This window comes from Lissotriton vulgaris, chromosome 8 (genome assembly GCF_964263255.1).
Source record: "Lissotriton vulgaris chromosome 8, aLisVul1.2, whole genome shotgun sequence".
Taxonomy (NCBI): Eukaryota; Metazoa; Chordata; class Amphibia; order Caudata; family Salamandridae; genus Lissotriton; species Lissotriton vulgaris.
The window spans coordinates 1,015,504,487-1,015,576,575 of NC_141696.1; positions in this window are offsets into that span (position 1 = coordinate 1,015,504,487).

A 72,089-nucleotide genomic window follows, 5' to 3' on the forward strand; every position below is an offset into this window, starting at 1 on the left:
CTCCAGAATACGCCACTGAACCACATCTCCTACTGGCTGAGTTCAGCTCACTTAGTACACTTACTCTTAAGTAGCACTCCAATTTGTCACAGCACATACATCTTTAGTGATGAAATGGTTAAGTTAAGGCCATTGAAGTCAATGCTAGTTTGGGCAGTGTGGTCCACCCCATGTTGAATATCATCAGTATACAGTGTCAGAGTGGGCAGTGACAAGCTGTAGTATGTCAGAAAGGACTTTACCAGAATATGCAGTATCAAGTTATGCTGTGCCTTGTGACAGTGCCAGTATGCAATGTCAGATGCCGCAGTGGCAGTCAGCATAATGATGCAGAGTGGTAGAACGTACAGTGGCAAGGTGGGCAAGGTCAGAGAGGGCTATGCCTTTGAGAACACTGAAAAGCCTGCAGGGTTGTTATTGTCAGTGTGAGAGGAAATGTTCAGTGTTAGTGTGCAGTGTCAGGCGTATGTTTACATTGTGGAAAGTGAAAGACGTAGGGTGCTTTAGCATAGTCTGCAGGGTCAGTGTGCAGTGTCATCATGGGAAGGTTAAGCCGGGTGGGCTTCGCCAAGGTCAGTGGTAAGCAAGCCTCAAGCTTAGCAAGGTAAGAGCTCTCATTCGATGATTGGATACAATCATATTGTAAATAGCAGGGCAGACGCTACATCAAGGCACCCTTCAACTTCATAATTATGCTCTCGCGTGTATGTAATGTTGGGCAACGCAGTTCACTACACCGCGGAAAAGGACTTACATCTAACCTCGATTTACTGCGATTATAGTGAAAGAAGCTTCTTTTAATTCATATCTCCTGCGAGAAAAGGAAGTCAGATTTTATAATGTCTGCTGGCTATTCTATTATTTTTTTAGGTCATCTTTGAAAGTCTGCTTTTCTTAAAGCCTTGGAGTTAAGATTTCCCAATGCAACTTGCTAATGCAAAATGCATTAGTGATAACAGCAGGGGATCTTGACCTGAAAGTACTAAAGGGATAATGGCTCTCTTGCTGCGCTATCACATTTATTCACAGTGTTGATTAGTGCCTTTCCTGTTCTGGCCTAGATGCTCTTAAATAATTGTATTTATTTGTGGTAGAAGTCTAGCCTTTTTCTACACGTTTTTTAAATTTAATTTTCTTTTAACAGTTAGTTTAGAGAAAGCAGGTGCTTACCGTGACCTACTGGTCTGCACTTGCAGATTGATGGTTACATGCTAGATTGATTTCAATCAGGCTTGTGAGGAGTCTCTCTCAGGAATCAGTACTTTGTTAATGGTCAGCAAGAGGGAGGCAGACAAAGGGCAACAGGGAGCTACACCGAGAGTGGCAGAGACACAGATGTCGAGAAAGACTGACATAACGAGCGAGCCGATAATAAAGAGGCACGTGGCAGGAATAGTCGAGAAGTTAACGGTCAATGGGAGTAAACTACAGAGAGCGAGCCTTAGAAGAGGGAGAGAAAAAATGAGCAGAGGGGGCGTGAGATTACATGAGAGACAAGGTGTTGCAGAGCAGAAAAGGGGAAATGAAAGCGAGAGAGACAGAAAGACCAGGGCAATGTAAGAGACGTGAAGCAGGAGAGGTAGAGTGCGAGAGCGAGAGGGAATGAGCTTTCGACAGGGCATTCATTTACCGCAAATTTCTCCGAATTAGTGCACTAATTTCAGACAGCCTAGGTCGTTACAAAAAAGTAAACACTGCTCACTGTTTCGAAGCTGTGCCTTCTGGAAATCATACTTTCTAACTCAGAGGATTGAATGAATGTATTTTTAGACAGTGCAAGCGCATAAAAACGTGATTGATGCGTTGAGCCAGCGCAGCTGGTCATGATAGGGCCCCACGTGCACTTAGATAGGTCCAATGGGACATGTACAGATGGAAAGCCAGGCCGATAGATAGAAGGCGTTCAGACAGAATAGTAGAAGGAAAAAATGGGATTCTATCCAGTGTTTAATTTGAGCCGGTGGTGGCCACTGGCACTCACTTTTGGGAAGCAGAATGCATTTTTCCGCCTCAGGCCTTTACTGAGAGCAAGAGAACGATAAAACAAACAAAATGTAAAGGAAGAGAAAATCAGAAAAAAAAACATCACAAAGGGAGCAAGCAGAAACCTGCAAGAGTGAGATAAAAAGGCAGGGAGTCAGCAGCAGTTTGCATGTGTCGGGGGTGGCGGGGGGAGTGGGACGAGGGGAAGAAAAATACCCTTAACTTTAAACCATGTCCCCTCTCCATCGTCTCTCCACTTCTTTTCTGGCCGGTATGGAAGCAGGAAGCACATAGGCTCCCCTAAGTCAATCACAACACTGCAATGCAGCATTGTGATGCGTTTGAGTGCCATGGGTTGGCACTCAAACAGGCAGTGGGAGCCTATGCATGTTCTCCACCCAGGCTGTGCATTACAGCTGGTGGAGAACATGCAAAGTGCGCATGACTGTTTGGCCTGCCCAAGACGTCCGGCCAAACTACCATGTGCACTGACAGAGTGCGCTCACCACTCCACCCCCTGCTCTGTGAACAGATCAACCCCACCCCACCCAACACCATATAACTGCTACAGCAGGGAAACATAACATGATAATAATATTGTGTTATCATTTTATTTTTCCTTTTTTATAACAGCTGAAAAGCAGTGGGGTGACGCTCCTGCATCTTAGCAGAGGAGCCGCCACAGCAGGGAGTGTCTGGTCATGGATTATAGAGGCATGAGATGGAATCAAGACTATGCAGCCTAGGTATTGTGCGCACCAACATATAGTCGTACCAGCCGCAGGCTTCTGAATAGAAGCATTCAATCTTTTAAAAACTAAGCACTGATTCTCTCATTCAGCATGATAGACAGTTGTAAGAGCATATTGATAGACCGGCTGGCGAATAATCAAGAAAACAGGCAGGCTATTTATAAAAATGAATATTAAATGCTGTGAAGTATGTGCACATATGCAGTCTTTTTGCCTACTATGTGAGTTTGGTGGTAAAGATGACAAATGCAGATAAATCAATAGAATTACCATTGAGGGAAGAATACTTGTATTAAGAGGTTCGCAAATTCGCTTACATTTGCATTGTGTAATAACACAAAAAAATTTGGCACAATATTTTAGCACAAAATGTATCCTAGCATCCATTTTGGACATGGGAACAGATTTTACACTTACAAAATAGTTCAAAAAACAAAAGTGACACAAACAGCACCTGATTCTGCTCCGCTACATTATTGCTCTGATAACACACAACATTTCTGCCACGAGCAGCAAATAATTGCCTGACACAGCAAATTTTATGTAACACATAATTCACGATATTATGTGAGCTTTTGCTGGTGTACTATATGTTTAACCTGGGTCTATATATGATGACAATATTCATAGAAAAACGTTAGTTCCTCTATTGGCCTAGAGCTGATTAGTTGAAAGATTGAACAGTTACACAGCATTGAAGGACTGGCAAAAGAGTATACAAACACAAGGTACAAATACAAAATATAAAAGACATTGATAATTTTAGAATTAATTCCTAAGCTTAAAAACAGACAAACAGGTTCAAATACTCCAAAAAATATTTGCATGAGTCATCACATTGTTTGCCAATCTGTGACCAAAAACTCACATTCATATTGTTTGGTTACAGCTCTGTAACACAAATCTTTGTTAGAGTTATGCTAGCGTAGTTTCATGCTGTTCATGATTAATAACTAGACAGAGGGGCATATTATCAAGCAGGGCGTTAAAATTATCGCCGTTTTAGTGGCAGAAAACTGGCGCTAAAGCGGCGATAATGGGCTTGATAATATGTCCTGAAGAATTCCAATAGAAGCCCATGTTCATAGCAGAACATGGGTTTCTATTGGAATTCACAAGGCCATCTTATCAAGCCCATTATTGCCGCTTTAGCGGCAGTTTGCTGCCGGCAAAACGCCTATAATTTTTAACGCCATGCTTGATAATATGCCCCAGAGTTTGCCGAGCTTCACATAGTGTCTCCTTTGAGTGGTATCTAATGTGTTGTAACTTGTGAACATTTTGCTTGTGAGTGAAATGTTTGCTGAAATTCTTTCCATTTGCACATCGTAAACCGTTAGTAGATTAGTCAAATTTAGGTCTTAAATCAGTCTCTCCAAACTTACAACTGGGATCCTCGAAATCCTGGATCGCTTTGCCGTCAGGTCAATAGACATTTGCCACTGTGTTGGAATGGAGCTAAAATTAAGGTACAAGTAATTTTTCATTGACTGGCAGGTACTTAATTATCATTCAATGATGAGAGGTTGAACAAGTTTCAAAAATCATTATTTCTCTTCAATAGATTTGTATTGTCTTTGCCGTAATAATTCAGATTATTCCAATTACAGAAATATAGAGAAACGGTTTGATTGGTGACAGCATAACTCAACAGAGTGTTCCATAAAGGAATCATTCCTATCTCTAGAGCATAACCTATCCTATAGAAACCCATGAAGAGTCTCTTCTGGAAAAGAACAAGATTGTCAGTGAGTAGACAAAGCCTCAAACTTCCCCTAAAGTGTCATTCTGGAAAACTCAGCAAAGTTCCCCACAGGTGCAGTAGCAACAGTTAAAATAAAGTCAGGAATAGAAGAATGATATCAGCAGTAACATTGATCAAATGCAAGAAGAAAGTCTCCCTACACTAAGTGTCAAGGAAAACTAGGGTAAAATCACTGTCAGCAGGAGCTTTCAGTGATAAGGACTGAACACCTTAGGTGTCAGGCATCGTGCAAGTTGAAGGGTCTTCTCTCCTCTCTAGCTTGGAACTCTCAATTATAATATGAAATACACAAATAATGTAACAGAACTTAGTAGGTGTAGGTCATATTCAACCAATGGATGCCACTTGTCCAATGGTGTAATTGCAATCTGTTCCTTCTCCTCCTGAGTCCTACAGTAAACATTAACGCTGGTTCATAGTTAAACTATTGTTGCAGTTTTAGCTACATGGGAGAAAGTTCTCTTGAGAAGCTGTGGGAGAGGATGTGGCCAAACAGCTAGAGCCGTGGACTGGGTTTGAGTCTCTGCAGGGACGTTCAACATCCTTTGATTCTGGGCAAATCACCTAATGTCCCCGTGCCTAAGAAAATTAATCTTACCCTCTGTAACTCAACTGGTTCTCATATAAAGTGCTCTAAAACGTTTGGGTCGAGTTTGCACTATATACAACTCCCTCCCCAAAAAAAAGTTCGTACCTAATCTGTTAGCTGCTTCCAATATCCCATTGTGGAGAAAAAGGGGTAGTCAAATGTAATTTGTTCATTATTCAAACATTCTATTCATTATAAAGCAACAGCAAATTCATTGTCAAAGCAGGGTGAGCTAATGTGCTGTGATGAAGCAAAAGAATACAATCTTACAGTCCTCAGCACAGTCGTCAGTAGAATGCATGGACAAAATATTTTAAAGAAACATCTATTTAGCTGTAAGAAAGAGTTGAGAGAAAATATAGGTTAGGCCTAGTTGCACAAGTACATTGAGAAAGATATCCTACTGTATTTTGCACTTCACGTTAATACTCTTACACATACTAAGCAAGCATATTTTCCCCACATGTGAGGTATATATGTGGTTTCTTTGCAGAGTTTCATATGTATTCTAAAGTGAAATTCTAATATGTTTAAGTAAATCTTATTTGATTAAAAATTCCTTTCTAACACAGACATGTCATTGTTTGCCAATCTGTGACCAAAAACAACATAGTTTGATTGCACTTCACACTCATGCCTTATGCCACATGTTGCAGATGTTGTTAGATTACATCTCTGTAACACAAGCCTCTGTTAGAGATATACTAGCATAGTTTCATGCTGTTCCTGACTAATAATCAGACAGAGGGCCTTATTGCAAGTTCGGCGATCCAACCGCTGAAGGAACGGGTTCACAACCACTTCAAGACTGGTGCACCTGTGCCCTTCTGATTGCTGTATTACGAGTTTCCTGAGGGGCCCTGCTGTACCTACAGATGACTTGAAGCAATGTATTCAATACTGAAAGTCCCAGGACCAGTTCAGTGTTCTTGGTCCCCAAACCTCACCCTCTGGGTTTAAAAAGAGAGATGAGGTTCTGTGTGGACAATATAGGGCTCAATAATGTCACCAAAACAGATGTTCACTCCATACCCAGGGCTGAAGAACTAATACATAAACTAGGGGCAACCAAATGTCTTAGCACCTTTGATATACCTGCAGAGAACTAGCGTACTGGCATGGATCTGGAGCCAAAGAAAAGACAGCATTCTCCACACCTGAAGGGCATTATCATTCTACTGTTATGTCATTTGGTTTAAAGAATGCCACTGCCACCTTCCAAAGTTTGGTGGATCAAGTCTTTGTTGGGTTGGAGACCTTCAGTGCAGTATGCCTTGATGATATTGCTGTCTTAAGCTCCTCCTGGCAGGATCACCTGGTCCAAATGGGGAAGGAATTACAGGCCCTCCAAACTGCAGGCATAACTATTGAGGCATCCAAGTGACAGAAAGAGCAGGTATATGTTGTTTGCCTAGGTCACCTTGCAGGTGGCGGCCAAATGCAACATTTACAGCCGTAGATACAGTCAATTCTGGACTGGGAGGCTCCAGCAGCCCAGACCCAAGACAGGGCATTCCCTTGCTTCACTGGGTATTACTGGAACCATTGTGACCCCCCTCACAGAACTTACCTCCAGGAAGATGCTGAAGAACGTGAACTGGAAAGTGAACTATCAAAAGGCTTTTGACACCCTAAAGGAGGCAATGTTTTCAGCACCTATTCTCAAGGCTCCAGACTACTCAAACCAGCTCATTTTGCAGACTGATACCTCTGACTTAGGGATAGGAGCAATCCTATCCCAGACCGAAGATGATTATTAGGACCAACCTGTTGCTCTTATAAGCAGAAGGCACAGCGTTGAAGTGCCATTGAGAGGGAGGCCTTTGCTGTTGTTTGGTTCCTGAAGAAGCTGAGACCCTACCTGTTTGGGACTCACTTCGTAATCCAAAAGGACCACATACCTTCCAGATGGGTAATACAAATGAAAAGTGAAAATCCCACACTGTTGAGGTGGTCAGTCCCCATACAGGGAATGGACATTACAGTGGAAGAAAGACCCATGCCTATGCAGATGGACTTTCCTGGTTCTTCCACTTAGATGATGAAGATTCTCTTGGGAAAGTTATTCTCATCCCCTTTCATTATGCTGTTTGTGTAGGAAAGTGCCTGTTAGAACTGGAGGTCTCTGGTTGGCACAGGTATGCACTTGTGACAAGCAAGGACCCTCAGCTCTACGTCAGGGCAAGAGAACTACTCCTTTGAATAACCCCTGCTCAACCTCTAGGTAGTGTGGCGCGAGCAGACAAGGATAATCCTCAGGGCGATAGTAAGTTAAGCATTCATGATAACACACAGTAAACCCACTGACCCACCACAAATGGACACCAGTCGTATGGTTGTATCAAAAATACGTATACTTTATATAAAAGATAGATTCAAGCAGGATTATCACAAGACCAGAATAACGTTTAGTACATTGGGGTCACCAGATTACAATAGGCGAACTTAGCCTTTCAATGTTCGTTGTTCAGCGAGGTACGATGACAGGGAAATAAGAGCGTTGCGGACCCTGGATCCGATATGAACTCGAGACGGAGTTCACGTGTACCTTGCGGGTGGAAGTCCGAGGCGTTTAAGGCACGGCTACTTGTGAGGTCGGACCCCGAACGAGGCCGATGGTTCTCCAGAGGATCTCTCCGGCTCAATCCCCCTCGAGGAGCGAGGTGAAGGAGCTAGACTGTGGAGGGTTGCGGCGATCCGTGATCGGTGCAGCTCACGTGGCGAGGCGCCGTTCAGGCCTGCGGGGTGTACTACTTCTCAGCACGCAGGGTCTGACTCGTGGATCTGTGAGGGGTGTCGAGTTCTCGGGCAGGCGGGTGCAGCACCAGGCTTCCGGTACCACTGTACGGGGAGGCCTTTCTTGAGGTGCGGCACGAGCCTTGGTATGCAGGAGCGCAAAGCGAGACAGTCGGGTACGTTACGACGTACGGACCGTCCGAGGCTATGAGATGCTCTCTGTGCAGATTCCGGCTGGAGAAGATGAGAGGTGCGAAGCTCGCTCCGTAAGCGGCGAGGTGACAGGAGAGCAGGCGGCCCGACACTGAAGCGGAGAGCGGCTCAGGGATGAGCGGGACTCCCTACGGCGGGGCAACCAAGCTCCGAGCTGTCACAGCCTGGGAGAGGGCGGAGGCACCCAAGTCACAACTCTGGCGAGGGAATAAGAACTGAGGCCCAACAGCAAACGGGCACAAGCAGATAGAACCCAATGGTCCTGGGGTTCCGTTCAGGGGGCAAGTTCTCGATCAAGCCCTTGGAGATCGTTTCAGGCACAAGTCTACAAAGTCCTCTCTGGTCCTTTCCTCTCCGTTCTCAGCAAGGCACCACTGCAGGCCAGTCTTACAGGATACAGACTGGTTTCCGTCCTTCAGCTTCTCTTGGTCCTTCTAGTCAGGCAGAGGTTCGTCGTGGTCAAAACTGGATCTGATTTGTAAGGAGCGAAGCTCCTATATTTATACTGTATTTCTTTTGTCTTTGCAGGCCAGGGGGCCTGAGCCTGGTTCAACCCGGTTCTGAAGTACTTTGTTGACAGGACGCTGCCGTCTTCTTTCAGGGTGCAGGGCAGAGACATCTTACGCTGCGCAGGAGGTGGAGCCAGCATTGTGGTGGGGGAGCACAACCCTATTCAGAGTCAAGGACTGCTCCGCCCACCCATCCTGGTGTAAGCATCTCATTCACCCTCCTGAGCACCCGACTATCCCCCGGGAATCTCCCAGCCCTGTCACTCACACAAACCCAGGCAGCAGATACACATCCTGGCAGAGGCGGGCTGAACAGTTAGGCGAGCAAAGGCTAACTTTCTAAAAGTAGCATTTGCAAACACAGGATATTAAAATAAACCTTACTAAAGGAAGTATTTTATTATTCATAGTTCAGGCATACTAAACTCGACCTGCTACCGTGTCCACTGAGCCTGCCGGGACTATAGCGTGTAATAGCTCTGACAGCTCATCTGGCCTAAGAGAACCGGTAGCCCTTCAATAGTGAAGAACGAGAAAGGGCGGTAATTCACTACTAGGACATGCCATACTCTGGGCCTGTCCTACCTTATGCTACAATGCACCCTGCCCGTAGGCCTACCAGAGGGGTGAATGATATGAAGGTGAGGGAAGGTTCCCGGGACTGGCAAGTGTGGGCACTTGCACAGTCAGCGTGACAGTGCGGGACTGTACGCGGGGTCAGCAATGGTGGACCCGAGACATATCTTACTAGGCCGCTTCTGTGGGTGGCGCAACCAGCGCTGCAGGCCCACTAGCGGTATTTGTATCTACAAGCCCCGGCACGCCTTGTGCACTTTACTGGGGACTGACAGTAAACCAAATAATCCAATCGTGGAAATCAATTGTACATACACTTTACATTGGGAGCACTTGCACTGCGGCACGGATTAGCCGTAGCGCAGTGCCCTGAGCATCGAACACCAGCAAAAACATCAGCAAAAAGTGGAAGGGAGACTCACGCCAAGGTGCCAGGTCTAACAGTGCCTTTTCTGCATGAATGCCCCTAATACTTTTGCCAGATACCTGATGCAAAGTGTGCCGTGGGTACCTGCCAATCATCTTCCCAGGGCCTGTGTTCTTTCCCTAAACCATAACCATTGTTTCCACAATGGGCACAGCTCTGGCCTACCCGTAAACCCCTTGCAAGCAGTATCTATGGAACCTAGGGCATGGTAGCCAGGGAAAGGCCTCTGAGGGCTGCAGCATTTGTTATGCAACCTAGAGAGACCTCTCAACACAAACATGCAGCACTGCTGCTTCAGACTGCTTGTTTTGGTGCAAAAGTCGACATGTGCCCAGCATTGCATGAGGACTAGGTAAGTCACCCTTAAGGTAGGGTGCACTAATTCTCATGTGAGGGCCTATCTGTATGAGCAAAAAGGCCCCTATATTATCTAAGGCCATTCTTAAATATTGAAAGTACTCAGTAAAGCCATCTTGATATATGGTGTGGAAACTGGTCATTACAAGTTTCTTAGCACCATAATGGCTTTACTGAATCATGTGTGGTTTGGTATCAAACATCTCAGAATAATAAACCTACACTGATCCTAGTGTCAGATGTATTATTCCTTGCACTTAGGGGTCTCCTCTAGAGAGGACCCCCTGCAACCAACCAATCCCTGGTGGGTTTCTGACTGGTGAACTCCAGCCATCCTACAGCTAGACAAGTTTCTGGACCCCTTGGGTGGGAGTCTTCTCTAGATGGGCCCAAAAACAAATCCCTTCCCAGGCGGATGTATTCACACCTCTCCCAGGTGAGGAAGAGCCATCTGTGGCAGGGGAGCTCCAAAGGCTTTGCTGCCTTTACTAAGTGATCCCCAGCCTCTCCTGCTATCAGGAGCAGGTCCCCTTTTTCAGCTAGTAGATAGGTGGGAAAAGTAGACCAGCCAGGAAGGTGTGCCCATCTCTGCCAACCCCAACCCTCATGAGGGGCAGGGGAGGTGAATTCCACTCTTTAGTGCCCACCATCTTGAAGATGGCCGGCACCCTACAATCAGGGATAGGGATGGTGCCCAATCTCCCACATGGGGTGAGCACACTAAGAGTATTGTCACCCTAAGGAAAGTAGTCCATTGGCTACTACCTCGAGAACCCTTACATGCCCCCTTAATGCAGTATTTAGGGGGCAGCCCTGAACCCAGAAGCTAGATTCAAATCAACAAGAAGACTGACTGAAGAGCCATGCTGCAGAAGAAGAAGACATTGACAAATGGTTTAACCCCAGCCCTACTGGCCTGTCTCCTGATTCGAAACCCCTGCAAGCTGAAACCAGCGTGTCCTGCAGCCACCAGCCTACAAGAGCCCTGGGGACTACCTGTTCTGTCCCAAAAGACTCTGATCTCCTGTGGATATCAGATTTGTCCAACACCAACCCAAGCGAGAACTCCAGAATCCAGCTGGAACCGCGAGGCCTCACCACTCTGCACCTGACACCCACGGCCCGAATTCCCCGAGGCAAGGTCCCACCTGGGGATCCTTATCTAGGATCATGCATTGGACTGCCTCCTCCGACCTTCTCCTCAATGCCTGTAGACTCATCCTGAAGGAACACCACAACTGCAACCGGAACCTGTGAGAAGAACCCTACATGAAAAGACACCCCTTCACCCCCAGACCCAGAGTTGTGAGGTGCCCGACTGACAGTTTCCTGGTGTACATCAACTCTTCCATTTCATCCTATAGTCATTAGTTCCCTTCTTCCAGTCATCTGGCTCTAGCCTACTGTCTATTTCCTTGACAGCAGCCTTCGTTCAAAAGCATAGGGCTCCTGCCACCTCCTAAGTACCCTGCACCCGGCTTCCCCTGTGCTACTGGTGGTGTAGACATAGTGCTGACCTGGGAACACCTTTGCCCTCACCCTAATCCCAGGAGCTTACCTCCCAAGACTGAGTGGCCTGCCCGTGAGCAGCCCCTGACCGTGGTGCCACCTAGTCTCATTGCTCACATTGGGACACTGCACTTTGCATCATGCCACCTTGGTACCGCTGCTGGTGCACCTTGAGGGCTAACCTGAACCTTAGCGAACCTTGGTTCTACTCCCCAAAACTCAGTTACCAAAACCGTTTACTTACCCATAAACCTAACAGTTTATTTTTCTCCTTAGGATTGTATTGTGGGTTTTTGTCTGAAAATGTTCTGTGTTGGACCTGTTTTGTACTGCAACAAAAGTAACTTAGTTTATTCAAAAGAGTTAGCCTATTTGCTAATGTAATACACTGCCTAAACTGTGTCATTAGTTTGTTTTGTGTAAAAATAGAAAAGTAACTGAAAAGTAACTAAGAGTAATCTGTAAGTAAATACCAGTATTCCAAAGAGCTTACAGCCCATTTTCATGACTGCAAAGAAATTTGCTTGCTCCTCTAAATCAGTACACACTGTATTTTGCAAAATATTATTGTAGTAAAAGTATTACTTACTTGCTACTAAGTAAATCTAGTTTCTAGAGATAAAAATAACAAAATAACTTTTCATACAAACAATTGAACTGTATTTAGTCTTTGAGTGTGTGACATGCTTTATTGCCTGAGTGTGTTCAGCAAATGCTTAACACTACCGTCTGATATGCCTGACATGTCACGGTTAACATTTTTATCCTGGAATGTCAATGGCCTGCGCACTAGGGGTAGAAGAGCAAAATGTTTCCAATACCTGAGAGATTCCCCAGCACAGGTCATTGTCATACAGGAGTCACACCTCCTCAAATCTGAAACAGTAGAGTTTCTAAAAAAAGAAAAATGGATAGACCTCTTTCCGGCTACAGATCAATCAGCAAATAGTTTTATTCATTTTTAAGAAGCAGGCCAAAGCACAGATTGTGGAATATAGGGAAGACAGGAGTGGGAGGTGGCTCCTGTTAAGGGCTGTATTGGATGGCCTTCCATATACCCTAGTTGGATATTATGGCCCTAATCAGGATGACCCCTCCTATATGTAATGTAATGTAATGGTGTATTTGTACCGCGCAACAGTCGCTCCAAGGAGCATCTAGGCGCCGCTACTGACCGTAAAGATATAAACACTTGTCATACTGCTTATGGTGGTTCATCCAGACTATCACACTAGTGCTCTGACACATGTATCTGGTAAGTTAAAAATCCACGTTTTCAGTGCCATTCGGAAAGCTACTTCCCGCTCCAGGGTCCGGAGATATGGGGAAGAGTATTCCAGGCTTTTGACCTTAGGACTGGTAGAGGTTTACCACCTCTCGTACTTAGTCTGAAAACAGGGACAGACAGAAGGTTAGCTTTTGAGGACCCCAAAGTACGTGTGGGATGATACACGGAAAACTACCCCCATAGATACTTTCGCCCTCGAGAGTGGAAGGCTCCAAAGGTAATAATCAGGATCTTAAAAAGGACCCTTTTGATTATTGGGAGCCAGTGCAGGGTGTTTAATCCTGCGGATGCTGAGGATTTCTTTGGCCATTTCAGCACCAGCCTGGCTGCTGCATGTTGCACCATCTGGAGTTTAAGTGTGACCACTTTATTAGTCCCTGCATACAGACTGTTACAATATTCTATTGTTGATGTCACGAGGGCGACTGTTACCATTTTCCTAGCCGCCGAAGGAAGCAGGTCAAAGAATTTCCTCAGTCCCTTGATGATATTGAAACAGGTCACGGCTACTGTCAGTGCCTGTTGTTTGAATGACAGAGCGGTGTCAAACTTTATACCCAAATTACGAGGCGTATTGGTGGTGTGGCGCGGTATCTCAGCATTCTCCGGCCACCATAGTTTAGGGACAAAGTCATTTTGTGGTCCCATTGGCATAATCTCCTTTTTGCCCATATTACATTTCAAATGGTTCTTCCCCATCCATTCAAATGTTGCCGTCAGGCAGCATTTAAGATTTTTTTCCCAGTCCTGAGTGTCTTTATCAAGGACTAGGATCAGTTGAGTATCCACAACCACATCGATGCCGAAAGACAATATCAACCTGAGGAGAGGGGTGGTGTACACATTGAAAAGTGTCGGGCTTAGACAAGACCCTTGCGGTACTCCAGTCGTAAGAGATTTTTCCTTCGAACAGAATTCACCCAAGGTGACCACTTGCCGCCTGCCATTCAAAAACTTCTTAATCCATTCTAGGACCCTTCCAGTTATGCCAGATGTTATTAGCCGGTCAATCAGGATGGTATGTGAGACCGTTTCAAAGGCTGTTGACAAATCTAATAAGATTAGGACAGCCTTCTTACCCTGGTCCAGGGCCATTCAGATGTTGTCGGTGGTAAACAGGAGAGCTGACTCGGTGGAATGTTGTGCTCTAAAACCTGATTGGTTTGGGTGCCATGCCTCTCTATCCTCAAGAAACTTAGTAATTTGTTTATTTACAAAAGACTATGTTATCTTACATAATGCAGGGAGCAATGAGATTGGTCGAAGGTTGGATAAAATGGTGGGGTCAGGCAGCTTTTTTTTCTGCAGTGGTTTGACCGCCGCCAGTTTCCATTCTGAGGGGATGTTAGCCGTGGCCAGCGATGCATTAGTAATAATATTAATTGCAGGATTTACAACATCGACGATCATATGTAGGACCCGGGGGGGGGGGGGCACGGATCAAACGATGATCCTGATTTGATCGCCAGTATTGTCCGATGAGTCTCCTCCAGACTAATCGGCCGAAAGAGCGCCAAATGGTCCACAGGACAATTCCCTATACTGCCACCTTCTCCTGACTCTATGATACGTACTGCAAAGTCTTTTGTAAGGCCCTGTACTTTTTCCTCAAAGAAGTCTGCAATTGTGTTACAGAGATACTCCGAGGGCGGAATTTCCTGCACTAGTATTTTAGGGTTGCTAAAGCCATTTACGATCTTAAAGATTGCTTTTTGTTTGTTATTTGCATTTTCTATTGCTGCAGTGTAGAATTTAATTTTTGCTTGTTTAATAAGTGCATGATATGTGCTCCTGGCTATTTTATAGTTACAGCGGTCCTCCTCGCAATATTCTTTCCGCCATCTACGTTCGGCTCTTCGTACCTCCCCTTGTTTTGCTTTCAATGTCTGGTTGAACCAGGGTGCAGATAATCTCTTATGGCATGGCCTGTTTCTGATTGTAACAGGTCCTGCTTTGAAATTAAGCTGAGACATCCACTCCCTGAAGGTGTTATTGTCCGATTCAGGATTTCCTATCATGAGGGGCCTACAATCACTGGCCATCGCGATCAATTCCGGGTGGCTCATGATTGCTTTCCATCCCTCATTTCTGGCCTGAGTGCTTTTACCAGACTGCTTGCCTTTCACACCCCCATCCAGTGAGAGGTTGAAAGGCACCAGTGCATGATCTGTCCATGTCTGGGTTCTGGGGAGATTGACCTTAAGTGTGGCAAGATTAGAGCAGATGCAGTCTAGAGTGTGGCCTGCACTATGAGTGGAGTAAATGGTGAGTATTGCTAGACCTAATACATCCATAGTGTTTTTAAATGCATTGGCTGTCGTGTCTATGGGGGAGTCCAAGTGTATGTTAATATCCCCAAGTACCGTGAAATTCTAGAATCGGAGTGCCAGAATGCTAAGTGCATCCTCAATGCTCCCCAGAAAGTTCCTATGTGGGCCCGGGGGGCGATAGATCAGAGCACCCGCAAACGTGAAGGTGTCATTGACCTTGATGTGAAAACTCATCCCTACCGCCCCTTTGAGATCATGCAATTGAGCTACAGCACAGTTGAGAGAGTCCTTATGAATAATTGCCACGCCTCCCTCCCGTTTTTCCCCTCTGTCAGCCCTTTGGATACGATAGCCTGGCGGCAGGGCATGCACTATGTCGGGGTTGCACCATGATTTGAGCTACGTTTCTGTGATAAAGAGACAATCTAGATCGTCTTCAGTTATCAAATCATGGATATGTAATGCATGTTTAGGCATAGATCTTGCATTGATTAGCCCCCCCTTCAGAATATTACTGCCAACTGTAAGTGCGGCAATATGTGAGAGAGCGAAAGTTTTCTTACATTCCCGACAGCTAACGGGGCCCTTCCAAAGAGATATGTCTAATCGATGCGGACAAGTTTAGGAGATGGTTTTTAGTGATAGGAGCTCCTCCCTACTAGTTTCCTGATGGTAGCTGGACACGCAGCGTTTCTGGCCTTCCAAGGAGACAGATCTGAACATTTTGGGTTAACCCTTTACCTCCTACATATGATGGGTGCCTGACGTCCCTTCATGAAGTTTCCAGGGTGGATTTGGCCAGGTCTTGCAGTAGGAAAAAGCTTGTCTTTTGGGAACTTTTGACACAGTGGATGTTGGTTCTCTGGGGGTTTTTTTTCCCCCGGGTCCTATGATTATGCCTTTTTGCTGCTCCATGGACTTAAAGCAAGGGCTCTCCGCAGCTATATTGATGTCCAACAGGTAGCAATATACCTTGATGGAGTTCTACAGGTCGCCATGTTTTGTGCAGGTCTACATCTTCCGCCAATAATCTTTTTGTGCATGAGTCAAAGCTCTAATGTCGATCCATGGGCTAGACTGATGGGCACACAGTGGTGGTTGGTGGTTTTTTGCACGGGGGTAATGACAAATGAGGACAAAAAGAAAAAAACAAAAGCCTGACTGCTCGAATGTACAATTACAAAAGAGAACAAGGTATTATCTACTTTAGTCTCTGCTACATCTCCGGTGATACACTGGACTCTGTGCACACTATACCTGGACTCTGTGCACACCTGAGAGACCTACACTGGCTACCCGTCAACAAGAGAATCACGTTCCTTCTCCTCACCCTCGCACACAAGGCCCTCCACGACCTAGGACCAAGTTACCTCAACACCTGCCTGACCTTTTACACCCCTACCCGTCAACTACGATCGTCCAACCAAGCCCTCGCCGCGTTTCCACGCATCCGGAGAGCCACCATGGGAGGAAGATTCTTCTCCTACTTAGCGGCCAAAACCTGGAACTCCCTCCCCACCCACCTCCGCCTTACACAGAACCACCTCTCCTTCAGAAAGCAACTCAAGACTTGGTTGTTTGATCAGTAATGAACCCCCCTCCCTCAAGCGCCTTGAGGCCTTCTGGGTGAGTAGTGTGCTATACAAATTTTTGACTTGACGTATATACAGCGCCACCTTCCTACAGTAAGTATATAGGTGAGGTATTGAGTGTGTCAGTGGCTGTACGGGTGACTGAGTGGCTGTGTGAGAATTAGTCCTGGGCAGTGAACTCTGCTCCGTTCACAGTGTTTTTGGAGTTTTCTGCACTCCGTGGAGTGCAGAAAACTCCGCTCTGTATAGTGCAGAAGCATTTTTTACCCACTTGTGCTCACCTATGGTAAATTGCCAAATGCGAGCTACAGATCTGTAGAAGTTCTACTCGAGTGGCAGGAAGATCAGCATGAATGGCAGTTTGCACTGCACTCCTCCACTTGCAGAACTCTGCAGAGTTTTTCTGTCACTTTGTGGATTTCCACATAGCAGAACTTTAGGAACTCTGCCCAGGCCTAGTGAGAACCTGTATGAGTGAGTGAGTGCTAGTGTGAGTGGCTATATGGTTTAGTAACTGCTAGTGTGAGTACCTGTGTAGGTGTGTGAGAAGGTATATGAGTAGATGTATGTGTGATAGAGTGCTAGTGTGAGTTGTTGCATGGATGAGTGAGCAGCCGGGGAGTAAGTAGGTTTATGGGTGAGTGAGTGAGTGTGTCAATGGTTGTATGGATGAGTGAGTGGCTGTGTGAATGGCTGTATGAGTGAATGACTGGGTGTCTAAGTGTCTGTATGGGTGAGCGAGTGGCTTATTACGTTGGTAGTGGGTAACTGAATTGGTGTTTGAGTGGCTGTATTGGACAGTGACTGTGTGAATGGCTGTATGGGTTTGTGTGTGGGTGTGTGAGTAGTTGTATGAATGTGTGAATGGGTATGTAAGTGATTGTGTAGGTGTGTGAGGGGTTATATGGGCTAGTTAGTAAGAGGTTGTGTGGGTGAGCGAGTGTATAGGTAAATTAGTGTTTGTAAGTAGATGTATTGGTGAGTGGGTGGCTGTATTGGTAAGTGACTGGTTGTATGAGTAGCTGTATGGGTGGGTGAGTGGTTGTGTGAGTGGCTGTGTGAGTGAATGACTGGGTATATGAGTAGCTGTCTGCCAAGATTAATTATAAATGTTAAACATATTTTCCTTTTTAAACTGTTTACTATAAATCTTAAAATTGTTGTTAGATTTCTGTATCATGTGTATTATGATAAATTTTGTATGAAATGTATTTTACTGTTCACCTCTTTGTATGGTTTTTAATAAGCCGAATAAAGATATTTTGACTGACTGACTGAGTAGCTGTATGGGTGAGTTAGTGGCTGTATAAGTGGCTGAATGGATATGTGAGTGGATATATGAGTGACTGAATTGGTCAGTTAGTGGCTGTGTGACTGGCTTCATTGATGAGTGACTGTGTGTCAGTGGGTGTATGGGTGTATGGGTGAGTCAGTGGGTGTGAAACTGCCTGTATATGTGAGTGAGTGGGTACATGAGGGGGTGTTTCAATGACTGAGATGGTGTGTGAATGGAGTATGGGTGAGTAAATGAGTATGTCATTGGCTGTTTGAGTGAATGAGTGGCAGTGGGATCTTCTCTATGAGTAAAATAATAGGTAAACAAGTGGCTATTTGGAGGATTGATTGCTTGTATGAGAGGTTATATAGTTAAGTGATTGGTTGTGTAAGTGCCTGCATGAATATATGCTTAAATGATTGAGTGAGTTTTTGTGTGACTGACTGTAAATCTGCTCTATTACACTGAACGTTTAAATTAAAAAATAGGAAAAGCAAACTAATAGAAGCTATGGCAAGAGCACTATTATGTTTAAACATACCCTCTAAGGCTATTTCTAACCAATATATATGTGGTAGAAAAAGTGGTTTGAGTCTTCTAACGATGTTCAACTGCAGCCACTATTGAAAAAGAACATAAAGATGTGTTAGTATTTGAGCAACAAAATTACAGAATCATACCACTACACATTACTTGTACGGTAACACAGTATTACGATGTAGTAGAAATAGAATTTTCCCTTTTTTACCTTTCTCAGCTTTCATACTTCTTCAACATAAGCAGTGGTCTGTATGACGCATACCCCCAAAGCTGCACAGTACATCATTATAATTAAGTGAAACTATGCATTCCACACACTAAAATTCATAATTTAATTGCCATTTCTGGACTCACTACAGTAATCTAAACATACGATAAGAATATTTCTAAAATTATTATATCTGGTACAATATTCCAAATAAATATAACGCACTCTTCAATTTTGGAGATACTTTGAAAACATCATCCCTGGTAGGCCAGATGACGTTTAAATACTGATGATCCATATAGACAACATCCCATAGTGTAGTTTCTTTTCCACAAATAGTGCATAGAAAATTGATTGATGATACAAAAGCGGTAATTTTTTAGTTACAAAGCACTTTTTGCTTTCAACTTAAAGCTGCTGTAATCGGAATTTGCCCATTCAGTTTCTGACTTTAATTACACAGTGTAGTATTTAGATGTGGTATTAGCTCCTTACTGGAAGATCAAAGGATTTTTGAATTTTGAAGAAGACTTTAAATACATTCCCCCCAATAGGCTGAATAATGTCTAAAAGATTGATGAACCAAATTGAAGAAACAACGTACACCACTTTAATATCCACAATTCCTCTTTCGAACTTTAGTTGAAGAAAGAAAATATAAGAGTTTGGTAATTTGAAGGAAGGTTTGGTTTGAATCTTAGGTTGATATCATTACATTCTGTCCATCCAGGTTTATTCTTTAACCCCTTGCATTCTCATGACGGCCCCCGCTAGCATGCGTAACGGTGGGCGTGTGCTGACGACGGCCGGCAGCTGTCCAACTCCCGCCCACTTTTAAAATCACCCACACAGCGCGAAAATTTATGGCGCATGCAAGGGGTTAAATTGACTTTGCAGTGTCCAGAAGTTGTATCAATTCCTTTGTGAAAGATGATAGCTGAAGTAATAAACACTCTTCCTGAGTACCAATATGGAAACCTCTGCTCTGTATCATTGTAGCATTACTATCAGGTATTTTCCAGTTCTTTGTCATATTTTGATTAGCATTCAACAATTTGTCAAAAGGCACACAGTTTTAGAATTTGGTAAGGATAAATAGAGAAAATGTTTAGAATCTATTTTAGTGGTGGGGTGTAGATGAATAATAACAATCATCACTATCATGGGCTAATGTGTAACTCACTCCGAATAAATCATCAATATTTACAGCTTCTTCTTCTAAAACTACTAACATAACCATAATAAATTCCTGTGCATTTTGTTGACTGTTAAGAGTAAACATTACTGATCCACTACGTATATCTAAAAGAAGTCAAATACCTGAAGCAGAATGTACCACAATTCTGTAAGTCAGTAAATGTTGCAGCGAGTGATACAGTGCAGAACACCATCTATTATCTGTTTGTTTTTTCAATTAGGTTGACTAGATGTGGTAAATGAAAATCTACATAGAGAACAACATTTGCATAGCAGTTATTGGTATTTTCTGTGAGAAAGACAATGGTGTGAGAGGGGAGTGGAGTGTAGGTGTTTTAAAAATACCTGACTAGTAGTTCACCATACTTTATTCCTGCCTCTAGTCGGTATGGTTAAAATCAGGGGAATAGTGTAGAAAAAAAGGTCTATTTTTTCAAGTCAACATGTTTCGAGCATTGTCCCTATTGACTTTTCGTCATGAAGATAGGAAATTAGGGGCATATTACCAACAAAGTGGCCAAGAGAGGTATTAGCCGCCTTGGCTTAACGCCTCTCTTCGCCACTTCACAAACGCTAGGCTGCACCATATCACCAAGGATATGGTGCAGCCTAGCGTTTCCCCCTGTGATTTCGATACATTTTACAACTTAACGCCAGCACAGGCACGGACGGTTTGTTTATGTACAGAAAGGTGTTCCTTCCTGCACATAAACAAAGCTTAAATGCCATTTTGTAACTTACATGTGTGCTGCTTCATGCAGCACACAAGTAAGTTACAAATTGGCATTTTTAAAAAGAGGTTTGTTTATGTACAGGAGGGGACACCTTCGTGTACATAAACAAACCTTGGCATTTTGCTTTTTCCATGTGTGATGCACAAGGCAGCACACATGAAAATAGCAAAAACAAGGAGAAATGAAGCATTTCTCCTTGTTTCGCCACCTTAAGAACAGGTCTATCCTGTTCTTAAATTCGGCGCTGCCACCTAATATCGCCTCTCTTGATAATAGGTGTCAGCGTCAAAGTGAATGGAACGCCCACCGCAACACCCACTGCACGCCCCCTTTCACGATGAGTTTATCGTGAAAGAGGCCCTATTACCAAGGCAGCGTTAAGTCAATTAATGTGGCTTTAAGCCACGTTAATTGACTTAACGCTTCCTTGATAATAGGGCGATGCAAATATCGCTGCGTTATCGGCAGACAAGTGCCGATGACGCTGCGATAAGGGGCTTGCTAATATGGCCCCTAGGGCCAGATGTAGGTTGGCAAATACCGGTCGGTAACGGCCGATTTCGGCCGTTACCAACCGGTATTTGAAAATGGAGATGTAGGGGCCTTCAAAAATACAGAATCTGTAAATTTACTGATTCGGTAAATTTACAGATTCTGTAAAATACTGAATCGTTAAATATACCGAATCGGTAAATACAGATGTAGGTGGCACTGAAAACAGTGCCACAGGCCATTACCGATTCATTATTTACCATGTAATTCTATTGCATGGTAAATAACAAATACCTGTGTACATGCACATCTAAGGGCATGTATGTGTGTCACATGGCACACAAGCCAAAATCAGGGGTGCAACAGGGTGTCAAAGTGACACCCTGTCACCCTTGCAAAATCTGTAATTTTGCCGAATCGGTATTTACCGATTCGGTAATTGACATTGATTCCTATGGGCCTGTAGGCCCATAGGAATCAATGTCAATTACCGAATCGGTAAATACTGATTCAGTAATTACAGAATCATACAGATTCGGTAAAAATTACCGAATTTTTAGCTACATCTGATTTACCGAATCTAGAATACCGAATCGGTAATATTCGGTATTCTAGAGTCGGTAAATCAGATTTACCTACATCTGGGCCCTAGTTCCTTTCGGTACCACTCCTTAATGTCCCAAATAGTAACTCATTTGTGAAAACAACCATTGTGCAGAGGTGCTTTAAAATTTTAAATCAAGTGGTTATACTTTGTGTAATTGCCACACCTTCTGCCAATTGTGTCATGAAGTGGCTGACAATCCCTCTGATTCGAGTGGTAATGGTACGCAATTATAAAACAAACACAAAAAATATAACATACACTAAAGATGCCGTGTTAGTGCGTCATGATTTCTCCGGGGAGGAGGAGGAGGGGTTCACACTAAAATGGAAAGGAAGAGTTGTGGCCACCATTGACAAACACTGTTAAAAGAAAAATAACACATTTTTTAAATGCAAGGCTTCACTGCAATTGCGCAATGTCTCGCTATTTGCTACGTGGTTGACTGGGTAGCGGCAAGTCTCGTTCTCAAATGGCCCAACCCGTCACTTACTTCATCAAGGCCGCCCTCGATCTCTGCACCTAATCAGCTCACCCAGAGACCGCATCTTGCCTGTGAGCATCCTGAACGGGTTACTTAAGCCGACACGTTGTGGACTGCTTCTGCGTATGTACTCTGAATATAAAAACTGGACTGCTTGGGGCCTCACAATATAACCGCCTTAGTGGCGCAGTTTGGGATCCATTTGGGATTTTTTTTTTTAACGGATCCAATCTCTCTAAGTACTTTTACAGTTTGGAAGTGATGAGTACAGGCCTCAGCAAGGCCTGCGAGTGCAAAGTGTTCGGCCTTCTGTGCACGGAGTCTTCAGACTGCACAAAGAATTTGGCATGGAAACTGAAAATACAAAGACATAGTTTAATAAACCTTTAAAGGTGGTACTACAGCCCACACAACACTCTACAGTATTGTACAAGGTAACACAAAGAACTCAAGCACACAGTCCCCTTTTATACACAAAGAAGGGACTCATAAGTAGGCGGATACAACTCAAGACATGATTTACAACCATATATGGACATTTCTTGAACATGATTAATACATGGGTGGGGTTAACGGTTCTTGAGAACTGCGGAAATGCACATTCCTATCTACGCTAATCAAAGACAGATGTAACTCCTACTGGGCATGCGCTAGAAGCACAAAGGACTATTTATAGCTTGTTGCTGAGCCAACTTCAGGGGTGATAAGTGGAGAGGTAGGACTCGCCACATGTCGGGCACATGGCAATATGTAACAGACAAGATGGAGGCCAGAAAACAAAATAGAGTCTGGCTGAATAAGGAATAGGAGCGGGGAAACAGACAATTAGATCACGATATCATGTCTTCAACTAATGCTTAACATTATCGCTGTTTTATTTACAACAGAAGAAAAGTCATGGGTAATATTTTTTTATTCAGAACAATACAAAACATTTTATGATGACTGTAATATAATCCATGGGCCCGATTCACAGAATGAACTTACTACTTTTGGCATTCACAGAATGCACTTACTACTTTTGGTATTCACAGAATGAACTTACTCATTTCGGTATTCACAGAAGTTAGGACTACTAACTTTAGGACTACTAAATGCCTTCTGTGAATACCGAAAGTCTTAAAATTAGGATTTTTCTCAATTTAGTAGTAGTAAAGTTAGGACTACTAACTTTAGGACGCCTAAAGGCCTTCTGTGAATACCGAAAGTCTTAAAATTAGGATTTTTCTCAATTTAGTAGTAGTAAAGTTAGGACTACTAACTTTAGGACGCCTAAATGCCTTCTGTGGATACCGAAAGTCTTAAAATTAGGATTTTTCTCAGTTTAGTAGTAGTAAAGTTAGGACATCCTAAAGTTAGTAGTCCTAACTTTACTACTACTAAATTGAGAAAAATCCTAATTTTAAGACTTTCGGTATTCACAGAAGGCATTTAGGCATCCTAAAGTTAGTAGTCCTAACTTTACTACTACTAAATTGAGAAAAATCCTAATTTTAAGACTTTCGGTATTCACAGAATGCATTTAGGCGTCCTAAAGTTAGTAGTCCTAACTTTACTACTACTAAATTGAGAAAAATCCTAATTTTAAGACTTTCGGTATTCACAGAAGGCATTTAGGAGTCCTAAAGTTAGTAGTCCTAACTTCTGCTAATACCGAAATGAGTAAGTTCATTCTGTGAATACCAAAAGTAGTAAGTGCATTCTGTGAATGCCAAAAGTAGTAAGTTCATTCTGTGAATCGGGCCCCATATTTTTATCCTTAAAAAAACACAGGCTTTATGGTTACAAACCTTCCTTGAGGTTCACAAAGGATACATTTCCATTTATTGCCTTTTCATTTCAAAAGGGGTATGCTTAACAAATGATTTAGAACTGCTGAATTAGCTAATGGAGAAACCTCAAAGTTACAAATGAAAAATATGGGACTGCACACAATATGGTACAGCCAGGCTTGATGGCTGTATATTACTTACTCAAGGGCTATTGTTCCCAAATATCTTGTGTTAGCAAAAATTGATGTTGGTGGAAGGCAAGGTGTAGTGTGTACAAGTCAGTAGGTAGGTAGTTATTTCAATTCATATGGAAATATTCCATCATCCCTGTTACCTTTTGTAAGTAAATTGAACACCATAAAAATAATTTTTAGAGAAACTGGCCCCATGGGATATTGTCATTTAGGTCCTGGGTGTGTGTCTTGAGTTTAAACACCCATCTCTGTTATTTTTCAAAAAGTCCCCTTTCTGAATTTTCTGTCTTCGTGATGTGTTCTAGGACTACCCACTTGAAGTCTCGGGGTGTGTGGTTGAGTTCAAGGTAGTGAGATGACATCCTAGGTGTTGTGCGTTGACATCAGACGGTACTGTAAGTGACCTGACAAATACCTTAGTCCCTCTTTTTGGAAATAGTAGGGCATGTAGATATGTCTGCATATGCCTTTCATACTCCTCCATAGATAAATAGATTCAGAGTATGTGAGTGAATGTATAAGTCCCACTGTCACACTCACTCTGTGACTGGGTGAGAGACAGATGCTCTGTGCTTTGGAAACGTATATGACAGTTGCATTATTGATGGTATCTTTTATGTAATACTTGGCATAGGGGTCTGTAAGTTTATGAATAAGTTCCTAAAACTTAAAAGGGCACTTCTCAATCTTTCAAGCACAAAGCAGCATGCTTTATAGTATATCTACATCATATCTCAGGGGAGAGTTAAGTCTTCTAAAACATGGATATAAGACTTGCCAAACAGCTTTTACATACTAAGGGAAGCTGGTTGTGAGAGTGCAGAGGCAGAAACTGCACTAGTAGGCCTGACCCATGTTTAAAGGACTATTTGTATTACTGGATGACTTGAGTGTGTTAGTACTTAGCTACTTCTCATAGTAACTTTAGAAGTCCACCTGTAGCAGTATGAAGGGAGTTGTTTAAGTAACTGTGCCAGTAAATGGCTTTTTTAGTACCTCAATGGCTCTCTAAATATGTATGTGAGTGGCCTTACAAATTCATCAGTGCACATTTTAGAGATTAGAGTGATATGTAGGTATGTGTGCAAATCCCTTTCATACTACTGCATAAATTATACAATTCTAAGTATGTGAATGATTGCCTATGTTTCATGGCACTCTGTGACTGGGTGAGAGAAGCTGTATGCTTTGGAAACATGTATGTCAGTTGCATTGTTATGGTATCTTCCATGCAAGGCTTGGAATAGGAGTCTGCAAGTGCATGAGTAAGTTCTTAAAACTCAAAAGGACACTTCACATTCTTTCAAGCACAAAGCTACGTGCTTTATGGCATACCTAAAGCATATCTCGAAGGAGAGTTATGTCTACTAAAATGTGGATATAAGATTTGCCAAACAGCTTTTACTTGCCACACGAAGCTGACAGTGAGAGTGCAAGGACAGGGTCTGTACTAGTAGTCCTGACCCATGTTTAAAAAGCTATATGTATGGATGGAAGATGATGTTTTGTTACTACTTCTGTACATATCTGAGTGAGTATAGGATTCAAGCCATAGAAGTGCTGTGAGATGTTTAACCCCTTCGATGCTCATGATGAGCTCAGCTCGTCATGAGGTACACCTCTCGTACACTCATGACGAGCTGAGCTCGTCATGAACAATGGGAATCGATGATGGTCAGCGCACAGGGTAAATCTGCACCGCACCGATGGTGTTAAGTAAATGTGTGGCAGTATTTGAATGTCTACTTTAGTACCTCAATGGCTCTTTAAATGTGTATGTAATTGGCCTGACAAATACCTCAGTGCCTGTGTAAGGGAATAGAGGGGTATGTAGATGTTTGTGCAAATACCATTGATACTTTCACATATATAAGCAGTTTCTGAGTATGTGAGTGAATGCATAAGTCCTTCTGTCACTCTGAGACTGGTGAGAGAAGGAGGATCTGTGCTTTGGAAACATGTTGTCAGTTGCATCATAGATCGTATCCTCTATGTATTGCTTGGCATTGGGGTATGGCAGTCGATGAGTAAGTTCCTTAAACTCAAAAGGACACTTCTTGTGTTTTCAAACACAAAGCAGCATGCTTTATAGTATATCTACAGCATATCCAAGAGGAGAGTTATGTCTACTGAATCGTGGATGTAAGACTTGCCAAACAGCTTTTACATGATAAGTGAAACTGGCAGTGAGAGTGCAGAGACAGAGTCTGCAGTAGTAAGGTCTTACCCATGTTTGTTTTTTATTATACATTTTTATTAAGTTGAAACAGTGCATACAGGAGATAGACAGCATAGATGTCCCCCCGACACAAGAAAAACTGTGACAGCTTATTCACAGAATATGACAAACCCATTCTCAGAATGGTTTCTAGTTCACTTCAACCCCTTGCTATCATGGCACACAATTAAGTATGGGCGTAAAATCCGTTCCGCTCGCGAAATTTGCGAATTTTCGGCAATTTCGCTATCCGTGAAGCTCGCGAAATTGCCGAAAATTTCGCAAATTCGCATGTGGGCGGATTTTCTTTTTTTTTTATGGCCAGATCACTCAAGGGACCAAAGTTACAGGCACACACAGTCACTGGAGGCAAATCTTCTGGCCCTTTACGCAGCTGCACTGTAGCAAAAGCACTATACATTTACCCAACTAGGTAGCATGTACTGATTAGCCAGTAGAAAGTACTCCAGTTGAGTAGAGGTATGGCACAACCTGTGGCATCATCCTGGATAAATATGCAGGCTGGATTCATTCTGGCACGATGCTTCTGTCACAAAAATTAAACCTCAACAGGAAGCACTTACAGATATAAGCAGGTGCCCGAGTTGAAGCTCTAATTCAGTTGTGCATTATAATCAGCCCAAACAACTAGTGAGCACGGTCCAGGTGTGCTTCCTCCCCATATCTACCGCCTACAATTAGATATAATCCTTGATGGAGGTCTTTGCATCCACGAGTTTCTAGAGAGCAAACCCCGTGTACTTACTGTGACCAGGAGACTGCTTTCTTCTCATCTGCTGCTCTGTTCAGTCTCTGACCCTTTATAAACAAGAGGCATGTGAACTTGCAAAAAGCACCGCCAAGCACACACTAGGGTATGCAATGTTTTACCGCCGTTTCCTCACTATGATGGACAGCTCACTCGAGGGACCTCGACGCCTGTCGGTGCGGTTGCACAGTTACATACACACATCACTGGAGACAAATCTTCTGGGCCTTTTACGCAGCTGTAGTGTAGTAAAAGAACTATACATTTACCCAACGAGGTAGCACTTACTGATTATCCAGTAGAAAGTACCCCAGTTGAGTAGAGGTATGGCACAACCAGTGGCATCGTCGTGGATAAATATGCAGGCAGGATTCGTTCTGGCACGATGCTTCTGCTACAAAAATTAAACCTCAACAGGAAGCACTTACAAATATGAGCAGGTGCCCGAGTTGAAGCTCTAATTCAGTCGCGCATTATAATCAACCCAAACAACTAGTGAGCACGGTCCAGGTGTGCTTCCTCCCCATATCTACCGCCTACAATTAGATTTAATCCTTGATGGAGGTCTTTGCATCCACAAGTTTCTTGAGCAAAATCCCCGTGTACTTACTGTGACCAGGAGGCTGCTTTCTTCTCATCTGCTGCTCTGATCGATCTCTGACCCTTTATAAACAAGAGGCATGTGAACTCGCATAGAAGCCCCGCCCTTTTGGCCCTGCCACACACATACTAGGGTGTGCAACGTCTTCGCACCCTTTCCTCACTATGATGGACAGCTCACTCGAGGGAACTCTGTGCCTTTCGGCGCGGTGGCAACGTTTTTGTCACACATGTCACATTATTTGTGCAAATGGCACAAAAATCCGCGAGTTTGCGGGAAAATCTGCGAACTCGAAGATTTTTTTGCCATTTTGCGCAAATTTGCAGACCGCAAATCTGCAAAATTCACCCATTCTCACACACAATACAGCAAAGGAATGCTGAACCCTAGTGTCACAGCGATATCTGTGTGCAGCCTGGCAAAAACCTTAATTACTTTTCTGTTCCTAATGTGACATGGAAGCAGGGGCAATCAAGGAGTCAGTCAGCGCGGTCACAGGTGAGGGTGCAGCTGGAGTGTCACGTTGGCGCATATACTTCCCCAGTGGTTCCCAGATATCTGCATAAGGTCTCAGTAAGCAAAGAGTTGCATTTGGCATTGTGCAGCACCACTCAGCCATGCCCTCGTTGTGGGTGATGGCTTTCGGCCCCTGTGTATTAACACCCTGCACTTAGACAGCAACAACAGTAGCGCAATTAGTCTTCGGTGTGTGTCAAGGGTATCTTTGACATAACCAAGTAAGCATCATGTCCAGGCCAGGTGCGCAAACGTGCCAGGTTGCGTGAAACAGCGCATGCATACCGCATCTTCTGTCAGCCTGACCCTATGGAGGTGTGCGGGTGTGCGATATAATCTAGGCAGGTATTTGAAATTAATCAATTGGAGTCGGTAATTGGGGGATAACTGTTCAGTCTGTCGGCAGTAAAGCCAGTCCTCCTCAGGTATGTCTAGCCCTAAGTCTATCTCCCAGACTTTGCATGTTCTCAAAGTGTCCAGTGGGGAAGCAGCTTTTGTCATTGAATAGAGGCGCGAGATAAGCTTCCAGGGCAATGCGGTTGTGTGTACATATTCAAGTGCAGTATTGACCGGAGGGAGGACTGGAAAGATGCTGTGTATCTCCTTGCAGGTTGTTCTAAACTTGTAATATAATAATGTGTCAGATAATGTTATTGACCTTTCCGCTGTGCTGAGTAATGGAGAAAGAAAAAGATCGTCTGGGTATAAGTCATGGAACTTGATTATTCCCAAGGTGCCTGCACGGCGCGCCACCCCTCTGTACAGCAGCGGAAGAAAGACAGGGTTCTCCGCAACTGCAGCGGAAGGCGCATGTAGAACTGCAGCCCCCTTTTGAATGAAGAGGCCTTCCCATTGTACACATTCTACTGTATTAATTTTGGCTTTGGGTGTTTTGTATGCCTGGAATAGTGAGGTTTTTAGTGGCCATGGTGCCTCACGGTCCCTCTCCACTGCCACATGTGGTTGGAATGGCGTTAGATGCAACCAGAAATGTCTGAAGCTCACTTGGGTGCAGTACGTGCATAGCTTTAAGTCTAGCGATCCCAGGCCACCCCGCTACTGAGGTAGTGTAAGGATTTCATATGGTATCCTGGGTTAATGGCCTGCCCAGGCAAGGGCAATCAATTTCGGAGCGCAAGTGTTTGAAGAAATGCGCTGTTAGGGAGAGTGGAACATTAACAAATAAATAGAGCAATTTCGGGAGGACGATCATTTTAGCGATAGCTTTGAGTCCAGCGAGATACAGCGGTCATTTTTTCCGCAACGCTTCAAGCCAATCTATCGTTTTTCCATAGTTCGCTTTCCACAGTTCCTCCGGATTTCTACTCCGCCATATGTCCTAATTTCTGGTTCTCTTGGATGCCCATTTGTATGGATATTCTGTCTGGAACAGCCGCATCTCATCCGTAAGCGCAAAAAGTATAGATTTACTCCAGTTCCCCTGAATGCCCGAATGACCTCCGAAATGGATCACCTCTCTCATCAAAGGTGAAAGATTCTCCTGCGGGTCCTGGATATATAAGGCGATACCATCCATTTACATTGATTCCACCAATCCGTGTGTGGTGAAGCCAATTCCTCGTTGGGCATGGTGTTGGTGTAATCTGGCCACCAGTGGCTCCATAGCCACTGTGAACAGAAGGGGAGAGAGTGGGCAGCCCTGCCTCTTGCTGTGTGTAATAGCAAAGGAGACCAATATGCATCTATTGAGTCTGACTCTCACCAAGGGGAGGTTATACTGTAAATGGATTTTCTGTATGAAGCTCCAGCTAAAGCCCAAGCGTCTCAACAGATGTAAGAGAAAGGACCACTCAAGGGAGTTGAGCTCCTTTGTGGCATCCAGTAGGGCTGCTACTGCTGGCAAAGAGGGGTGGAGGTGGTGCATGACCGCGGAAATGGTGCAAATTATGGAACGTGGCATTAAAGGTAGCAAACGGTTGGCCAAGATTTTCATATAGAATTCATTATCTATATTGATAAGAGATAGGGACCTGAAGGAATCTTAAAGTTTGGACGGTTTGTATGGCTTCGATATAGTAATGATGATGGCTTCACAGAGGATGGGTAAGCTGGCTGGCTGACAGCAACTCATGGTGCACCTCAATGAGGTGGGGAATGAGTAGAGGGGTTTTCTCTTTGTAGAAAGCAGTAGTCAGCCGATCTGAGCCAGGCGCCTATCCTCTGGCAGGCCGGCTATAACTTGTGCCACCTTCTCCAGCGTGATCCATGCATCAATGTATTTGTGATGTACAGGGTCCAGCCAGAGTTATTCTATGGAGTCCAAGTAACTTTGAAACAACTCCATGCCACTGGTCTCTCCCGCAGAGTGAAGCCCGGTGCAGAAAAAGGACATAACCGATGAACATTTCTCAGAGGATGTGACCAGGTGCCCCTCACTGTTTCTTAGCTTGGACACGTACTCCAAGGCATGTGGTCTATGCAGCAGCCCAGCCAAGATCCTGCCATGGTGGTACCCATCCCCATATTGGCACACCTGTACCTCTCGCCCGAGGTACTTGACCTTCCTGTCAGCCTTAGTCTTCTATTCGGAGAGTTTGTCTCATATGTCAGCCAGTGTGCCTATTTTAGGATTGCGACTGTATGCTCTCTCCAGGTCCCAAATTTCATATTCCAGTTTCCCTAGGGTCCCCTTCCAACCTTCAACACACCCACTTGTTTGACTATGCATGTTCTGCGAATCACCGCCTTAAAAGCCTCCCAAAGGGGCATGGCTGCGGCTAAAATGGTGGAGGACGTGCCCGGGTAGAGCTCCGCCGGAGGCTCCCACAAATGGGCCCTGCAGTATACATGTAGACATAGCCGGGGACCCCTACCGGGCGCAAACACAGCTGGAACAGGACCCGGACCCTCGATGCCTATTTTGGCCGGTTTTGGCCTGCACCGTGGCGATCACTATGGCAAACTGACTGAGGCGCACTTCCTTCGGCGGGCATGGATTAGGCGAGTCTGAGAATTAACCCCGCCCACAAGGCCACAGTCGATGGCCTAGTGGAAGCAATCTGGCAAGTACAGCCGATGATCCCTTACCCTGTCGCTGCCTGCTGGATGCTCACAGAGGGGAGGTGAGATGTGACCAAGCCCCCGCTGAATGTTCCCACCAGACTTTGCCAGTCGTAATCTCTGGGTCGGCTGCTAACGGATGGCCCGTGCGTCAATACGCTGTGGGTGGTGGCGCCGCCCGATCCGCTTGCTTGGCCGTTGCCCTAACGGCATGGTCTGCTCTGCATGCCCCAGCTGGCGGGGAGCACCGGAGGCTGCTAACCCCGCTGAGGAGGACGGAGGCACTGGTGGGCGGCGAGGTGGGTCTGCGGCCCCCGCGGGACTGATTGTGTGGTTTGGCCGCGCTGCACTCCCGAGTACTTGAGGAACAAATGTGGAGCATGAGGTGCAGTGACTGGCGCGGTCGAGAAGAGATCACCAGAGCCGCATTTGCATCTGAATTGACACGGGGGCCCGCATAAGGAGGAGGAATGTGGTTGCATGCCCTGCTGCTGACTGGAGTGCCTCTTATTGCTGTGTGCTGCGGAGTAGCTGGGACCTCCGTTACCTTGTTGGCGTGCGACTGGACCATAGATCCCCCGGGTGAACTGATACCGGTGCTGACACAGGAGGGGGGAAAAGTGGCAGGCGATGCAGCTACACGAACTGAAAACACCACATGGGCACCCATGACTTAATTAAATGAAGTAGTCCTCCAACACAAAGCTGCCAGCTGCGACTCATGAATCTGTTCTTGGTAAGGCTGTACCTACTGTGACACAACTCAAGGTACTGTGGGTTGTGATCATGACTTATGGAAGTGCACCAGTGACTGGACATTGATAACCAGACAACTGGGTCCCCGATGTGCACTGTGTGGTGGTTGGTGGCGGTGATCTGTGCCTGCCCTGCCTAATGTCCTAGTGTGAAGGTGTTTGGGAGTCTGCTGGGCTGCTTCTTAGCGGATACATAGCTGTAACTTTGTTATATTATACACTGTGATATGCACCAGCGGGGAGGCATATGATGGTGCTCAGGGGGTTGCTGAGCTGTGATGCAGAGTCATCTCCGTACTGGAGTGCTGAGCCTACATGCTTCTATGTGAGACGCCTAGGTGGTCTCCTGGGGTGTGACTGGCTGGTGCCTTTCGGATAACTACACCTGCCCGGCCTGGAGCGAACACCGATGCCTCCACTAGGAAGTGGCAAAAGAACTGTGGGTTACGGGGGTTGACCAGGCTGCGGTGCACATACGTGTGCAAAATGGCAGTGCTTTGCCATTGAAGTATCTGACAGTTGGTTGGGCGCCACTACCGCCCACGACCTCCGAACACTGGTGTGGGCCCCTCTGTGAAGTGTGCGCCCCGGTGGCGGAGTTTAGGATCCTATTATATACGAAGCGGCATGTGAGTGCAACATCACCGTCTTATGTCGGGTGGCACCTGGGCGCGGCCTTAACGGGAGGTACGCAAGACCCACAGCTGCCGCCTAAGCCTAAAACAGACAAGATGGCGAAGTACGGACACGAAGTTCAAACGGTGCATAAGCTGGACGCAGTGCTTGCTGCAATGGAGACGCTGGAAGAAAATATCAATCAGACCCGCACCTTCCTGGAATCTAAGATTGACAAGGTGGCAATTGACCTAACTCATCTCAATGCAGATAACCGGAAGCTAATGGACAATACTATCGTCTTGGAAACCGCGTTTACTGACATCAAACCCCAGGTGGCCCAGACCGACAAACAGGTACAAGACTTGCTCAACAGAGTTGAGTTCATGGAGAATAGAGCTGAGGAGGCTAAAGGGCGCGCGGGAAGAAACATCATGCGCATCGTGGGTGTACCGAAACGCTGGGAGGGAAGAGTTCCCACGCTGCACCTGGAAAACTGGCTCAAGGACCTGCTGCCGGAAGGTACCTTCTCGCCTCACTTTGTCATAGAAATTGCACAACGGGTCCCTGCAAACCCCCCCCCATGGGGTCGTACCTGTGGCCTATGCTTCTCCGACTTCTCAACTACCGGGATCGAGACTCCATCCTCCAGGAATCCAGGAAACTCCAAGACATTCACATAGACAATCATAAAATCATCTTCTTTCCAGACTATACTATCCAGGTGCAGAGGCAAAGACACTCCTTTATGGCAGTGAAGAAAGGTCTTCGGCAACACAGCCTGAAATATTTTCTACTCTTCCCGGCACGACTGCGTTTGGTAGCTAGTGACAAGACGCACTTCTTTGCTACACCGGAGGAAGCAGAGGACTGGCTGGACACCTTTACAGCTGCAGGACCTCGGGATGCCTCCGTGTCAACAACCTTGCCAAAACTGAGGGGTCCAATCTGCCACCGTCGGAGAGAGAGAAGGCCGATGGGAGTTCAGACGCCGCCCTTGCCGGTGACGGGACCGCACATGGACTTGATTCTTAGTGGACAACGAGAGGCCCTGCAGGCCGTAGCAGAGATCAGCTGTTCTTTTGGGACTGAAGAAGCCTCAAATTCCAGCCAGCGTGACTTATCCAGCGATGATGAGCAGGTATATATGGACTACAAAACTCACAGGACTCGGCTGAACAGCCGGACGTCACTCCGCAGACAGCTGACAGCATCATATGAACATTGCGGATCACTGAAATAATATTGAGAGACAAAATATCGACCTGCAAGAATATCGTTGACAAAATATCGACTGACAAAATATCAAGTTTCTATCTACAAACAGGTAAGTACAAAAATATCGAGTTAAAAATATCGTTTACAAAAATATAGTTTTAAAAAATATTGACTTTACTAAAAACAATGTTAAATTAAATTAATATTAAAAATTAAGTACTAAAATATACTTAAAAATACTTAAATTAACTTATAATAATTAAATAATTAATGAAAGTAAATAAATACAATTCATATTTCTTAAAACATCTATATATAGTAACAAAATATAATTAAATAATAGCCAATATTATTAACGTGCAATAACAAAAGTATAAAAATTACTATTCCCACTCCAAAGAGTGCAAGCATAGGGTAAGCGTTTGATAGCGTAGGGGTTAAAATTACTATTCCCACTCCAGTGGGTGCAACAGTAGGGAAAGCGTTGGATAGCGTAGGGGTAAAAATTACTATTCCCACTCCAAAGAGTGCAACAGTAGGGAAAACGCTGGATAGCGTAGGGGTTAAAATTACTATTCCTACTCCAGTGGTTGCAACAGTAGGGAAAGCGTTGGATAGCGTAAGGGTAAAAATTACTATTCCCACTCCAAAGAGTGCAACAGTATGGAAAGCGAAGGGTTAAAATTACTATTCCCACTAGAGTGGGTGCAACAGTAGGGAAAGCGTTGGATAGCGTAGGGGTGAAAATTACTATTCCCACTCCAAAGAGTGCAACAGTAGGGAAAGCGTTGGATAGCGTAGGGGTTAAAATGACTATTCCCACTCCAAAGAGTGCAACAGTAGGAAAGCGTTGGATAGCGTAGGGGTAAAAATTACTATTCCCACTCCAGTGGATGCAACAGTAGGGAAAGCGTTGGATAGCATAGGGGTTAAAATTACTATTCCCACTCCAGTGAATACAACATTAGGGAAAGTAAATATTTCATATATTATTCAAAAATCTAAAAATGAATATCTTTTAATAATTAATTAAAAAATAAATAACAAATAATAATTAATATTTTACAATTACTAATTACCAATAATTATTTCAATTATTCACCTATTAATACAAATTAATTAAACATTCAAAATTAATTATCTTATAATTAAAAATTATTTTACAATTATTTCCAAATAAATAATTTTAAATTAATTTTAATATTTAATTAATTATTAATAAATTACTTTCCAGCCTATGCCCCTATAAACCCACAACCCGCTACCGAAATTAAATTAGTAACATTTACATAATTACCAATTAATCAATTAATATAAATTAATTAACAATTATAATTAAATCAATTAACAAATATAAATTATTTAACAATTAATTACTATTTACTATCAATAAATAAATTTACATATTTAATTAATTATAATTAAATTACTTCCCACCCTATTCCCCTATAAACCCACAACCCGCTACAGAATTAAATTAGTAAAATTTACATAATTACCAATTAATTACCAATTAATCAATTAATAATAATTATTTTCCAATTACAAATAAATGAATTAACACATATATTAATACATATAAATTAATTAACAATTAATTACAAATTACTATCAATAACTACATTTACATATTTAATTAATTATAACTAAATTACTTCCCACCCTATTCCCCTATAAACCCACAACCCGCTACAGATTTAAATTACGCAATAATTATAAAAACAAAATTCATTAAATATAATTATTTATAACACACTTTTCACACATATTATAACATAAAAATACACTATAAAAAAGTATATATTATTAAAAAATCGATATTTTTAACTATCTATATTATATACTTCGATATTTTAACTATCTATATTTTTAACAGTCGATATTACTTCACTTACCTTAAAAACGATATTTTTGTTGTCAATATTCTGTCCTGTCGATATTTTGTCCAGTCTATATTAAAAACTCGATATTATGTCCAATTGATATTTTGGTCTCGATATTATGTCTGTGCACCGAACATTGCAAAACTCTATCCTTGATTAGACTCCGTGATGAGCATAAAAGCCATGTACAGAATAAGATTTTGCCAACCGGAACTGTCCAGCGATGATGAGCAGATGTATGGTCTTCAAAACTCGCAGGACTCGAATGAGCAACCAGAAGTTACTCTACAGACAGGTGATAGCATCATATGTCCGTTGCGAGACTGCATCCTTGATTGGACTACTAATAGAGGTATTGTGAAGTATATGTAAATGTGTCCAGTCGTTAAAGTTGTATTCTTACATGGAGGCTGCACATCGGTCACCGAGTCGCAAAGGTAGCGGTGAGTGCCATCATGTTATCGGGGGAGGGATGGGGTTAATCTTATACTCTGTCACAGTTGCGTTGGAGCCAGGGTGTACCGTTGGCATGGGGGCAAAGTCTGATTTTCTTGTGTTATGTTGTGCCTGTGGATGGGGAGTCTCTGGGACATAGGACTCATATACTGTTGATTATCAGTACGTCATAAGCAGCGTACCCCCCCCAGGTAATTTTGACTGTTGCCTCTTCTGAGGGTTTGGATGATTGCTTGTTGAACCATCGCCCTTTTGGTATTTGTTTAATGTTTACGTCATGGTATAGGTTTGTTATGAGATATCTTTTATTGTACACAAATTTAGCTTGTCGAAGCATGCCAAAAGTCATCAGGTGATGAAGGTTGTGCACTATGGGGTCATGTATACTGGATGAGTCTGAGGGGCTACTGGGGATATGTGGAGGGTTTGTGTACTTTAGCAAATATATCAGCAGTTGAAATTGGTACATAGAATGTGCGAGGCATGCACACACCGTCGCGTAGGTATCAGATATACTCATACCTCAATAGATATCACATACAAATAGCTCTCTTGCAAGATACACATTTGAATAAGTCAGAGATCCAATGCTTACATCGCCGCTGGCGAGGCCAATTATATGCCACAAGATATTCAGCATATGTAAGGGGCGCACTAATCTGGGTACATCCAGGGGTCCCACTTAAAATTACACAATCATTGATAGACATGGAGGGCAGATATGTGGTGGTGAGGGGCACTCTGGATGGCAGACAGATCGTGATTGCATCAATATATGCTCCCAAAACCGACCAGGCAGCCTTCTTTGATGATATGTCGCGCCTTCTAGTGCTGTGGCATGACATCCCTATGCTTCTGGGGTGAGACTACAACAGTGTCCTTTGTGCCACACTGGACAGCTAATTTCTGCCCCTACTAGGCACAACCACACATACTGCTATGAAGGGGCTGACTAATTGGGCGGGGCAGTGGCGACTCAGGGACATTTGGAGACACCGCAATCCCCATGACAGGGTGTATTCTTACTACTCTGGTGTGTACGGTTTACATGTACGATTAGACCGGTACATGCTATCGGAAGAATTACTTCCACTTGTGTCCACTGTCTATTATTTAGGAAGGACACATTCAGATCATAACCCGCACATATTGGATGGGCTACCAGCTGAATTTTTGAATGCCTACCACAATATCTTAATACCGTAGTTGATGCGGGTGTACACAGCGGCCCTGGACAACTGGACCCTTACATTTACGCAAAATGAGGCGGCGCTGGTCTCTCTCCTGAAGCTAGGTTGAGACCCTGAAAATCTTGGTTCCTATCGCCCACTGGCTTTGCTAAACACTGATTATAAAATTCTTGCCTCTGCCCTAGCTAGGCGTATATCCAGGTTTGTACCAGCCCTGGTCCACAGTGATCAAAATGAATTTGTACCAACCAGGAACCCCTCTCTTAACATCTGTAGGTTATTCATAGTTCAGCATTGGCCACGATCTGGATGCTTAGTATTAGACTCGGAGAAGGCCTTTGATTCAGTGGAGTGGCCCTATCTCGCAACAGAGCTGCGTAAATACGAACTAGGGCATGGGTACTTACAAATGGTGCAGTTATTGTACCAGCATCCCATGATACAGGCCCGCACCTGCAAGCTCATGTCTGATACAATCAGGGTCAGACGTGGAACTAGACAAGGACGCCCTTTGCCCCCATTGCTTTTCTTCATTGCCATGGAACCTCTGGTGACTCTTCTGCGAGAAAGCGGAGCGGACTGGGGTATACCCCTGGAAGATGGTCTCCACACGGTGTCCCTATATGCTGATGACCTGCTGAAGTACGTGAGAGACGTACATGATATACCGCCAGCTATATCTAACATATTTTGTAGGTTTGAGGAAGTCTCAGGACTTTTGGTGAATTGGGCCAAGTCGGGAGCTTATTCTTTTAGTGAGAATGTGGGCACAACTGATATAGCAATCAATGGCACAGCGCTTGCTGGTACCAAACAACGTTTAAATATCTGGGCATATACATCTACAGATTCCCTGGGAACATACTGGAGGGCAACCTGGGCGCCGATTCCGATCCGGTAAAAAAAATCCCCCGTACGATTCGTATTCGTAGCCGAATCCGTACGAATAAAAAAAAACCATCCGACCTGCGTAGTACGATCCTTTTGCGCCTATTCCTGTACGAATATCAGCCATCCGTACGAACAACAGTCGAAGCCCCGTACGACTCTGCGTCGGAAATCAAGCCGTACGATTTGTTAACCTGCCGTACAACCACACAAGTACGATCCAGTTGGGGAACCCTGTACGCGATTAGTACGGGCCAAAGTAGTCGCGCATGAAGATGGATTCGTACGGGATCCCATGCCTCACAGCAAGCGCAATCAATACATACCACACGTGTACCCCTCGCGCAAGCCTACGCGAGCCCCCCCGACCCGCCAACGGCCCGTACAACTTGATCGCACGCCCAAGTACCGCACGCACACCCCCCCAACAAGCGTATGCGAGCCCCCCACCCGCCAACGGCCCGTACAACTCGATCGCACGCCCAAGTACCGTACGCACACACCCCCAACAAGCGTACGCGAGCCCCCCGACCCGCCAACGGCCCGTACAACTCGATCGCACGCCTAAGTACCGCACGCACACACCCCCAACAAGCGTACGCGAGCCCCCTGACCCGCCAACGGCCCGTACAACTTGATTGCACGCCCAAGTACCGCACACACACCCCCCCAACAAGCATACGCGAGCCCCCCACCCGCCAACGGCCCGTACAACTCGATCGCACGCCCAAGTACCGTACGCACACACCCCCAACAAGCGTACGCGAGCCCCCTGACCCGCCAACGGCCCGTACAACTCGATCGCACGCCTAAGTACCGCACGCACACACCCCCAACAAGCGTACGCGAGCCCCCTGACCCGCCAACGGCCCGTACAACTTGATTGCACGCCCAAGTACCGCACACACACCCCCCCAACAAGCGTACGCGAGCCCCCCCCGCCAACGGCCCGTACTCGATCGCACGCCCAAGTACCGCACGCACACACCCCTAACAAGCGTACGCGAGCCCCCCCCTGCCAACGGCCCATACAACTCGATTGCACGCACATGTACCGCACGCACCACCCCAAGCAACTCGCTCGCACGCACAAGTACCGCACGCACACCCCCCAAACAAGCGTACCCGAGCCCCCCACCCGCCAACGGCCCGTACAACTTGATTGCACGCCCAAGTACCGCACGCACACCCCCCCAACAAGCGTACGCGAGCACCCCACCCGACAACGGCCCGTACAACTCGATCGCACACCCAAGTACTGCACGCACACACCCCCAACAAGCGTACGCGAGCCCCCCACCCGCCAACGGCCCGTACAACTCGATCGCACGCCCAAGTACCGCACGCACACACCCCCAACAAGCGTACGCGAGCCCCCCGACCCGCCAACGGCCCGTACAACTCGATCGCACGCCCAAGTACCGCACGCACATACCCCCAACAAGCGTACGCGAGCCCCCCGACCCGCCAACGGCCCGTACAACTCGATCGCATGCCCAAGTAACGCACGCACACACCCCCAACAAGCGTACGCGAGCCCCCCGACCCGCCAACGGCCCATACAACTCGATCGCACGCCCAAGTACCGCACGCACACACCCCCAACAAGCGTACGCGAGCCCCCTGACCCGCCAACGGCCCGTACAACTCGATCGCACGCCCAAGTACCGCACGCACACCCCCCCAACCAGGGTACGCGAGCCCCCCACCCGCCAACGGCCCGTACAACTTGTTCGCACGCCCAAGTACTGCACGCACACACCCCCAACAAACGTACGTGAGCCCCCCCCGCCAACGGCCCGTACAACTTGTTCGCACGCCCAAGTACCGCACGCACACACCCCCAACAAGCGTACGCGAGCCCCCCCCGCCAACGGCCCGTACTCGATCGCACGCCCAAGTACCGCACGCACACACCCCCAACAAGCGTACGCGAGCCCCCCCGCCAACGGCCCGTACAACTCGATCGCACGCACATGTACCGCACGCACCACCCCAAGCAACTCGCTCGCACGCACAAGTACCGCACGCACCCCCCCCCAACAAGCGTACCCGAGCCCCCCACCCGCCAACGGCCCGTACAACTTGATCGCACGCCCAAGTAACGCACGCACACTCCCCCAACAAGCGTACGCGAGCCCCCCACCCGCCAACGGCCCGTACAACTCGATCGCACGCCTAAGTACCGCACGCACACCCCCCCAACAAGCGTACACGAGCCCCCCACCCGCCAACGGCCCGTACAACTCGATCGCATGCCCAAGTACCGCACGCACACCCCCCAACAAGCGTACGCGAGCCCCCCACCCGCCAACAGCCCGTACCGCACGCACACCCCCCCAACAAGCGGATGAGAGCCCCCCCGGCAACGGCCCGTACTCGATCGCACGCACATGTACCGCACGCACCAACCCCAAGCAACTCGCTCGCACGCACAAGTACCGCACGCACACCCTCCCAACAAGCGTACGCGAGCCCCCCCGCCAACGGCCCGTACAACTCGATCGCACGCCCAAGTACCGCACGCACACACCCCCAACAAGCGTACGCGAGCCCCCCGACCCGCCAACGGCCCGTACAACTCGATCGCACGCCCAAGTACCACACGCACACACCCCCAACAAGCGTACGTGAGCCCCCCGACCCGCCAACGGCCCGTACAACTCGATCGCACACCCAAGTACCGCACGCACACACCCCCAACAAGCGTACGCGAGCCCCCCACCCGCCAACAGCCCGTAGAACTCGATCGCACACCCAAGTAGCGCACGCACACAACGCCAAAACCCAAACCAGCACAACAACACCAAACATGTCTCCTGTGTACACACCATTGAGTAAAAATGAACTGGTCACAGCTAAACAGGCAAACAGAGGTCAACACTGACACCCACCCCATATATGACACACCCAACCAATTCTAAATAAGCCACACCCACATCTTCACCAATAAAAGGGTCCACACATAAAACCCATCATCCTTTGGAACATACCCATTATTGCGAAGAAACTGAGAGCACACCAACAATTGCAGCAACATACCTTCACACATACACCCTATCACATCTACACCCACACCACCCCCTTCATAATCAGAACCACACACCCTCATCCATACACACCATCACCCCCTCAATCACATACACCCCACACTATGAGCACACACAAGAATCCAAAGTTCACTAACCCGGAGATGGAGATCCTTACAGATGAAATCATCAGAGTCGAGCCACAGCTGTTTGGCGCATTGGTCAGACAGACCAGCATGGCAGAAAAAACTCGCCTGTGGGAGAGGATCGTAGACCGGGTCAATGCTGTTGCACCCATCAGGCGCACCAGGGGGGAATGCCAGAACAGGTGGTATGATCTGCGGAGGATGGTCAAGAAGAAGATGGACCAGGACTACGCCAATGCACACTACACTGGAGGTGGTGGTCCCCGCAGACCTCCTGTATACCATCCCTGGGAGCAGAAAGTCATGGAGCTGCTGGCACCGGTGGGAGTACACAGAATAGGAGGAGCTGTTGAGCCTGGTGAGTGTACAAGAAAAACATGTTACAGGGGTGGACTTACAACAGTGCCCAGCAGCATGGGGTGGGTGGCCATGAGTCCCAGCATGACTAAACAACATGGGGATTGATGCAAGGGGGAGGCACAAAGGGTGGAAGTTGAAGGGTAGGAGGCTACTCCCATCCCATATGTCCCAGGGACACACCCAAGCACCATGCCCAATGCACAGGGATAGGGAAATATCACACAAGATAGTATACTACAGTTGCCAAACAATTTCATGTGGTGGACACACCTTTTAGAGAAGCAACATTTTGTGGCACAGTAAGGCAGTGTAGCGAGCAAGCACGCACAAACAACCTGGCTCCATCCCTGTCTCCCTCTCCCTCCCACTCCCACTGTCGCCCACTCCCTCTGTTGCCCTCTCCCTCTGTCGCCCCCTCCCCCTGTCGCCCCCTCCCCCTGTTGCACTCCCTCCCTCGCTCTGTCTCCCTCCATCCCTCTGTCTACCTGCCTCAGTCACCTCACCTCAGCCCCCTGGGCACGCAGACAGTTGCACCCAAGCACTGCACAGGCCTTCAAAACACCATAGAGATGAATGTCCAGGGACAGCAGTCATCTACTAATTGCCTGCAACACACCCTCCATTTGCAGTGGACAATGTACTGTGTCAGGACACACATTTGGGAATGGTCTGTAGTACACAATGGGCACAGGTGTAGGCACCACAAGTCTCTCATGTGATCACTGCAAACACAAACACCAGGACAAGGTCACACATCCTGTGCATGAACCCAAAATCACAAATATGCCAGCATGCCACTTCAGGGGCAGCCAAATAATGAACGATGGAGGCTTGCAAATCACACGCAAACTACTAACATGGCCTGTCATACACCCCCCTTACAGAAACTCATCCCCTGGGGACAAGCATAGGAGTGCAACAATGTCACAATTGTCATGTATCACAACTAAACACTCACTCATATGAATACGCATACAAGTAATACATGCACATTGCAGAAGCTCCAGTCCATTGTGCCTCTCAAACAATGCACGTGCCCCATCTCATGACTGATGTGGATGCACGTAAGTAACAACATGGACATGGGTATTGACAAGGTGATGCGTCTTAGAGAAGTGACACGTTCAAAAGCCATGATCGATAAGTGTGTGTACTGGTCCAGGGGTGTTGGCATTGTGTGGCCATCACGGAACAGCAAAATACATCCAAAGTAGTTAATGTTATGCAAATTAATGATGCCCTGTGTCTTACATCAACATGCTGCATCTAAACTCTGTGCATGCTTGACGCAGACATAAGGATTTTCACCATATCCTGGATGTTGCGTGAACCTGAGCAATGCTTAACATGTGTTGTGCCGGCAATACAAGACACATCAATGGCTGTGTCAGTCATTGTCAAGAGAATGGAAGAATGAAAATACCCATGAGTACATGTCAATTTACTACCACTACATGCACAACTGAACAATGACAACAATCTAAAGCATGTGGGACAGTGATGCAGATAATGGATAAATGAACAATATGTCACTTGATAGTGCCTTAACAGTGTCTCTCTCTCCCACACACAGGGCAACGTGTGGAGCCCACCCCCCCAGGGGGGAGAAGGATCCCAGTCCCAGGCTCAGCCGGACACAGACCCCACCGACAGCCATGCCACTCAACGCACTGTGGATGACCCCAACCAACCTGGCACCTCTGGATCCCAAACACCTGCAGCAACTGTACCAGCTACATCTCTGCCAACCACCGGAATCATTCCCAACACATCACAGCAGACAGGTCAGAGCCCTGCACATGATCCATCAGAGGGCCTGTCTGAAGATGAGGGACACCCTTTGTCGGGCGCCCCTGAGGTGGCAGACAACCTCCACTCTGCCAGCACTCGGGGGGCCCGTCGACCGGATGTGCCCACAAGCGCAGGGGGTGCACATGTGGGTCAGGGTGGTGGCAGAGGTGCAAGGCGGAGGCGGGAATCTGGCCAGCCAGCTGCAGGGTCCGGTATGCCTGAACTCACTAACATCCTGGAGGCATACCGGCCGGACACCAGGGAGGTAGGCCAGCTTGCGGAGGTCCTCAACCAGGTGAAAGAACAGCAGGCAGAGCAAATAGCCAGGCAACAACAACATTATGGACGGGTGGAGGAAAGTCTGGCTCAGCTCTTGACGGTGCATCGGGAAATGAGCCAATCGCTACGTCAGATAGCTGCCAACATGCAGCACCCTCCCTGTGTCACAAGGCCAGCAACATCGCGGCAAAGTGTGACACCAGCCGCAGTGAGCTGGGAGGCGGAGGAGGAGGAACTCTCTGACGTAGCGTCCCATGCATCGTCCAGGCCTGCACCTGAGGGTCCCCCAAGGAAGGTGGGTCGTCCACGGCTAAGACGTTGAGGGGCAGTGGACCATGCACGACTCCCAGGACACAGGACCTGGCATATTGCCCCTGGGTGCAACAGTATCCCCTATGCGACTCTCCCACATGGACTTGCTGGTCACAGTCTACCCGATGATGCCAAGCACTGTGTCCTGGACTATGTTGACAGTAACTGTAAGGCATCTCATCTCCACCACTGAACTTTGGATTCAACCCCTTTATGTACAGCACCTATTCACGTTTCCTGCACCAGATCACGAAATAAATACACTGAACCACATACGCATTTGTCGATTTATCTTTGAACCACAGCATAAAATGATATGTGTGTGCAAATGTATACAATGCAAGGGTATCCAACAAACAGCAGCAATCCACACACTTGTATCAAATTCCGTGTGAGGACACACATCGGTCAGAAATCACTAACAACTATATACATGGATGGCAAGACACACCTGTGTGGGATAGTAAATGCTGGAGGGGGGTTTGGATGCCAAACTGCTATCACAGCCAGGCCCAGGAGAGTCACATTGAGGTGTACAGATCATTGTGACAAAACTAGTTGTCCACGAAGGGAGTACCTACAAAAATGTCCTAGGGTTATGTGAACTATCATCAACATGATGCAGTACTGTGGATGTCATGAATGGCGCAAAGGACAAGGGTGGCAGGACAGACTGTGGGCAATGGGCTGTTGCACTCTACACAAGCACACCTGACTAGGTGACCTACCCCTATGTAGCTACAAGTACTAGACTCCTGTTATGGGAGCAACGCATACAGAACAACTACCCACGTCTGACACATACCTACACCAGACTGGGTAAATCACACCAAACCCAAGAGACGTGGTCATGGTGTGTGTCCCCTGTGGCAACTTGACTGACTGTGACAGCTATGTCGAAGTGGTGTGACCAGGTTGTGTACTGCCACGTGACTGTTAGCAAGATGATTTTTCCTGCTGTGGTGTTGACAAGGTAACAATGTACAATATTGTGCCTATGGAAGGTGTGTGTGTGCTGTACACGGCACATGACCTGGTGGTACGTAGACCCAATGTCATGTGAATCTGCATAGTTGTGCCAGTATGTGCTGCACACACAGACACATAAGCTGCAGTGGCTGAGTCAGAAGCATTGTGATACCAGGAGGGTGATTGTCTGGTGTTGTCTGTGTGTAGGGTGGCAGGAGCATGCTCTACAAAAGGATGGAAGGAGGGTCATCCTGTAGGTGTCTGTGTACCTGGATCGTGTGTGCTGCATCGTGCCTGTGCATGCAGCAGCAATGAGTGAAGACATGACGACAGGAGGGGTGTGACAACTTGCCAAATGGGCACATACCGCAAGGGCATTTGCAAGCCACAGAGTTACATGTGAATGTGAAGGCAGGAGTGTCTTACTCACTCGGGGTCACTGCAAATAAAATGGCACAGTAATGACCAAAGGTCACAGTCACTGTATCAGGGCCCTTACAGACAAGTGGGGCACAGGACACACACCGTCAGCAGGTGTAGACTACAGCTAGTGTGTGGAAAGCTAAACAGCTGCTACAAAGCCATCGACCTTACACAAAATATAGTATTACAGCCTTCCCAAACACCATGCATGTGCCCGCTGGACACGTTAACACATAACAAGCTTAAGCATACTACATGCCAAATACTAAACATGCACATTATAAGGACATGTCCGTTGACATGAAGGCGGCAGAATCTTAAAAATAAACACACGTCATGCACAACATGAGTTAATTACATTGTGAGCCCATGGAGCACTGTCAAACATACATGTGCATTGGCAAGGACTCAAAATGACACTATTAATGATGTCACCTGTAATGCAGCAGTAATATTGGGTACAAGCCTGTCAAGGACTGGCCGTACCTTTCTTCATCAGAGTGGTGTGATGCTCAAAGGGTTCCACCTCCAAATAGCCCCTTGGTCTGAGTACAAATGACAGACACAAAAGGGTGATCAGGCGACGGAAGGAGAGGATGGGAACTGCTGGGAGGGAGACCTGAAACAGAGGCAAATAACCATTAGGAGTACATTCTCATGTCACTGCCAATACAAAAACCTCATGTGATACACTGTACCAGTCACACCTGTGAAGTAAAATGACTGGAGACAACATTACATTAGTCATCATGCTATCACATCAGATCCGATACAATGACACGGACACATAAAACCTAGGACAGTCTGTGATCCATTAGAGTATTGTGAAACGCTCACAAGTGAGCAACCATGCAATGAGACCTATGTTGGTAAAAAATCATTCACTGGCTCAGATGCGGTGGACCTCACAAACAAATGAAAATAGTTGGCAATGCTACTTACGCAGACTGTAATATCTGTTTTTGATCATGTGTACCCATAAGGGCCATGTAGGCAAAATTTACTTCACCCACAACAGCTGTAAGAATCACATATGATGAGGAAGCTAATGACCAACATGCAATCAAGGCACTCTGTAGCCAGTCTTTTGATCTATCAACATAGCAATACTAAGCTAAACATGAGATGCTGTTAGAAGAAATATCAACTGGAAGTGAAGTTGAACCAAACCACAAAATGATACCCTACCATTGCACATAAATGCTGCACGGGACTCGAGAATCATGTGAATGACCGCACTCCACTGGTGCAACACAATAATTAACATATGCATCATCCCAACATTGTCATGTCTCAAGCAAAACATACATGGCATCATGTGATTCAAAACAGAAGTGCTACTCACTGTGAAGGCTGGTGGAGCAGTATTTTCAACCTGCACGGAGGTAACGACATGACAGTGACATGAAATAGTGCAACAAGGGGCAATGCATCCATGCCCACAGATTCACAGGACAGTTCTCAGGACATGTGGAACATACAGTGGGCAACCAAACTGGACTGTCCCACAAGGTGGAGGTGAGGATCCAGTCACATTCAAATGCACACAGTGATTCTGCAATCCCCCACAGAGTCCGTGTTTGAGACCTCTGACACAATGTCAAACCATGGTATATGCAATGTTGCAGTGGCAATGTCTACACACATTGATGCATCCACCAGAGTATACAACTACAACAGATGACTGTCAGATGGGGTGACTATCCTGTCATGGGAGTGGGCATACATGTAATAAGTAACATATTGTTGTTGCATGTATTCATGGTCGCACTACATGCACATGAACATGTACCACACGTTTCAACACATACCAACGGTAAACAGCCTCGTATGAGTCCTTACCCAAAATGACTTCTCCACATGTCCATGCATGCTCCGTTGATTAGGCTGACGTTGCAATCATTTTGAGCAATAGCAGGGTGACCACGATGACCCAAACGGACAACAGGCAGGGTGAGCTGTGGATGAGAGTGTCACACAAGGGGTCAAATTCTGTACAATGTCATTCAGACAATGTCCTGTTCAATATCCAGATGTTGTAGTACACCTGTACATTCCAAGTACACACATAGCACGTATGTGTGTTGCATTACATCTGCACCTGTGTGACACAGCACTACAGACATCCAAGTGACATTGCATACAGTCTGCTGCATACACATCATGCTACCCATGCAACTCTGTAATACATGTATTACATAAAAGCAGCTATGACTCACCATTATGAGAAGAAGTTGCGGATGAGGTGACTCCGGATATCATCTTCTACCTCCTCATCACTGTTATCCTGGGCAAGGCCTTCATCCTCTACGGGCGGATGTTCCAGCTCATCAGGGTCAAGGTAGAGCGGCACGGCCTTCTCCACTGCTATGTTGTGAAGCATGCAGCACACAGTGACGATGTCACACACCTTGCGTGGGCTGTATTGGAGGGCTCCGCCTGTCTATTCCAGGCACCTGAACCGGCTCTTCAGGACTCCAAATGTCCGCTCAATCACCCGCCTGGTCTTCGCATGAGCATTGTTGTACCGCTGGTCTGCAGCTGTCGCGGGGTTGCGTAGTGGAGTCATTAGCCACGGCATGTTTGGATATCCAGCGTCTCCTGCAAATCCACATCATGGAAATGAGTGTGTAATATGATTCAGATGAAGAAGGTGTGACATACTGACATACTTAGCTGACAGAGTATACTCACTAACAAGACATGCCCGGTGGTTGTGCAGCTGCAGCATCATCTGTGGTACCCTGCTACGCCTCATGATGAAAGCATCGTGGCACGATCCTGGAAAACGTGCAGAGACATGTGAGATAATCATGTTGGCAAGACACACCACCAGGGCATTTATTGAGTGGTAGTGTTTCCTGTTGCGATACGCTTGCTCCTGAGCCTGTGGTGGCACCAGACTAACATGTGTACCATCAATTGCACCAATTACATGTGGCATGCGTCCCAGGGCATAGAATCCCCCCTTGACATCTGTCAACTGTTCTGGAGTAGGGAATGTGATGAATTCATCAAGGTGGAGCAACATCGCTGCCAAAACATCTGTCAATACACGGCTGAACATGGTCTGAGACATCCCTCCCACATCAGCTATGGTCAATTGGAACGTACCTGTGGCAAAGAAATGGAGGGCTGCCATCACCTTTACCTTGGGTGTCAGCGCCGTTGGATACCTGTGTCGTGGTTGCAGGTGAGCCTCCAGTCTGTCCATCAGGTCCTTGATCATCTGTCTGGTGAAGCAATAACGACGGATGCAATTGCGTTCCCTCATGGCTTACAAATCAGGTAACGGCCTGCAATACACAAATATTAGAAAATGTGTTCAACTGTCTGACTAAGACAATAACAATGTACATGGCACAAGCAACACTGCTTCAACAAATCTAGACAAGTGTGAGTGTGGCGTGGGAGACACACTGTTGTAACATGTTCCAACTCCCAGCCACTCCTCCGTGAACAGTACAAGACCTGTGGTCTGTGGAATGGATATGACATGCATACAAAATATCTGATGGAAAGGTCTTATTGAGCATGACAATGTATCATGTCAGTGACACACGGCATGTGAATGTCAGTAGGAGGTTGTCTGCACATCCAGACAGCTTACAGCAATACACACACCACATGTGGTATCATTTGCACAGTTCTGACATAGTCATGTTGCGGTGTGATATTTCCCTAACTATTACATGAACATCATCATACTGCATTAATGTTTGATTAGTCACAAATGGTCTGTGATGCAATCACACATATGAGCGCTTCATTAACACAAGTGGCATGGTGTGCGTACATTAGAAACCCTGTAATCACGGCAAGGACACAATATGGATGCTCCTACAGAAGATGTACTAAAATGTATGAACTTGTTACTTACCTTTCGTAACAAAATATCATAATGGAACAGTAGTAAGTAGCATGTTCCTGACTTTGAATACATACCAATCTTCAGACAAATTTGCCTCCCTGGATGCCATCTATGTGAGTCGGGGATATTGAGCCATCACTGGATGAAATACGGTGTCGCTGACTGGCATCCTACAAGTGCTTGGCCAAGTATTGGCCTTACCTACAACGCACACTCTGCCAGCAGTTACACAACCATGTCCCACAGACAGTGTGGGAAGCGGACAAAGAGGCATGTGATGTTGGAAGACCTCAGTCCCAGACTCAGGGAGGATGATGACATCTGTCCGTACTGCTCAGACCTCTTGGATACCCTCTACAGCGGAGCTACGGGGAATGTGGTCTGTGATTTGGCGGGCTGGATGCCCATGCTCTCTGGGGTGGGGTGGGAGGACAGGGCACATGGTCAGTCCGGGGAGGGGTGTGGTCGTCTGACAACGTGCTTAGCTACAGCCAAACATGCAGCGTGCCTGTACATGCAGAACAATATAGATACAGTACATTCCTCAGGATAGGCCTGCAGACGCTCAGCGGAGCGTGACTGCACTTGAAGGACCTCAGTGAGGAGGTTGGTTCTCACCGCGGCAACGGGGAAATGAATGGGCAAGGCTCTGGCCGCCCACATAAACATTACACTGTACGTTGGTCGCTCATCCATTAACACGTTTGGAGTAGAGACATCACCAGTGTCTGGCTAGGTGTCCAGACCACTTGCATGCCCCAGTCCACCTGTCCTGTCACCTTGGGGCCGACACTCATGTGTCAGTGGGTCTTCAAGACCCTCCCAATACTCATTGACACCCATTCCCTGATAATCAGGCCTGTCATGAGCTGTGGCCGTCTCGTAGGAGTTGAACCCCCCCTGCAGCATTAATGGCGGTATACTGCCGCACAGTTCACACGCCAGTGCCGTACAGGGTGTGGTATCGGGGACACCACCACCCGAGAACGGCGCAAAGGCTGGCACCTGGGGGACAGTTGCCAGTGAGGTTGTGAGGTGAACCAGCGAGGACCAGGATCAGCATTCAGATCCTTTCTGTCACAGCGGGTCTGGCACAAATGCTCCGCCTGCGTCAGGGACAAAGTGAGTGATGGCGTCACGGGCAAATCACCAGACGCGCAAGTGCCCCCAGACGGGTCCGCTGGGCCAGAATCCGCCGCGTAGGCCTTTGGTGGTGTGAGGGACATCATGGACATGAGGACCACAGGTCGTGGTGCAGGCTACGACGGCTGCAAATCTGACAGAGCCGCGTGGGCGGTGTCACCCGAATCCCATGCAGCATTGCACGTGCATTGTGTTGATTTGGAAGTGTGATGACATCTCTTTCACATATATGGGTTACCTGACAACTTGGCCCTGGAGGACTGATGTCAAATCCAGGGGGTATGATGTCTCAACACCCACGCCCAGGCACTCCTCCTACGTCCAGACCATGAGCCATTGTGCTGCAGGGACAACTGCTGGAATCTGAGCGGCATGTGTGACCAATCACACCTGGATTCATATGTCTGGTCCCAGCAGTCGGAGCAGCTCTACTTGTCTTGCTTGACGTGAACACTGTGGAGACACCGACGGTGAGGGTCAGTCACCAACATGAGAGGGTTGCAATCCTCACAGGCTTTGAAATGGACATCCCTATTGGCACCGTCCTGAGTCAGACAATCCAGGTGAAATGGTCAGAAGTGATCGTACTATGATCTTGTTTCAAAAATTAGTTAGGTTACACTTATACGGGACCAGCGCAGGTGTTGTTAATACAGAGGACCTGACGTGAGCACGCTGAGGTCACGTATGAGTACCCAGACAACGTCATCACGGCACACACAACGCCAACAACACACGGTGAGCCGCAGGACATGCCTACCGACACACAAGTGTACTACTGAGCAGAAATTGGCATGTCCAGGATGACACGTGGGGATATTCTAAGGTGAGTAATATGATACTGTCCTGAACATTTCATATGCAAACAGCAGGCACAATATCACATATGGCACACACATGACGTGGTGACTCAGGGTCATGCTGTGCGTCTATTACACCTCTGTCACAGTGGGCATGTTGCTGTCATCATGTGCCAGTTCCCTGTACTGAATGGTGTGGCAGTCCAGTGTTGATGTGCATCGCAATATGTTGTAGACGTTACGCCGGTGCAAAGTGTTGTATGCATGTGATGCACATGTGCTAAAGGAGTAATGACAAGTCTTGCCAGCTCTTCACACATCAACTGAGGCACTAGGTCACAGTCCCTGTGCTTCTTCAATGTCTGCCACACCTGGGGCATGCTGATATTAGGATGCCATGCTGATGTATGCATCCACATTGTCAACATGAGGGTAGACTACATTCCTGCTATGTGATTTCCTGGAGTCACTCTCCCAATGGTGACATGAAGGAGGTCAGGAACGCAGCCTACACAATCGTTCACTTGAGCATGTCTGACGCACTGTACATACACCTCGTTTCCCTATTGCATTTCAGTCCTACGCGAGCAAAGCGTACCCCAATGGTACGTGCGTGTGTACGCCTCGTTTCCCTACTGCATTTCAGCCCTACGCGAGCAAAGCGTACCCCAATGGTACGTGCGTGTGTACGCCTCGTTTCCCTATTGCATTTCAGCCCTACGCGAGCAGAGCGTACCCCAATGGTACGTGCGTGTGTACGCCTCGTTTCCCTATTGCATTTCAGCCCTACGCGAGCAAAGCGTACCCCAATGGTACGTGCGTGTGTACGCCTCATTTCCCTATTGCATTTCAGCCCTACGCGAGCAAAGCGTACCCCAATGGTACGTGCGTGTGTACGCCTCGTTTCCCTATTGCATTTCAGTCCTACGCGAGCAAAGCGTACCCCAATGGTACGTGCGTGTGTACGCCTCGTTACACCATTGAATGGGTTGCAACGGCAATGACACCTTACTTGTGTGGGTATTTGATTAAATACATAGGGAACATCCAGGGGAACAGTGGACAGATCAAAATGTAACCAGGTTGTCATGGATACAGAATTTTTTGAGCCTCCTACAGGTGTTCGAGAAAATTCAGTTGGGCAAAAGTATACAATGTTGCAAAAGTTGTTGTTCAGCTCAGGCTCAGTTTTCAAACCATGCATATGTGTGTCATGTCCATATGTGTGAAGTGATTGGATGGAACGTAGGATGCTAACTATGGTGGCCTATCAAACACTACTCCTTGGACTCACAGCCCCTCTGCAGCACAGATATAAGGCAGCATGTGGCTGTGGTAGGGCACTTGCCTGCACAACATTGGTGTGGTAACCACAGCTGCTGTCTCTGAATCCTCTGGACCCTGATTGGCTTAGCATGGAGAGGGCACCTGCATTCACTGATGGTGAGAACAAGGCCCTGCTGGATGCCCTCCTGCCTAACTACAGCAAGCTGTATGGGAGACCAAAGGATCAGGTGAGTGATGTGTGCAATACCTTGGAGTGTGCACCTGTTGTGTGTGTGACATTATAGCCACTGTGTATGTATAGTGTCTAGATGCAATGTTGTTGGGAGTGAGTGCCAGGGTGTACAGTGTTGTTACTAGAGGGTTCTTTGTTGCAGTGGGGTGTGTGACAGCGTGTCACGTGCTGCAGTGCACCCAGATGTAGCATACATTGGTCAGTGAGTGCCATGCTCGGAGAGTGTTTAGCACCCATCATGTCATCTGTAGCCTTTCAATGGCATGTCATGCAGTGGTGTTTGCTCACAGGCCACATACTCGTGGCCAAAAATGCTAATGTGTTTAGCTTACAATGCCCTGTTATCATCAAGTTTATAGTGCACATATGTGTGTGTTTGGAACAAGGACCAGGTGTACTGATGCTGTTTTACTTTACATTTGTGACAGGTATCTGCCTATGAGAAGGGTGAAATCTGGCTGGACATTGCCAGGGCTGTAAGGAGTGAGGGGGGGCCTCGCAGGAGGCTCCGGAACATCAAGAAGAGGTGGCAGGACATCCGGTGCTGGAGCCGCCGCATCGCCAGAGTACAGCTAAAGCTGGAAGCTCCACACCGGCATGGCGGCACCCGCCACCTCACCCCCAACATGCTCCGGGTCCTGGAAGTGGTGTTCCCAGACCTCCATAGGCAGTTGCAGGAGGGACAGCAGCAAGTAGTGGGTAGGTTTATGTCTGTTTGTTGTGATGTGTGTCACATGCTCCCTGCAGTGCTCCAAGGCATGGGCACACTCCCATAGTTTGAGTGTTGTGGTCAGACAGGCACTCCATGCATTGGCATCAGAATGTCCCAGTTTCTGCAGCTGCTTCTTTACATGCCTTGCCCTAATCCACATTTGACCTGCGCTTTGGATGATGTTTGTTTTTCACATGTACTCCTATGGTGCAATGTCTCTGTATGCATCTTCCTTTGCACATCATCATGTTGGAGGGGGGGGTCTGTGACACCTGTTGGAACCTTACATGTGGCACCACATGTGCACTGTGTCTGCCGTTCTTCCTATTTAGGCACTGATCTTGAGTCTAAACATGTGTCTTCTGCACAAGTCAGCCTCAGTGGCCTTTGTCCATGGTACTCTTTCAAATAGTCATGTGTTGGCTACAGGTGCACAATGTACATGTGCAATATTTTGGGCTTATGCATACTCACACTGGGCAGTGCGTGTGTGCATAGTTGCCAAATAAGTCGAATGTTCTTTGTAATTACTATTGATGGTCAGTCACACAATGAGGCTTGGGGTGTCAACAGCCGTGATGCCAGTGGGAGGTGATGTTACACTTGGTTCAGGTCCCAGGATTGCATCACATGTCACTTCAGGAAGGACTTTTCCCATGTGGCACAAGGTGTAAGGAAATTCAACATGTGCAGGTCTGGGTTTGGGTGGCAGGGTGTGTACATGAGCTGTGATGCTTCATCAGCTATCCTGTTGTCAGGCAGTCAATCATCATTGTGTCGCTCATGATAGATTTTTTCCCTTCACTGTTGCTTGTATCCTACTATACATTATGTCTAGTGTCTCTCGCAATTGGCCAAAACTAGACTTATCATTGTGCAGTGTTCAGTCTCATGTGACTCATGATGCATGCCATGTTCAGAAATGAAGCCTAATGAATTGTAGCTGACATGTCTGATGTGTACAGATGACTGATATGTTATTATTCTTCTCCTTGGCCACAGCATCATCATCTGAATCTGGAGGGGACACAGGCGCGGACCAGGAAGAGGGACACAGCGACAGTGCCACCTGCTTTGAGGAGTCAGAGGGAGGCAGTGGCACGGAGGGTGATGAGAGTCTGCAGGCCGGACGACATGTGACTTACACATCTTACCATGCCGACAACTCCGAGTCAGACTCTCAGGAGGAGGGGGAATATGCAGCAATGGTCTCTCCATCATCTTTGGCTGGCGTCCCCTCCTCCAGTACCATCTCCACCCTCCCAGTCGTTGGTGTCCCTAGAATCCGTGCTAGCACCCGTGTCTCCTTTGTTCCCGGCACCGCAGCCCCTGCCCCTGTGTCCCCTGCTGCCCCCAGTGCTGAGACTGTGGACCTACTCCGGCAGATTGCAGTAGGTCAGACATCCATACTGACTGTCCTCCATGGACATACACAACTGATTACACAGTTGGTGTCGTTCATGGAGGGCATGTCATCGGCCATGTCTGATCTATGTCGGAGTGTGGCTGCCATAGAGTCAACACTGACGGCAGCAATGTACTCCCCACAGCATCTGTCTCCCCCCCATCCTTCAGACCCATCCACCTCTGCCTCTCCCATATCTACACAACATACACGCAGCCGCCACAGGTCACACACACCCAGCACACCCACACGTCAGAAAAAGCTCAAAGCTCCACGCACCCAATCTCAAGGGGATGTAGGCACACCCACAGGGAGAGGGGACACAACGCACACACGCATCCACACACCCAGGAGTACAGACTCACAGCCCTCTACCTCCACCCCCAATGTGTCCCCGGGTTCAGGTGTTAGTTTTTCCGCACTGGCTGAGGTGTGCAGCCAGGTTTTTGAAGCTACTTTTGGCAATGCACCAGCCAGTGTGGCTGCATCCACTACACCTGCACCCACTACGCCTGTCCTTCCCTCTCCTGTCCATGCGGTGCCGGAGGATTCCACAGATGATGGCCCCATCGTTTCCACTGCGGATTAAACGCCATGTGCAGGCAAGTTTGGGTGTGCCCACACCCATGGAGGTACAAATGTTGCTCAGACTTTTTTGGACTGGACATTGGCCTTTAATGAGCAGGGACTCTTATTTGCGTTTATTTTTTGGAGCAGCTGAATAAAGCAATTCTTGTTATTTTCTGAAGTTGACTTTGTGTGATAATGTCTGTGACTGCTGTGTGCCTGGGAGCTGGTGTCAAGTTGTAATTTAGGTATGTTCATATGTGTCAATCTCCAGATGGTAATGCGGTTCACAATGGTATGTGTTTTTGTGTAACAGCTGGGCAGGGGGGGGGGATGTTAGCCACACACACTCTGATGCTGGGCACTGGGGGGCACTGGTGGGGGGGTGTTAGCCACACACTCTGATGCTGGGCACTGGTGGGCACTGGGGGGGGTGTTAGCCACACACTCTGATGCTGGGCACTGGTGGGCACTGGGGGGGGGGGTGTTAGGCACACACTCTGATGCTGGGCACTGGTGGGCACTGGGGGGCACTGGGGGGGGTGTTAGGCACACACTCTGATGCTGGGCACTGGTGGGCACTGGGGGGGGTGTTAGCCACACACTCTGATGCTGGGCACAGGTGGGCACTGGGGAGGTGTTAGGCACACACTCTAATGCTGGGCACTGGGGGGCACTGGTGGGGGGGTGTTAGGCACACACTCTGATGCTGGGCACTGGTGGGCACTGGGGGGGGGTGTTAGCCACACACTCTGATGCTGGGCACTGGTGGGCACTGGGGGGGGTGTTAGGAACACACTCTGATGCTGGGCACTGGTGGGCACTGGGGGGGTGTTAGGCACACACTCTGATGCTGGGCACTGGTGGGCACTGGGGGGCACTGGGGGGGGTGTTAGGCACACACTCTGATGGTGGGCACTGGTGGGCACTGGGGGGGGTATTAGCCACACACTCTGATGCTGGGCACTGGTGGGCTCTGGAAGGGTGTTAGGCACACACTCTGATGCTGGGCACTCGTGGGCACTGGGGGGGGGTGTTAGGCACACACTCTGATGCTGGGCACTGGGGGACACTGGGGGGCACTGGTGGGGGTTGTTAGGCACACACTCTGATGCTGGGCACTGGTGGGCACTGGGGGGGAGTGTTAGCCACACACTCTGATGCTGGGCACTGGTGGGCACTGGGGGGGGGGGGTGTTAGGCACACACTCTGATGCTGGGCACTGGTGGGCACTGGAGGGGGGGTGTTAGGCACACACTCTGATGCTGGGCACTGGTGGGCACTGGGGGGCACTCGGGGGGGGGTGTTAGCCACACACTCTGATGCTGGGCACTGGTGGGCACTGGGGGGGTGTTAGGCACACACTCTGATGCTGGGCACTGGGGGGCACTGGTGGGGGGGGTGTTAGGCACACACTCTGATGCTGGGCACTGGTGGGCACTGGGGGGGGGGTGTTAGCCACACACTCTGATGCTGGGCACTGGTGGGCACTGGGGGGCACTGGGGGGGTGTTAGGCACACACTCTGATGCTGGGCACTGGGGGGCACTGGGGGCACTGGGGGGGGGGGTGTTAGGCACACACTCTGATGCTGGGCACTGGTGGGCACTGGGGGGGTGTTAGCCACACACTCTGATGCTGGGCACTGGTGGGCACTGGGGGGGGTGTTAGGCACACACTCTGATGCTGGGCACTGGTGGGCACTGGGGGGGTGTTAGGCACACACTCTGATGCTGGGCACTGGGGGCACTGGGGGGCGCTGGTGGGGGGGTGTTAGGCACACACTCTGATGCTGGGCACTGGTGGGCACTGGGGGGTGTTAGCCACACACTCTGATGCTGGGCACTGGTGGGCACTGGGGGGGGGGGTGTTAGGCACACACTCTGATGCTGGGCACTGGTGGGCACTGGGGGGGTGTTAGGCACACACTCTGATGCTGGGCACTGGGGGGCACTGGTGGGGGGGTGTTAGGCACACACTCTGATGCTGGGCACTGGTGGGCACTGGGGGGTGTTAGCCACACACTCTGATGCTGGGCACTGGTGGGCACTGGGGGGGGTGTTAGCCACACACTCTGATGCTGGGCACTGGTGGGCACTGGGGGGGGGGGGTGTTAGGCACACACTCTGATGCTGGGCACTGGTGGGTACTGGGGGGGGGGTGTTAGGCACACACTCTGATGCTGGGCACTGGTGGGCACTGGGGGGGGGTGTTAGGCACACACTCTGATGCTGGGCACTGGGGGGCACTGGGGGGGGGGTGTTAGGCACACACTCTGATGCTGGGCACTGGTGGGCACTGGGGGGGGGTGTTAGGCACACACTCTGATGCTGGGCACTGGTGGGCACTGGGGGGGGGTGTTAGGCACACACTCTGATGCTGGGCACTGGTGGGTGTTCTGCTCACCACTTACACTTACAATCACATTGCAGGCGTATGTGCCAAACGTCTATTGCGCTGGTGTAGTGCGGTGACGTACCGTACCCCGTGGTCGATGACGTAGGTACGGCTGGTCTCCGTATTGCACAGGTGTAGTGCGGTGACCTGCCGTACCCCGTGGGCGATGACGTAGGTGCGGGCGGTCTCCGTATTGCACTGGTGTACTGCGGTGATGTACCGTACCCCGTGGTCGATGACGTAGGTACGGCCGGTCTCCGTATTGCACAGGTGTAGTGCGGTGACCTGCCGTACCCCGTGGTTGATGACGTAGGTGCGGCGTATTGCACTGGTGTACTGCGGTGACGTACCGTACACCGTGGTCGATGACGTAGGTACGGCCGGTCTCCGTATTGCACTGGTGTAGTGCGGTGACCTGCCGTACCCCGTGGTCGATGACGTAGGTGCGGGCGGTCTCCGTATTGCACTGGTGTAGTGCGGTGACGTACCGTACCCCGTGGTCGATGACGTAGGTACGGCCGGTCTCCGTATTGCACAGGTGTAATGCGGTGACCTGCCGTACCCCGTGGTCGATGAAGTAGGTGCGGCGTATTGCACTGGTGTACTGCGGTGACATACCGTACACCATGGTCGATGACGTAGGTACGGCCGGTCTCCGTATTGCACAGGTGTAGTGCGGTGACTTGCCGTACCCCGTGGGCGATGACGTAGGTGCGGGCGGTCTCCGTATTGCACTGGTGTACTGCGGTGATGTACCGTACCCCGTGGTCGATGACGTAGGTACGGCCGGTCTCCGTATTGCACAGGTGTAGTGCGGTGACCTGCCGTACCCCGTGGTCGATGACGTAGGTGCGGCGTATTGCACTGGTGTACTGCGGTGACATACCGTACACCGTGGTCGATGACGTAGGTACGGCCGGTCACCGTATTTCACTGGTGATGTGCGGGAGTGTGTGGTGCAACATGGCCAGACATTACAATCGTGAAATGGAGATGTGCGCGTGTTGCAAGACGTATAGGTATGTAGAACTTCGTTGTACTCACCTTCTGCGCCGTCGTCGGTTTCTCAGTACGAGGTGGTGGGCGTAGAGGATAGGGATTACACAGACGATGGCGTCCATGTCCTGCTTGTCGCATACCTGGGTGCGGGTTGTGCTGGAGTGTGGTTTTACGGTAGTTTTGAGCTCTCGTAGGAAAAGAGCCGTACGGAGTGTGTAGAACACGGAATGTACTTTGTGGTTCGGGAGACGCGGTCTATTTACGTTCAGACGTAGCGTCGTGCGTCAGCCGACTGCTATTCGTATGGACTTTCGATTTGTACGGCATTTTTTACGGGGCGTACAGAGTGACGCATTAGGTTGTGATCGTACTTGCACATTCATACAGGGACGCCTTCTGGTACGATTCGTACGGGGAAAACGCTCCGTACAGCAATTCGGAGCACTTTTTACCGGATCGGAATCGATGGTGTGCGCCATCTCCTCCATTCGGGCACAGATACAATTTTGGGACACTCTGCCACTAAAAGTATTGAGTCGCATCACCCTGACTAAAATGATACTGCTGCCCAGGCTATTGTATTATTTTGCAAATCTGCCGGTATATGTCCCCGTGCGGCTGTTCCAGGAGCTGGAGGGGTTAATCAGAGGTCTAATAGGGAACACAGGACGGCCCATGATGGCGCTGCGAAAATTGTATGCGCTGCCAGAAAGCGGGGGCTTGGCAGTTCCTCATCTAGAATTGTATAACTTAGCTGCGCAGTTGCAGTGGGTCGCAAAGTGGCTAAGCGGCAAGAACCTGGCAGATACCGCCACTGAGTCGTGTTCATGGACACAGCTTCAAATCTGTAGCTGATTCCACCCACTGGCGAAACCACCTCATCAGACACAGTTCCATATTGAGTTGGCCCATAGGTGCTACCGAAGGAGCCTACAACTTACAAATGACACTATTCCCTATGCCCCAATACTGCCACCAGTCAGTATGCCCTGAGGCAGAGATTTTGTAACGGACGTAGCGCTGACGCCCTGGACTGAGGCAGGAGTGGAGACGCTAGGAGTTGTATACACCAATGGTCCCTTGTTGCCCTTTGCAACCTTGACAGCGGACACTGGCCTGCCAGTGGGTCAGTTCCTCCTACACGCAGCCATTATAAGGACATTGACACTGACATGGGGGGCTTTGACAATTGATCAACAAACACATCAGCTGCTACAGTACCAGCATGTGATGGGGTAGGAGACATGTGATTCACTGGCTAGTGCAGGCCCTGCTTACACATGTGCTAATGGGCTGAAGACAGAGGTCAGCCCTGGGCAGATAAAGACAGGTAACGTGTCCTAGCCAGTACCACTTGCATGCCGCGTAACTCACGTTTCAAGCTCATACAAACGTATATAATACACAGAGCGTATCTCTCGCCAGACAAGATTATTAAATATTTTAACACCGCCACCACTGATTGTCTAAGATGCCATCTACAAGACGGTGACCTACCGCACATGCTGTGGTCCTGCCCCCTACTTCACTAGATTCTATAACCTAGGTTTAATCACGGCAACATGGCTGATAACCAAGAGATACAAACATAAAGATCCGCCGGAGGCACCCCATTGGCTAAAATCGCTAGAAAATTGGGCGCAAGCGGAGAGCACCATTCTTCATAGAGAAGATTCCCATCACACAGGCCTGGCACGACATCCTGAGAACTTTTGTACAAACTAGCATAGCATTGTGCGCTCCCCCCATCTTGGGAGATGACGCCTGAAATGAGGCCTGGGTGGAGTAGATGGCCCGTGTACACAGGACACCCTTGGACATGGCCGTTAGACTGGGCAATGACCCCACATTCCTTCATGATGCTACATAGACACGATCCTGGGCGCATGATGCCTTGGCACCCACACAATTATGTACTGACTAGGAACAACGACCCAATTCTATACTGCGCATTATCCTCGACATGACCTCACTCTAAAGGCACGTACCACACTAGATACATGTTTGTTTCTGTACCTGATATTTTCATTTCTTTTATATTTTTGAAAAAGTTTTCTGGTTATGGTTCAAGAGTAGAAAAACGAAGATATCTTGCAACCAGCAAAATTGTTCATTTTCTATCATCTGTGCCTTATTGTCTATTGTTATTCAATGATTATATTATACACAAGTGGTACAAAGTGGGGTTACTAGACATGTTCACATCTGATCAATCATTGCAAGAAGAAGACCCACATGATAGATATGTCCTGCCCCTCAATAAGAGGTGAAAGTATGCAAGGGTATCCTATACTTATATCAAACTGCCAATGCACGTCACCTTTTGCGAACTGGAGGTAAATTACGCTGTGCTCACTAATTGGTAATACTTGGGACTATATATGTAATGTCACAGTGATAATGATTTTGTATGTAAGTGCAATATATCTTTATGCTTGATTTATTTGTATCGTGAAAATAATAAAAATGTAATAAAGATATTTTTTTTAAAAGTCTCCCAAAGTGTAGATGGTGAAGATTCAGACCCTTTGTTTGGTTCAAAGTAATCGCCAATGGCTTGCTGGATCTCTTCTTTGAACATCACATCACGCAGGGCCTGCGGAGGAAGTCTCCACAGGAATGACAGAGGGAAAGTCTTCTGTATCTGAAGAGTCAGCCTAACCAGCGAGTAGTAGGATTACGCGCACAGTAAGTGATATATTGCTGTGACCCAAGTGGGAACATCTTTCAACACTATCCAATAATCATTACAAGACCATGAGCTGTGTGTGGAGGAAAAACAGGTGCTGCATCGCTGAGAAGCGTGTGTGTGATGCCATATATCTATTTGTGTATTGTCAGCAATGAGTGTATTAAGGGCTTCCTCCGAGCACAGGTGTTGTAATCTGTTGCTGGAGCAGTCAATGGGCCCCTGCAGCACCACGTGAAAGTCCCCTACCCATATTACAGGGTGAGAGCCACAATCTAGGACCTGTCTCCAGACATTGAGAAAAAAGTCTTGGTCATCTAAATTTGGCCATAAATATCAACCATGACCATTTGTTGAGCTTAGAGTGTGCCCACCAGGATTACATATTTCCCCACCTTGTCAAAGATCGAGTGAGTTGTGTGCCACAGGAGACCTTTTTTAAGCAGGATTGTTACACCCCAGGCATAATTGGAGTAGACGGAGAAATAGTGTGCCGTGCACCATCGGTGGGTTGTGTCGCCAGTGGCCAGATGCGTCTCTTGTAAAAAACATATGACCACACCAGGTCGGGCTAGGTATGCATGGACTAGTCTGGATTTGCGGTGATATTCCAGGATAAATATGTCACAGTCGTCATGTTGACGGATAGGGGGTATCGTTAGCAGCCGGTGATGCACTGTGCTGCAAGAGCTCCAGAGTCTGTTGTAGCGACTGTCTGAAATTGGTGGGGTTACCTTATTGCATGAATAGAACAAGAGAAACAGTGCTATTTAAACACAAGAAACTATTGAGAGAATATCCCCAACATTTGCCCTTCCCTCCAACCTATGTTCAGCTAATTCTCCCTGAGCATCCCTAGGGATGACAAACCGAGGTTCCCCAACTACACCCCTCCCCCCACTCCAATCCCCCAAACAGATTAAGACATTAACCCAGCCCCAACTAGAAGACCCAACATAGGTCAATTTGCAAGTCATCATGACATATATTCACAAATGTGTTGTGATGTTTGCAATGACATTTGTGTTCGCGAAGATCACGTGATCTGGAAAGAAAGTGATATGGTTGGATAATGCACTTTTCAGGTATCCTAATTGGAAGTCTCCATCTATATCTTTTTTCCTGAATGTTGCATTCAGTGTAGGATAATTCTGACCAGATGAGTTTTATGTTTAGGATGTGTAAATAAATTGCAAAACGAGGTAGGCAGGAGGATCAAGTGCAACAGGAGCCAGGGCAGGACATTCAGGAGGGGGAAATGAAGATGGTGCAGATAAATAACCTCAGCTAAAAAAAGCAAGTATTTCCTGGGACTTCTTTAGCATACCTTCTGGAGAGTCAAAGAAGGTTGTGACATTTGTTAAATGCTCTCTTTGTGGGAAAACTATCAAGTGGGTCTAACAAAAAGTACACTTGTGGTACAACTTATATTTTTTACCATCTCAAAACGTATCACTCCACTCAACTAAAAGAGCAAGGAAGGACGGAGAAGCTGCAGGACCATAAACATCTTAGGCAGCACCACCAGTTAATTAATTAATTAATTAATTGCAGGTTTCTAACGCACTAGAATTGACTCCCAAAGGAGTATCTCTGCGCAATAGACCGCTGGGGAACCCGTCCTGGCTTTCCCTGTGAGATGGTCCCTACTGGGTATCTCCAAGGTGAAGCCAGGCATCCCCGGCGTATGTGGGGGGCCGTTGTGGAGATGAGGCATGCTAATGCCCAGAGTTGCCGAGTGTGATCCCTGGTTGGAGTAGGCACCGAGGTGAGAATTATCGAGTCCGCTGACCCTGGTCCACGACCCTGCCGTGTCGGGAATTGAACCCTGGTCCCGGGCCGCCCTCTGCTCCGGGGTCTGCCGCCTCTAACCAGTGAGCCACACCACTCCACCAGTGCCAGGGCAGCGAATTCCCTCTCAACTTGAGAGCTGTCATGTGGAGTTGGCCCCTGAATTGAGTGGCATGGCAATGTACTGAATGGACTGTACAACTATAGTCACTGCTGGAGAGTAGTCCGATGAGGCTATCTGAGATGCAGCAAAGCACCTCAAATGTTCATTTTATCTCCAAACACATAGTTTCACAGCTTGTTTTAATTTTTCCTCTCCTTCGTGCCATAAAAATAGTTATACCAAAAAACACAAACAAGCTCCTGTTAGAACCAGCTTTCATGGTTAAACAAGATAAAGCATGCTATATGATTGAGTGACTAGTTATCTGATTGACTGTATAGGTGAATCAGTGTCACGTGAGTAGCTGTGTGAATGAGTGAATGGCTATGTGCTTAACAGTATAGGTGAATCCTGCATGGGTAATTGAATAAGTGTGTGAGTGGTGAATGTATAATTGAATTAGTGCATAAGTAGTGCATGGATGATTGAATGAGTTCATGAGTGGTGCATGGATAACTGAATGAGTATACGAGTGGTGCATGGATGTTAGAATGAGAACATATGTGGTGCATGAATGATTAAATGAATGGATGAGTGGTGCATGGATGTTAGAATCTGTGCATGAGTGGTGCATGGATGATTAAATGAGTGCATGAGTAGTGCATGGATGATTGAATGAGCTTATGAGTGGTACATGGATAAGTAAATGAGTACATGAATTGTGTATTGATGTTGGAATGAGTGCACATGTGATGCATAGATGTTTAAATGAGTGTATGAGTGTTGTATGAATGTTGGAATGAGTACATAAGTGGTGCATGGATGACTAAATGAGTAAATGAGTATGGATACTTGAATTAGTGCATGAGTGGTGTAAGGATGTTAGAGAGAGTGAATGAGTGGTGCACAGATCATTGAATGAATACATGAGTGGTGCATGGATGATGAAATGAGTACACAGTGTATGGATGTTACAATAAGTGCATGAGTGATGCATGGATGATTGAATGAGTTCATGACAGGGGCATGCATGTGAGAAGTTTATTCTAATCATCTGATCCCCCTAGATTTTTTGCTTTTTGATTACCTGGTATTTGCCCTTTTACTGTGGGGGAGCTTCATAACTTGTGACTCATCCACATTACACTCATGGTAAAATGGACATGCATGTTTACCACCAGTGTCCAACTTTCAAGATAAGGCTGCTGCGATAGTGAGGGACACTTGGCTGGTTAAGGTGAACACATGCACACACATGTGTTCACATGTGAAAGGGCTACTTGTGGGTGACTCTACACCCAGGTAGCCTGGAGCAGAAGAGACTATGCTGAATTGGGTAGTGACCTTTGATAGGTCCTATAATGTAGGTGTACACCAGTAAGGGATAGTCAGTGTGCTTTACTGTCTGATTGTAGGAACACTCCATAATATGCCTATGCTAAAGGCTGCATTAGGGCGCAGCTCCAGTTCTCTTTGCCATACAAACTTCAGAGTCAGACCAATGTACACTGTAGCCTGAGCAAAGAAGAAGAATTCTATAAAGTTCAAAAGCATATCTGTACAGCTTATGGGTCATTCAGGAATAACATATATCTGTGACTCAGTTCAGGATCAGAGCCCAGGCCTTTTGTCACCCTGCTGGGCTGGGTTAATTACTTTTCTTTCCAGTTGCAGGAACAAAGGCCTCACCCCTCAAAGGAAGCAATTAACAATGCTTAAGCTAGCCCCGAAAGAGGGTGTGATTGGGTGAACTACTCTTCACCAATCAGTCAGCTGTCTTCCTGTACCAGGAAGACAACCTTCCCAAGGCCAGTCTACATAGAAGGGAGTCTAGACCTCTGGATACAAGCCACAGGAGGGATTCCTTTGAGGATTTGCTGGGAGAAGGTCCTGGCACCTGCCACTGATGTCAGCAAGGGGTGGAGGTGAGATTCCAAGAGGACATGTGGCAAATAACTCCTGGGTGACACCAATTTGAGCTATCCCAGAAAACTGTGTAGAGATTTTGGGACAGGGGCGGATAGTTGATGTGGCACATTAGGATAGGCCAGAGGCATGGCCTTGCTGGACACTCCTGTCCCTACTTAAAAGGTCCTGCACAAGGGAGAGAGCTGTCTCTTGGTTATACTTACCTGCTGGACACTGGACTTGGAGGTGACCACCATGGACAATTGGAAGGAGGAACCCCCTGATTTCCATCAGGCTCCAAGACTCTGACACTGATTGATCCCAAGAGGAGTGGGTTACTTCCATGACCAGCTGGTCCCCTTACACCCCTTGAGGTGAGGGAAAGACTGGGATCTGCACAAGGAGAGAGAGGCCCGGAGAAACCCAAGCAATAGGCTGGTGCAGGGAGGCAGTGAAAGTAGCTCCTTATAAAATTTGGTATCTTGGAAGCCAGGAGGCCAGAATAAAGTGCTCCACATAGCTAGGTCTGGCCACCAGGAGACAAAAAACACAATAAGCATCAAAATCAGCCTAGCAAGATCAGAAATATGCCTTCCTAAAATAGAAGGCCTTTGGCCATTTCTCCAGAGCCGGCGACAAGGCACATTGGGCTCTGTCACCATTCTCAGCTGTGCCTCTGGGGTAGGGTAAGGCTCAGAATCTGCCTCAGCACACAAAATGCAGGTAGCTGTGCCGTGCTTCTCTAGTGGGAAGAGAAAGGGGCCAGGACCCCATCCTTGGGATCAGAGGAGAAAAGTGGAGGGGGAGTGCCATCACACCCCCTCACGATGTCAGGACGGGGCCCAGGATTCCATCCTCGAGACCCAGCAAAAGGAGTAAAGCCGGGGAGCGCCATCGCATCCCCGCAACAATACTAGCAGGTTCACAAATGCATGTTGCCCGTCTTTTTTAAGTATTCCTACTCTAACCATATTCCTTATCTGATGCTTGGGGCATATGCATTAATAATTCTTTGTATTCAAAGATTTCACAAATATTCACATTCCCAATACTTCCTAGAGAATTTCTTGTTTCATTATGGAAAAGTGTTTTAAAAAAAGGTTGTCCTTTTACAGGTATTAGTTGTAGTAGGTCACCAAAGACAACTACACGTTTCCCACGAACCAGTACATCAAATTATGTTTTCAGTATCTGCCGCATTCTTAAATGTATGAAGGCAAGCATTCGATTTGAAATCATACTCAATTCATCAATATTTAGAAGCTTCAGTTTTTTTAATACTCTTGCTATCTCGTGACAAGCCTCACCAGATAATTTTTGGTATTCTAGTTTGTTGTTATGCTCCACAGGTATACAGTCAAAATATCGAGTTTTTAATATCAAAATACACTAATATCGAGTTTAAAATATAGAATGGACACAATATCGAATGGAAAGAATATAGACCACAAAAATATCGAATAGAATAGCATAAATATCGAATCACAAAGTATAGTATGGACAAAATATCGAAAGGACAGAATATAGACAGCAAAAATATAGAATGACAGAATATAGACAACAAAAATATAGAATGACAGAATATAGACAACAAAAATATAGAATGACAGAATATAGATAACAAAAATATAGAATGACAGAATATAGACAACAAAAATCTAGAATGACAGAATATAGACAACAAAAATATTGAATTTGAGGTAAGTTAATATTAATTTTTTTAAGTATTTTTTATTTTAGTATATGTGTAAAAAGTTTATATTTGTTTTATAAATTATTATAATTAATTCATTTTATGATATTTAATTTTTGCGTAATATAATCCTGTAGCGGGTTGTGGGTTTATAGGGGAATAGGGTGAGAAGTAATTTAATTATAATTAAATAAATATGTTAATTTATTTATTGGTATTTATTTAGAATTAATAGTTAATTGAGAATTAATTGGTAATTAATTAAAATGTAATGGTTAATTATTTTAATTAATTGATTAATTGATAATTATGTTATTTTATTCATGTTTTTTCTGTTGCGGGTTGTAGGTTTATAGGGGAATAGGGTGGGAAGTAATTTAATTATAATTAATTAAATATGTTAATTTATTTATTGGGATTTATTTAGAATTAATAGTTAATGATAATTAATTGGACATGAATTAAAATATAATTGTTAATTATTTTAAATAATTGGTTAATTGATAAATATGTTGATTTTATTAATGTATTTCCTGTAGTGGGTTGTGGGTTTATAGGGGAATAGGGTTGGAAGTAATTTACTTTTAATTATTTGAATGTTTTAATGTATTTATTGGTATTTATTTTGAATTAATTGATATTTAACTTTTTAATTGGTAATTAACTAAATATAATTGGTAATTCATTTTAATTAATTGATTAATTGATAATTATGTAAATTGTATTAATGTATTTTCTGTAGCGGGTTGTGGGTTTATAGGGGAATAGGGTGGGAAGTAAATTAAATATAATTAATTTCATTTTTAAATTTTTTTTTGGTATTTATTTGGAATTAATAAATATATACATTTCTAATTGGTAATTAATTAAAATATAATTAATAATTAATTTTAATTAATAGTTTAATTGTTAATTATATTAATTTTATTAATTTATGTTCTGTAGTGGGTTTTGGGTTTATAGGGGAATAGGGTGGGAAGTAATTTAAGTGTGAATAAATAAATATTGTTATTTATTTTTTGGTGTTGCTTTGTTGTAATTATTAATAAATGTTTGATTCTCAATTAATTAAATGTTAATTGGTAAATAATTTGTATTAATAGGTAATTATTTGTAATAATTATTTTTTGGGTATTTTTAAATGATTCATTATTATATTATATACAATTGTTAATTATTGTTAATTAATTTGTATTTGCTATTAATATTTCATTTATTTTTATTCATATATGAAGTTTTTACTTTCTCTACTGTTGCACTCTCTGGAGTGTGAATGGTAATTTTTACCCCTACGCTGTCCAACGCTTTCCCTACTGTTGCACTCTTTGGAGTGGAAATAGTAATTTTAAATCTTCAGCTATCCAATGCTTTCCCTACTGTTGCCCTTATTGGAGTGGGAATAGTAATTTTTACCCCTATGCTATCCAACGCTTTCCCTACTGTTGTACTCTTTGGAGTGGGAATAGTAATTTTTACCCCTACGCTATCCAACGCTTTCCCTAAAGTTGCACTCACTGGAGTGGGAATAGTAATTTTTACTCCTACGCTATCCAACACTTTCCCTACTGTTGCACTCTCTGGAGTGGGAATAGTAATTTTTACCCTCCCGCTATCCAACGCTTTCCCTACTGTTTACCTTTCTGGAGTGGGAATAGTAATTTTTACCCCTACACTATCCAAAACTTTCCCTACTGTTGCACTCTTTGGAGTGGGAATAGCAATTTTTACCCCTACGCTATCCAACACTTTCCCTACTGTTGCACTCACTGGAGAGGGAATAGTACTTTTTTTACCCCTATGCTATCCAACACTTTCCCTACCGTTGCACTCTCTGGAGTGGGTAAAGTAATTTTAACCCTCCCGCTATCCTACGCTTTCCCTACTGTTGGCCTTTCTGGAGTGGGAATAGTAATTTTTACCCCTACACTATCCAAAACTTTCCCTACTGTTGCACTCTTTGGAGTGGGAATAGCAATTTTTACCCCTACGCAATCCAACACTTTCCCTACTGTTGCACTCACTGGAGTGGGAATAGTAATTTTTTACCCCTACGCTATCCAACGCTTTCCCTACTGTTGCACTCTCTGGAGTGGGAATAGTAATTTTAACACTCCCGCTATCCAACGCTTTCCCTACTGTTGCACTTTCTGGAGTAGGAATAGTAATTTTTACCCCTACGCTATCCAACACTTTCTATACTGTAGCAATCTCAGGAGTAGGAATAGTAGTTTTCACCCCTACGCTATCCAATGCTTTCCCTACTGTTGCACTCTCTGGAGTGGGAATAGTAATTTTAACACTCCCGCTATCCAACGCTTTGCCTACTGTTGCACTCTTTGGAGTGGGAATAGTAATTTTTACTCATACGCTATCCAACACTTTCACTACTGTTGCACTCATTGGAGAGGGAATAGTAAATTTTACCTCTGCGCTATCCAACACTTTCCCTACTGTTGCAATCTCCGAAGTGGGAATAGTAATTTTTACCCCTACGCTATCCAAGGCTTTCTATACTGTTGCACTCTCTGGAGTGGGAATAGTAATTTTAACACTCCCGCTATCCAACGCTTTGCCTACTGTTGCACTCTTTGGAGTGGGATTAGTAATTTTTACCCCTACGCTATCCAATGCTTTCCCTACTGTTGCACTCTCTTTAGTGGGAGTAGTAATTTTAACACTCCGGCTATCCAACGCTTTGCCTACTGTTGCACTCTTTGGAGTGGGAATAGTAATTTTTACCCCTACACTATCCAACACTTTCCCTACTGTTGCGCTCATTGTAGTGGGAATAGTACATTTTACCTCTACACTATCCAACACTTTCCCTACTGTTGCAATCTCTGGAGTGGGAATAGTAATTTTTACCCCTACGCTATCCAAGCCTTTCTATACTGTTGCAGTCTCTGGAGTGGGAATAGTAATTTTTACCCCTACGCTATCCAACGTTTTCCCTACTGTTGCACTCTCCGTAGTGGGAATAGTAATTTTAACCCTCCCGCTATCCAACGCTTCCCCTACCGTTGCACTTTCTGGAGTGGGAATAGTAATTTTTACCGCTACGCTATCCAATGCTTTCACTCCTGTTGCACTCTTTGGAGTGGGAATAGTAATTTTTACCCCTACGCTATCCAACGCTTTTCCTACTGTTGCACTCTGTGGAGTGGGAATAGTAATTTGAACCCCTTCCCTATCCCACGCTTTCCCTACTGTTGCACTCTCCGGAGTGGGAATAGTAATTTTTACCCCTACGCTATCCAACACTTTCTATAATGTTGCAATCTCTGGAGTGGGAATAGTAATTTTTACTCCTACGCTATCCAACACTTTCCCTACTGTTGGACTCTCTGGAGTGAGAATAGTAATTTAAACCCTCCTGCTATCCAACGCTTTGCCTACTGATGCAGTCTTTGGAGTGGGAATAGTAATTTTTACCCCTATGCTATCCAACACTTCCCCTACTGTTGCACTCACTGGAGTGGGAATAGTAATTTTTACCCCTACGCTATCCAATACTTTCCCTACTGTTGCACTCTCTGGAGTGCGAATAGTGTTTTTTACCCCTACGCTATCCAACACTTTCCCTAATGTTGCACTCTCTGGAGTGGGAATAGTAATTTTAACCCTCCCGCTATCCAACGCTTTCCCTACTGTTGCACTTTCTGGAGTAGGAATAGTAATTTTTACCCCTACGCTATGCAATGCTTTCCCTACTGTTGTACTCCTTGGAGTTGGAATAGTAATTGTTACCCCTCCGCTATCCAACGCTTTCCCTACTGTTGCACTCTCTGGAGTGGGAATAGTAATTTTTACCCCTATGCTATCCATCACTTTCTATACTGTAGCAATCTCTGGAGTAGGAATAGTAATTTTTACCCCTACGCTATCCAATGCTTTCCCTACTGTTGCACTCTCTGGAGTGGGAATAGTAATTTTAACACTCTCGCTATCCAACGCTTTGCCTACTGTTGCACTCTTTGGAGTGGGAATAGTAGTTTTTACCTCTTCACTATCCAACGCTTTCCGTACTGTTGCACTCATTGGAGTGGGAATAGTAAATTTTACCTCTGCGCTATCCAACACTTTCCCTACTGTTGCAATCTCTGGAGTGGGAATAGTTATTTTTACCCCTACGCTAGCCAAGGCTTTCTATACTTTTGCACTCTCGGGAGTGGGAATAGTAATTTTAACACTCCCGCTATACAACGCTTTGCCTACTGTTGTACTCTTTGGAGTGGGAATATAAATTTTTACACCAACGCTATCCAACGCTTTCCCTACTGTTGCGTTCATTGGAGTGGGAATAGTAAATTTTACCTCTATACTAACCAACACTTTCCCTACTGTTGCAATCTCTGGAGTGGGAATAGTAATGTTTAACCCTACGCTATTCAAGGCTTTCTATACTGTTGCACTCTCTGGAGTGGGAATAGTTAGTTTAACCCCTACGCTAACCAACGTTTTCCCTACTGTTGCACTCTCTGGAGTGGGAATAGTAATTTTAACCCTCCCGCTATCCAACGCTTTCCCTACTGTTGCACTTTCTGGAGTGGGAATAGTAATTTTTACTGCTACGCTATCCAATGCTTTCCCTACTTTTGCACTCTTTGGAGTGGGAATAGTAATTTTTACCCCTATGCTATCCAACACTTTCCCTACTGTTGCACTCTCCGGAGTGGGCGATAGTAATTTTTACCCCTACGCTATCCAACACTTTCTATACTGTTGCAATCTCTGGAGTGTGAATAGTAATTTTTACTCCTACGCTATCCAACGCTTTCCCTACTGTTGCACTCTCTGGAGTGGGAATAGTAATTTTAACCCTCCCTCTATCCAACGCTTTGCCTACTTTTGCACTCACTGTAGTGGGAATAGGAATTTTTACCCCTACGCCATCCAACGCTTTCTATACTGTTGCACTCCATAGAGTGGAAATGGTAATTTTTACCCCTACGCTATCCAACATTTTCCCTACTGTTGCACTCTCTGG